At 38.6% G+C, this 72,089-nt stretch overlaps 2 protein-coding genes across 8 annotated transcripts in view; both read right to left on the reverse strand.

Annotated features, from left to right (window-relative positions):
- Positions 1 to 19,469: 19,469 nt before the first annotated feature.
- On the reverse strand, positions 19,470 to 47,352 carry slc6a11b (solute carrier family 6 member 11b). The gene is given in 15 exon segments (XM_057361628.1): positions 19,470 to 21,282; positions 22,316 to 22,486; positions 22,672 to 22,772; positions 23,774 to 23,876; positions 28,519 to 28,656; positions 29,184 to 29,296; positions 30,356 to 30,480; positions 32,211 to 32,314; positions 38,028 to 38,162; positions 44,211 to 44,343; positions 45,668 to 45,749; positions 45,835 to 45,975; positions 46,078 to 46,212; positions 46,423 to 46,659; positions 47,100 to 47,352. Coding segments are annotated over 14 exon segments (1,854 nt in total). The 5' UTR covers positions 46,646 to 46,659; positions 47,100 to 47,352; the 3' UTR covers positions 19,470 to 21,132.
- An 11,733-nt stretch (positions 47,353 to 59,085) lies between these two features.
- atp2b2 (ATPase plasma membrane Ca2+ transporting 2) overlaps positions 59,086 to 72,089 on the reverse strand; it is a 176,908-nt gene continuing 163,904 nt past the window's right edge. For 5 of the 7 annotated variants that reach the window (XM_057361621.1, XM_057361626.1, XM_057361623.1 and 2 more), the window contains 5 exons: positions 71,327 to 71,540; positions 70,994 to 71,205; positions 69,681 to 69,788; positions 67,822 to 68,004; positions 59,086 to 61,804 (listed from right to left, as the gene is read on the reverse strand). In XM_057361621.1, coding sequence (XP_057217604.1) covers positions 61,496 to 61,804; positions 67,822 to 68,004; positions 69,681 to 69,788; positions 70,994 to 71,205; positions 71,327 to 71,540 — 1,026 coding nt within the window. In that variant the 3' untranslated portion in view covers positions 59,086 to 61,495. Of the gene's footprint in view, positions 61,805 to 64,660; positions 64,710 to 67,264; positions 67,437 to 67,821; positions 68,005 to 69,680; positions 69,789 to 70,993; positions 71,206 to 71,326; positions 71,541 to 72,089 lie in introns of all 7 variants that reach the window. The other 2 variants (XM_057361627.1, XM_057361625.1) reach the window with 1 other exon arrangement.

A 72,089-nucleotide genomic window follows, 5' to 3' on the forward strand; every position in this document is an offset into this window, starting at 1 on the left:
GCTGTCTTCATCGCGAGATGAGATAGAGCGGCGTCTCTCAGTGGCTCGAAAGGGGGCCTCTGGAGGCCCGCCAGGGCCACATCGAGGTCCCAAGAGTACGGAGCTCGGACGAGGCGGATTCAGCCTTCTCGCGCCCCTTAGGAACCTAATGATCAGGTCGTGCTGTCCCAGAGACTTACCAACGACTGGTTCGTGATGAGCGGCAATAGCGGCTACATACACTTTCAGTGTGGAAGGGGAAAGATTACTCTCAAGTCTCTCTTGAAGGAAGGACAACACATTCCCGATCGAGCAACTCCTCGGGTCTTCTCCTCCAGGACGAGAAGAGGCGCCACTTAAAGGCGTACAGCCGCCTAGTGGCAGGGGCCCTAGCCTGGGTGATGGTCTCAACCACCTAGGCCACTCAGGATCTCCTCGTCACATCCAGGAGCCAGACATGGAGGTTCCATAGGTCTGGTCTCGGATGCCACAACGTGCCCTTCCCCTGCGAAAGAAGGTCCTTCGTCAGGGGAATCGGCCAGGGGGAGTTGTCATCAGGAGCATTAGCTCCGAGAACCAAGTCCAGTTGGGGCAGTACAGCGCAACTAGTAGCACTTGATGCTCCTCTTCCCTGACCTTGCACAGGACCTGTGCAATGAGGCTCACTGGGGTGAAGGCGTACTTCCGCTTGTCCCGTTGCCAGCTGTGTGCTAGGGCATCCGAAGGCTCCGAAGAACAAAAGGTGAATGAATGCAGCACGCCTTCTTCCTTTCATACCTGAGTATCCGGGGCGGAGACCGGCATGCAAATTTCATTCGCCAATTTCATTGGCCTTTTCAAAGTCAGTCAGAGATGATAGTTTCTCAAGTGAAACCCCATTCTGTCGACACAACGGCGAGAGACCGACTGAAAGGGAAATGGAATTTAGTTTGACCTTTTTCTCAAGTACCTAATTCAAGTTAATTTTTCTCACCCCATTGGTAGATTTTTTTTGCTTGTTTTTACCATAAACTTACTTAATGAGATTAAAACATAGGTCACTTTTCTTGTCAAGAAAGTGCATCATGATTTAAGAATGTTTAGATATTTGTACCACTAAACAAGACAAAAACACTTAGTTAGAATGTCATTTTTTGCAGTGCAGCGAAATGCATCTTGTGACTTGGGGACACCGACACTGCAGTAGAGACTAGGAAATAGTGGAGGTAGATGTTTACATTTATATTATACAGTTAAAACACATTAGAATGTAGAACGCTTGCTGTGTTATGAACTGCCATATCTGCTCTCATAACCGGAGGGGAAAACGGATCTGAAAAGAAGTGCAATTTTCCGCTTTGTAGCTTAACAACACGATGGTGAAAGTGCAACTTAATGAAAAAAATGACCTTTATTTATTATTACAGATTCATAATTTCTGATTCGCTTGAATATTTAAGTGCTCACACCGTGAGAATGTGCAAAATACGTTTAGAAATGTCATTTGTGATATATCTCTTTGCGATCACTCCGTGTCCATAAGGGAGCGCTCCTTTGAATGAACAAGGGATTCAAATATTACTCCATTTATTCTAAGCAAGTGCAAGCAGCTCTTAATTTTTTTTACGTAAATACAGTCGTTTTTTAACTAATTTCTATTTGCTGTCATCGTACGTGTGCTGCTGAGCGTGTCCCCAAACATGGCGGCGACTGCCCAGAATGTAATGCACAATGACGTAGATTCCCAAGCTCTGTTATGACATTATGTATTCAGTGCTACAGTTAGGTAAACAAATGCTGAGAATTCATGACAATTCTTCCGAGCTACAGGTCATCTGTGCAGTCAACAAAATCATGTGTGAGAACATACTGTACTGAAGGATATTGCTGTAGACAATTTTTGAATGGTTTTCGAATTAAATCAAGAACAAGTAGGCCTACCTCTGTCCCATAAGATCATTACATAACCTTTAAGACATATTAGTTCAATTCGGTAATTGCATTGACTGCAACACCAAAGTCATGGGGTCAAATCCCAGGAGCTTAACAAACTGATTAATATTATTGTTAATATTACATTGTTTTGTATTATTAATATTTATATTATTATATTTATCTCCATTGTTAGTTTTTCTAAATTTTTGACATCACAGCATAGGACAAATTTGCATATTAGTCAGCTACACATATACAATATGAAATGCACTTTAAGTCAAACTGTATGTTTAGATAATAGCATCTGCCAAATGCATAAATTAAACTATAATAAATACAATCCACAAGCTGCTCAAGAGAAAAACATGAGTCACAAACAACTTGTCATCTGGTCCTGAAACCCAGAGCTTCTGTGATGAAATGACCCCAGTACTGTACCACGGTGAGGATCTTCAGTGCATGCAGGGCAGATAAAGAGGACAGCCTCGGGAGGCTTTTCATGGGAATCAGTAAAGTCAACCCTTCATGTGACCAACAAAAAAATGCCACCAGGCAGAGATATTTACTGCAGGCAAGACACCTCTGCATGAGGCACATCAAAGCTAAGGTCTGTCATTTCTGCACCACACCAAACGTAATAGAAAACATAATGATTTTTCCACATTCCAGCAATTTCACGCATTTGAATTAGTTTAATGAATCTCCATATCTTGTTGGTCAGGCAAAAAGATAGATTCATGTACAGGTTTTTTTTGTAAAAAAAAAAACGGTGTTAACGCAAAAAATAATCTATTAAAGGCATAGTTCATCCAAAAATGTAAAATCTGTCATCATTCACTCACCCTCGGGTTGTTTCCAACCTGTATAAATTTCTTTGTTCCAATGAACACAGAGAAAGATATTTGTAAGAATGTTAGCAATATTCATTTCTGGGACATCATCCACTACCATAGGAAAAAAATATTGTATTTTTATGTTCTGTTGAACACACAATGAGATATTTTAAAGAATTTAAGAAAACAAAGAGTTCTGGGGCACCTTTGACTACCATTTAATTCTTCCTACTGTGGTAGTCAATGATGTACCGGAACTGAAAGTTACTAAAATTCTTCCAAATATCTCTCTCTGTGTTCATCGGAACAAAGTCATTTATACCGGTATGAAATTACATGAGCGTGAATAAATGATGACAGAGTTTTCATTTCTGGGTGAACTATCCCTTTAATGACTTACTTATGGTCTCTACATACTGTATTAAAATGAAATGAACAAGAAGAGGTTTTTCCCAAAAAGAGTAATTTGTCAAAAATCATGTTTTTTATTGTGCAGTCCAATTAATATCAATCAAACTGCACTTGGTTTGTTTTTATTTAAGACATAATAACTAAAAAAATACAGCTAACTAACACAATAAAACACCAAAAAAACATGATTTTTGAAAAAGTGATCTCATTTTGTAAATAAACTCTTCATATTAAACATAATAAAACCAAACGCTTCACAAGTTGTGTTAAAGATAGAGAAATGGGTGGATGAGAGAGAGGGTTTCTTGTTAGTAATGTTGTTTGGTTGTCGAGGTGTGGGGGACCGTACATCGATTACTGAGACAGATTTGATTTGACATTCCTGTCAAGATTCTGATCTCACTGTAATTCATAATGTCATGTGCAGACAAATGAGAGAGCCTGCCGGGGTGGAACAGAGGCAGAGTAGCTGCCGCGTGTGCCGTATATCCTATTTAGCACGCCCGAGGACCTCCAGTCACTGAGGTCCTAGACTCTACTGTCTATTTGAAGGACATTTATTATATCTCTGTGTAATGACAATCAGAGTGTTCCTCTACTGCAAACAGCAAACTGAGGAACACAACAGAAGATTTTTTGACAAGCGTCTCAGTGGTTTTGTGTCGATATAATGGAAGTAAATGGGGTCCAACATTGTTTGTTTACCAACGCTCTTCAAAATACCTTACTTTGTGTTGTGATGACGAAAGAAAGTCATACTGGTTTTGTGACTAAATGAAAGAATTTTCATTTTTTGGTGAACTATCCCTTTAAGCAATGATTCTTCAGAAACCGCAATTTGGTCAATTTGCTAAAAAAAGAACTACAGTGTCAATAGTGTCACGCTGGGCGGGTGGTGAGACAAGGAGAGAGGACCCATATGCAGACAGTGGGTAAGGGGTTAACATGGACTTTTAATAAATAATAAAAACACAAAACAAAAACCCACGAGGGAGTAAAACAAGGGTATCAATGAACAAAGATTAACTACACTAAACAAGACTAAAAACAACATTTACTACATATTACAAAAGACTAAACTACACTAACATGCCAAGAACTCACCCACACGAACCACGACACAGTACAATGATCCAACACAGGACAGAAAACACAGGGACCTTATAAAGGGGACAAATCAAGAGGGAACAGGTGTGGGGCATGAACTAATTAACAATCAATAACGAGGAGACGAAAGGGCGGGAACAGAGACGCAACACCGGTGAGTGGAAGACCAACAGGGTCAAAAGAGGCTCTGCCACAAGATCAAGAAAAGCAAGACAAGATGGCGCAGAACCATGACAAATAGGCAGATAAATGAGGTCTTGCTGTTTTACTCTACCGTCTGTAATACTTTCTTTGCACAGCAACATAAATTCTAAAAACATAACGATTCTTCCCTAAAAGGTGAAGGGGAGAACATAGCAATGATCAACACTCTTAAAAACAGAAACTTTCCATAGAAGAACCTGTTGGTTCCATAAAGAACCTTTAACATTTGAAGAACTTTTCAGTTTCGCAAAAAGTTCTTTGTGGCAAAAAAAGATAAGAAAAATAGTAGGGGAGACCCGGGATGAAAGTAACTATTCGATATTCTCAGAGCCCTGACTACATTTGCATTCCAAGCTATGACAGCATGTTCAGCACACAACACTTGACGGAGCTGCCAAATATCACTTGATTTCGTCATCGTTTCCCGCAGTTAGGTCCGGAAAGCAGTTTTCCATCACAGAAAGTAAATTACGGCAGCGATGCTTTTTTCTCAGTTTGATGTAATGATCGATCTACAGGTTATTTAGTGCTGTAACACATCCTGAAGTTTGCCTTGTAAGAGTTTTTGTCCGTTTTTAAGTATGTAAGTAAAGGTTTAAATGTCTGTGGCTCAGTGGTTAGAGCATGGTGCTAACAATGCCAAGGTCATGGGTTCGATCCCAGGGGAGTGCACATAGTCAGAAACAAATGTGTAGTACAATGAAATGTAAGTTGCTTTGGATAAAAGCGTCTGTCAAATGCGTAAATGTAAAAAATCTAGCTTGAATTGGAGTGTTACTTTCATCCCAACTGACGGGGATGAAAGTCACAATCATTCAACGTTTTCACAAAATACCACCTGGTATTGTTAGACCACACATGTGAGTTGTTGACCACGGCAAAAATATATCTCTTTCTCATTTAAAATTACATTTTTCTGAAAAATGGTACTTTCATCCCTGCTCTACCCGAAAAAAGAAAAAAGTAAGAACCTTTCAAGAACCTTTGACTGAATGGTTCTTTGAGGAACCAAAAATTGCCCATAACCATTTCTGAGGTAATTTCTAGCCATTTTCATGTACAGTTTTTCCTATACATAATCTGTAATCCAGTTGATAGCAGTGTATTACATTGGTAGTCTTTGGATTTTATAGGATTTTGTATTTTAGTTAGGGCAGGCAATATTGAAAACCACTGTCACAAGCATGTGACAGATTCACATCTATAAGCAGACATGACAATTTATGAATGTAATGTATAGTTTTTTGTGTTATTGAATATTTGCGTTATGCAAAATACAAGAATGCCAAATACAGAATACTACTGTCGTGATTCTGCCTCATCTTGTCATGTCTTTCTTGATCTTGTGGCAGAATCACGACAGGATCCCTTGTTTTATGTGGAAAGAGAAGTTTCGGCCTTCCACATTCCCTCTCTCTCCGGTGTCGCGTCTCTGTCCCGCCCTTTCATCTCGTTATTGCTTGTTAATTAGTCCATGCCCCGCACCTGTCCCTTCTTGATTTTATCCCCTTTATATAGTACTCTTGTTCCATTGTCCTGTGCTCAATCATTGTGTTTGATTGAGAGTGTTACTCTCTGTGCTTCATCGTGTCTCGTACACTGGGTGTGATTACCTGTTTACCTGTTCCTGTTGTTGAAGGTCCTGTCAGTCTAGTAAGTGTCCAGTTTAGTTTATGTCTAGTGGTGTTATCTCAGTTTAGTGTTAGTTAGTCTTCGTCCTGTTTATTATCCTGTTATTCTGTTATACCCCATCGTGGGTCTTTGTTTTGTGTTTCTTTATTATAATAAATCTGTCTTGTTAACCCCTTCATCCCCGCTGCCTGCAATTGGGTTCTTCCCCCCCTTTGTAATTCATGACAACTACATTCTAATGATCCAATACGCTAATGAAAATGTGTTATGTTTTAAAGCATTATTTGGGGTTCATTTTGGTTGGTTTCTTGAATAGACAGAGGTTTATGAATTCATTTTTATGGGAACCAATTTACAGAAAAAATGCAGTATCCACCCAGACTCCCCAAACAGAGACATCTTTCCACCCTAGTTATCAGGCGACTGATTGATGACAATAATTAACCCTTAAGACAAAACATCAGCCGCAAAGACTCATTTGTGCTGTTGGACTCCTCAACAGCTTGATATATCTACTGACCTGATTCAATAAATCTCCCATAATTCATTATTTCCCTGAGACCCACAAACTGCTATTTCTCTTTAATAACATCTAAATACAAGGACAATCATTTGATGAACCTATTTAAACATTGCCACATCGCTAAAAGTGAAAGATAGAGGAGTTTAGAGGGTGGGGTGAACGGAGTGCGCTGGCGGCCGCAGTCATCACATGTCTCCATCAGGAAAGGTTAACATGATGGGTTATGACAATCTCTCCTGGCAGGCTTGCAAATAGCTCCCTTACCAATAGCAAACTAAATAGGACAAAACGATAGATTCAAAGTGTTGGGATTCGAACAGATGTGTCCATCTTGTATGGACTCTTGCCACCTGAATGTTCTTAATAGGGCTGTATAGACTCAGCCAGAATTTTCTCACCTATCTGTAATTTTGAACCCTGATAGTTTCTGATGTGTTTCTAGCAGCCACTACTAACCAACCCATCAATTTGACAATTTGATTATTATTCGTCAGTTTTTACGTGCGCTACATAAAAGTATTAAGCGGATCACTTGGGCTGTAACGATTAATTGCGATTAATTGCATCCAGAATAAAAGTTTGTGTTTACATAATATATATCTGTGTAGTGTGCATATTAATTTTGTATTTTTGTTTAGTTGGTGATTTAGTATTTTCAACACATATAAAAAATATTAAGATTAATAAACGTTTATACTGTATGTATATATAAATAAATACATCTCAATATGTCCTAAATATATAAATATTTTTTTACAAAATACAAAATTAATATGCATTCCATAATTAATATTATGTAAACACAAACTTTTATTCTGGATGTAATCAATCGCGATTAATCGTTTGACAGCCCTAGTTTTTAATGATCTGCTTAATACTTTTATGTTGCACAAACTGATAAATAATAATCAAATTGTCAAATTGATGAGATTAGAAGTGGCTGTTAAAAACATATCAGAAAGTATCAGGTTTCAAAATTACAGATAGGTGAGAAAATTCGAAGGGTTTATTACGTCAATCGGGACGTCGGACCGGGGGTAATAGTGGAACAGGAGGCCCTTGGTGAAGGGTGCCCCATAAAGATGGAGGAGTCAACCCAGGAGTGAACAGACATGAGGAATGTCACTTATTAAAAGGAAACACTAATCATTAAAAGTTTGTTCGTATTAATATTCAAAGTGATATGAATTATATTCAAAGCACTTAAAGTACAACATAGGTATACAGTTTTATCAGTCTGCACGTGTCCTGGGATTGAACTCTACAGGAGCCTATGTTGTATTAGGCTATATACAATTTCAGACATAATCTTGCAGAATGTAACACCTAGCAGATGTTTGCAATTTATGTCTTTCACAACATATTCAGCACATTATACAAACTATAACAAATGCCATTTAATGTGAGATCTATGAACACATATGATAATAATATGGTAATAAAATCGTTCTACACGTCAATGGAGAAATGAGATTTACTAGCTTCAGGGTAAATAAAATGACATAATGCAACAAAACAAGGTGTGGGGGTTTTGGTGTAGCTGGTAAACCAATGCATTTTTAACCTCAGTAGAGGTGACCTATGTTCTGAGATTCTTCACCGTTGTGCAGCATTGCATGTACTGTACCTGTTGTGGAGAAGTGCATTGTAGAATTCTGTGTGACGAGCTTTATGAAAAAATTAGAGTCAATGACATCTGGTAAGATACGGTACAGTTTCATTTTAACTCTGTTAACATCAAAGTCACTAAAATGTTTGCTTAGTAACATGCTAACACCATTCTCATCATTTACTGTTTAAGGTTTTTGGTTGAGAAACTAAACTAATGAACTATTTCCTTCAGAGTGTTGCAAATGATGTAACGAATGTAACGGCAAAATCTCATTGTGATTTATAACTATCATGTGAGGTGGATAATTACAAATGCTTTTGATCTGATCTCTGATATGGTAACTAACACTTTAACAAGATGAGTCACATGCTCGCATGATTTTAAGCTGCACTGTGTCACTCATTCTATGTAGAAAGTTGCTTTCAAACAAAGCTACACAGGATGCTATACAAACAAATAAATAAAAAAAGTTCCTTAAGGTCGAGTCTTTGAATTGTCCCCATCGCACACCCTGTGCTTCCAGCCAAAGTCTGTCTCCAATGTTCTCTGCCTTCCCCCAGAAGCCCTGTTTGTTACACAACGCCGACCGACCAAGATGATTCACGGGAAGCAGACATTTTTCGGTTATATCATCTGCCAAGATGCATTTGAACTAAACTATTGTCTTTGCTTTAAATGCATTCAGCTGAGCACCATTGGTCACATGGGTTTCATTTTTTGAATAATATGTGATTTCAGATTAAGATCAGATATTTGTTAAAGCAGAAATATAATCTCTTTTTTTCCATCAAAGTCTTGAAGATCAAAGAATTGTCAAAAGATTGAATGGAAAACCAATGCCAATGGGAACATATAGGAAGTGAAAGAATAATATATAATAATGACCTACATTCACACAGCTTAATTGGCATATGATCAGCATAGATGTTTTATACTTAGATGTTTTCTCTTTTAAACAAACGTAGATTTGAATTTTCCAGATGTCCTTGAAGATGTGACAGTGCAACAAATGTCAAATGTGGTTTTGTGACTACAAGAGACTGCTCACACCTTCAAATAATCCAAAATTAATCAAACAGCCCTCGTGCCAAACTTAATAACACGCCACAGGCTTTTCCTGAAATGCTTTTAACTGCAGTGGGGGCGCATTTGTTACATTATCCTCTTAGTCTAGCGGGATGAAATCTGCGAGAGATTAATAACATTTCACACTTGAGTAAGAGAGGGTGTCAGCGGAGGAAAGAGGCACTTGGAGATTAGAATTTACACACAACATAAAGCACAAGGATTTGGATAAACAAATACAGGCCAGTTTAATACAGACTCTTGAGCGTTCCCTTAAGGGATGAAACTAGAGATACTGCCATCTATGAGCAAACCTTCGCACTCCATAGTGGTTTCATGAAAAAAAACCTGTCTAAAGGACCGATGTTATGTCAAAATCATTTTCTTGAGGTCATGAGGGTTGTAGAAAATATACATTAAGAAACTGCATAGCAACACCTTTGCAACCACCCATTACACCCTCTAGCATTGTGGCAACGATGTTTGCACGGGCTATTGTGTTATTGTTTCCTTTTTTAGAAATATTGCAGAGCTGCCAGAGTGCTTTAGTCACATTCGACTGATATCTAAAGCTCTGCATAACAGCTGGTTTAACATTTTTACACTTGACAGAAAAAAATGGTTTCACTGTAAATATGCGGGACCACCTATTGGTTTCCTTGCATGTTGCGACTAAATCTCTTATTCGCCAAATAGGAGACCAAACCATCACATTAGTGAAAGTGACACTAAAGCACCTCTTGCGTGCTCATCGATGCGTTTTCATTGCTGTTTGATTGATTTTACAGCACATCGCATTGAGCTAAGAGTTGACAAATTGCGTAGAGTTGACAAAAAGAGTAGACAAGAGTTGACAAATGCGTTTTATGATGCCATCAGCTTTACTTTTTCACAAGAAAGGTGACAGGGTTTTTGTGAGACTGACACAAAAGCATACATAAACATCTCTTTATACTGTCACTGTAATAGAAGCGTGTGCATTTGATGCACTCGGGTACAAACAGCTTAAATTCAGGAGAAAGAACACTGTCACGCTTTCAAACTCAATGATTGTGTGATGGTTTCAACCAGCATGTCTTTGTGAATGGAATGAAAGACGTTCGGCAATGTGTCAAAGAGAAGAGAGACGCATTTTTCAATCTGTGGAAACAGACACATCAACCAAGTGTCATTCTTGGACATTCTGGATCTTTACATCCAGCCTGTGGCAGTAAAGCATGCCATACAATACCGGTTACATTATTTATGAGTGGATGTGGGATGTGTTTTATGCAATCAAATCAATTGGTTCAATTTATGATTATTATTATTGTTAATTTCAATACTTTCCTTTCAAAAAGTGTTTTAGTGCATTCAAAATATTTCTCTTACAGACTGTAAATCCTAAATATCTCATGGAGAGGAAACTCTTTGAATTTCATTAAAATATCATTTAAGTAAATACATTATTTAATTCATATTACAATGGATGAGAGAGTGCAAACTGGGTGAGATTCAGACAAAAACAAACATCACAAAATTACATTTTAAAACTACATCTTATAATGCGACTAATTTAATTTGAATCTCATGATCATTTTATCAGTAATAACTCATTACGCATGGCATGTAAATGGCATCCCCTCCTGAGAATAACCATATGCCACATTTTCATCACATTTATCATCAAAAACGAATCATTTGACCTAGCATCAAAAAAACTAGCATCAGTTTTTACACAGATTTCATTGTCTGCCTCAGAGACCCTCTAGTCCAGCCTTTGTGCTTATTTTGTTTCGGATATTTGGTCTTACGTAGCTGATTTCGTTAATCATCAGTGCAGAATTTTTCTTCCGTCTGAAGGCACGTGTCCCATGTGTGCATCTTCCCCTCGGCCTTTATCACGAATGACAGCGCGACCCTTAGAGAGACAGAGGCGATGGCATTATCACAGGGGGCGGCCGCTGATGTGTCTATCAGACGGAAAATATGACACTGCACCGAGAGGTCCGCATTCATTTTCTTGAGATTGGATGTGCAGTCGGACTCGTCATAGGTCAAGAGTAAATCAGAAAGAATTACACAGCTGCCAAAGCCCATTACTTCAGCAGAGCCAAGGTAAATATGGTCTGGACTACTCACAAAATCAGTGCACACACACACACACACACACATACACATACACGCACACACACGCACAGACTATCCCCGTGGGGACAGTCCATAGGCGTAATGTTTTTATACTGTACAAACTGTATATTCTATCCCCTATCCCTAACCCTATCCCTAAACCTAAAGATCATAGAACACTTTTTGCATTTTTAGATTTGTAAAAAATATTGTTCTGTACAATTTATTAGCTGTTTTGCCCCTGGGGACCTCAATTTTGGTCCCCACGGTGACACTAGTCCCCATGTGTTGGTGTGTATTCAGGTTTAGGTCCCCACCGGGATATACAAACATGAACACACACACACACACGCACGTAAAATAAACACACACTGTAGAGGTGAAGAGGACCAGTGTGTGAATAACTAATGACTTTCAGCAGGTCCACTGGTAACACTTTAAAATAATGGTCCGTTGTTAACAAGTAACTATGCAGAAAGTAATAGGTAGTACTACATTAACACTTACCTTAATACTATTAACTAATATAGAAGCAAGATTAACTAAGCAATAAGTAATAGCTAATTTAGGACAAAGGTAGTTCCTTATTTGGTATTTGATAATTACTAAAGAAAAATGCCATCATTGAGAACTACTTGCGAAGTATGACCAATTAATAAAGAAAAAACAATTAATTACTAATCTCAACATTAACGTACATAAAGTGAAAAAAATAGGTTGTTTGTGGAAACAAATTTATGAATAAATACAAATACCAAAAGCCTAATACCAAAACATGAATGGATATATTCTACATATATAGCCTATCCATAGAAGTGTTAATGTAGTACTACCTATTACTTTCTGCATAGTTACTTGTTAACAACGGACCATTATTTTAAAGTGTTACCGCTCCACGCACGTTATGATTTGTATTTGTTTTATTTACTTGATGTTCCATTGCATAACGATGCTAATGAAAAGTGCTTGAGCGGCGTACTGTTGCTATGGTTACCGTCTCAGGCAAGTGCGTTTGCTATTCGCAGTGTCAACATTAAAATGTGAAATGTCAACGTAAAATAAACTTTTTACTAAAACGTTCACATGTAGAAAGCAAATATACTTTCGCCACTTCTTACCGGTCCAGTGTGTCATTTTTGGGATGATCTATTGATAGAAATGCAATATAATATACATAGCTATGCACCTTCAGAGGTGTATAAAGAGCTTACACAATGAAGCGTTATGTTTTTATTACCTTAGAATGACCTATTTCTATCTACACGCACTGTGGGTCCCGTTGCATGAAATTTGCTAGTTGCACAAGATGGCGCTGGTGAGCATTTGGGATGCCAGAGTCGGCAGAGTCATTTCCGGTCGTATAACAATGAATGGAAAAAGAAGGATTTTTGGCCGGCAAATATAAGAGCTTTTTAGATTGAAAAAAAAGAAGTAATTAACATATAAGCGATATGACAGATCCTCTTTACATTGCGGAGCACTGTGTTAAGCCAAAGTAACTCAGGCTGTGTCCGAAATAGCCCCTATACCCTAATATAGTGCACTATTTGTGGGGATATCCATTTTTAGTGGTATCCGAATTCATAGTAGACATTATTGAGTGCACTCATTCAATCCCATGATGCATCATAATAACGAGTGTACACCAATGTACACTCACGGCAAGCTGATGGCCATCTATCGCGTGATGCTCGTGTTGAATAAATTCCTGCGTCTCGGCAGGAGATGGCACCTGCAGTGTTTGCACCGAGTGTCCGAATTTACTCACTCGTTTTCACCTGCTCCCTAAAGTGGACTGTATTAGTGAACTAATGTAGGGAATAGAATAGTGAACGAGGGTATAGTGGGCGATTTCAGACACAGCCTCAGTGTTATACGACCGGAAATTAGTCTGCTGACTCTAGAGTCGCAAAAGCTCACCCGGCTCCATCTTGTAGCAACTAGCCCATTCGCCATGTTCTGTCAGCCATCATATGTGTTTCGGAAGGGAGGGTGAGGGGTGGAGTGAGCGGTTGGTTGCAATTCGCAACCTTGCCGCTAGATTTCGCTGACTGGACCTTTAACCGATCCCAACCCGTTGAAGATGGACACTTTTTGTCAACAAATAAATCAGAATGTCTCGCATTTAGTGATATCAAGCAATATGATCGTAGTAGCACTATTTGTGTAATAACATCGTAAGAACAGTAACAGAGAAGATTCAATTTAGACTGACACAAAAACTGCATCCCCCTACAGCAAGCGAATCTTAATTGGATTTCTTTGTTCATTGTTTTCATATATACTTCCATCCTTAACCACTGATAAACTGATTGCTACCTCAAGGTGAATCAATTTAACCGAAGAAAAATCAATACACTCCTTCGTCAAGTCTGAGATCAATCTAAAGAGCTAATATACTGGATCAGGTTTGTTGAATGAAGGGTTTGGTGCACTAAATCTAATATCCATATCTACAATCAGTAATAAATCTCACCGTTAGCTTATGGACTATTTAGGAGAAGCATGAGGAGTAAAAGTAATGATGATGATGATGATGATGATGACAATGATGATGGAGAGGAAAGGAATCACCGTCACCATTATGTAATATGTGATATTGAATGGTGTCAATGAAGATGAAATTGGACTTCATGCATATATGAATAGTGATGGTATGTAGTTACAAATCTGAATGTGGACTAAAATCACTCACTTATCACTAGTCTATTAAGAGCATTATTGTATACTCCTCAATTAAATTTGTAATCTTTAAACTGATCAGCACACATTTCGTCAATATACCTCATAGGTACAAATATAAAAATGTTTAAAATACTAATTAATATAAAATACTAAGCTATTTTATTGTATGTCAAATTCATCTGTTTTCTGTAAAAGGGATATTTCTGTGCAATGTCTTCTAAGGCCTTTTATTCGCTTAAAAACAGAGAAGAATGGCTAGCAATGTGAAACTGGAGATTTCTATGGAGAGGTAATGTCCCCCGGGGTGTTCTGCTTTTGACCCACGAAGCGGTGTTTTTCGCAGGATGAGGAGGGGAGGTTAAAAACCTGTGGACATTTTCAGATGCACCACGGGCATCGACCAAATGACCTTGTTGGTTCAATGTATCTCCATCCTGTTACACGTATGACCCAGCGCTGACATTAGATCCATGGTTTACCTGTTTCTGTAATGCATTGCATGGATTAGATGTCAATGACACTCATCGTGTGGACTGAACTGGACAATCCAATTCACGTGAGCAATATGTGCGCGAAAAATATATGCTTTAAGGTTCATTCGAAATTACAAAATGGATTTTCTAGGATTCAATTGATTTTTAGGATCCAAACTGAGAATAAACATTTATTCTTCTGCTAACAAACATGCAACGAATGTGAAGAATGTCAAGTACCTTTGGTACATTCATATATCAAGCACATGGACTATATTTTACTTTGTGTGCTGTGTGTCTTTTCCATTATGTGGCAAATTGTCTTTTCCCCCGTTTCGCCCCCTGCCACCCCTTCCCATATTGTTCAGTTACTATAGAAACTAGAACTGATGAATTCACCGTAAAAAAGGACTGAAAACACCCATAGTGGACACAAAAAAGCATCTTAAAAATGTTGCTTACACACATATACAACACTGAACATTTGTAATGTTTATTATCTTTACAGAAATGCATTTTTCATTCACCGAGATGTCTGTGTTTCCTCCGAATTTCTGGTCATGAGTTTGGACACAGGTAGGAAGGAACACAAATAGCCCAGGAGCCTAAATTTGGCGAGTCCCTCTCTGCATTCAAGTTTGTTTTTGCTCTTCTGTCGTTCTATCTGCAGTTCATTACCTGAAACTATATCCCCTGGAGTTACTATAGCAACACTGCACGGACCGTACTGTTTCTTCTAATGCCTAACACTGAAATCCAGAAATAATTTAAAAGATACAGACACATTGAGGCATTCAGAGAGGCTTTACTGTGAAATAAAATACTTAGGATGTCACTGGAAGAAAATGGTATTGCGTTCGTGCCTTTGATGTTGCCACTGCAGGCTCGAAGAGATCAACGGAAAAATAATTGGGTTTTACCAAAAGCATTTCTTGTGTTTGCTGACCTCTGCTGGTGGCTCTGCATTGGTCTCTCTGCTGACTCTGCTGTCTTTATTTATTTATTTTGTGCAGAATGGAGCAATGAAAAGGGATTCATTACTCTTACATCATAAATACATGGATGTACTCATAAAATTAAGGGGACGTAAGATTTCTGTTTTTTATTTCATTTTATATCTCATTGTGGCAGCAGTCACTGTCAAACATTCTGGAGGAGTTTATCTGTATTATTTTTTCATCTGCAGAGACATATTTCAGGGTTTCAGACATCTGCTAGTCTCTGAGCCGAATTCCCCTGACAGTCCGAGGACCCGGGGCACGGACCCCACCTGCCCAGCGTGTAATCTGTCCTGGCTAAAAAAACATGCTAAAAAAATAACTTAAGTATCCATTTTTTAAAATGTTTTTCTATTACAGATTTTGGGGAATCAGATGGGAGCTATATACATATATTAATTCCCTTTATGTTACGACATGAAAAATAACATAAAATATTTAAAGCTATTTTTAAAAACATTTTCATTATCATCGTCTTTGGAAAGGACACAATGTCTTTTGGTGAGATATTACTGGCTAACAAAGACACAGAATCATATTCTCTCGGTTGACTGACGTAATTCCTCCATCCACTCTCTCTCTCTCTGGAAGAGTTGGCCTCATTTCTGAGGTGAGCAGAGACATGACTGTCAAACCTGCACAGAGTCTTGGTTTTGCCAGCGGGCATTAGTGTATGAATGAATCAAAGACTAACACAGGTTAGTCATTTAATTAATCATTGCTTCAGCATTCGTACAAAATACAAATCACTGCACTTTCTTGGGAATGTAGGTCAGAGCTGCAGGAATCAAAATATATGTGTACCTTCTTTCAGGAATGGACAATATTTGTACTTGAGGGCAAAGCTGGGAAAAGTATTTTAAGAACGCAGATTAAAATTATTTTATTTTATTTTACGTAAAATAGCATGCTTGTAAATACTTCAGTGTTTTTATTTTTTACTTTTCTTGACAAAGTGATAATGAACTTTTGCTATGTAGAAAAAGCTGCTTAGAGCCGCAAGATGAGGTTTTTTGAAATTGTGTTTTCATTCGTAATATATTCCTTTCATTTAATAATAATTTGACCTACTCTAGCTCTTGAAATAGCAATGGTCCTAGGCTCAAAATAGGAAAACAGATCCTTTTGTTATACATTTAGTTTTAAAAGGTGGCTCATGCTGTTTTACAAGACAGTGAATATTTTCTCTATGTAAAAAGTCCTTACATCACTGTTAGTTACTATAAAACACTTACTCCAGCACCTTTTCCTCTCTCATCCATTCTCTCTGTCCATGTGCATTATCCCTGCTCTTTGTGAACTTTGGCTCAAGGGCAGTGGCACTCAGCAGCTCTGTAACAGGCACTGAGACTGACCCTTAACTCTCTCTGCCTGCTTATCATCTCTGCTGGATGTCATTTGCATTCCATTAGAGCTCACTCACTCTCTATTCTCCAGCTTTCTCTGCAGCCGAAGCCTCATCACTTCCATTATGCGGCAGAATCATTTCAAACGCCTCTGCATACGCCAGCTCTGCCGGATCAAGCACATGTTTCCGGGGGAAAAGAGAGAGGAAATGCTCTGATTAGTGATTATGTGTGATTAGAGGATCTGGATGCTTTCCATTAAAATGTAGTCAGAGAGCCCTTCCAGCATACGAGCGAAAAAGTTTGAGAGCAAGAACACGGAAGAACGTAACAAATAGGGCTGTGAATATAATGTGTAAATATAGCTTAATTCATTGTTTAAAATAATGTTTTTTCATGTCCTCTTAGCCATGCATCATTTCTGTACAAAGTAATTGGCAACCCTTGACTATAGGAGGCCTGCATAATACATGTAATGTACATTCTGAACACTGTATTTCTACATGTTTGTGGCTAAAATTTATTGTTCTTAATTTATTTTTTTAAATGTATCTATCTTTTTTACACGACTCTATTGGTGACTGTGCTTTACACGTCTCTATATGTGACTGTTCTTTACACGACTCTTTATGTGATTGTTATTTACACGTCTCTATAGGTGACTGTTCATTGCACGTCTCTATATGTGACTGTTCTTCACACGACTCTATTGATGACTGTTCTTTACACGACTCTATATGTGACTGTTCTTTACACGACTCAACATATGACTGTTTTTTACGTGACTCTATAGGTGACTGTTTTTTACGTGACTCTATAGGTGACTGTTTTTCACGTGACTCTATAGGTGACTGTTTTTCATCCGTCTCGATTGTTGACTGTTCTTTACGCACCTCTATAGGTGACTAATCTTCTTGCTTCTTTTAGTAAACTGTTTTTTACGCATCTCTATAGGTGACTATATAGATCTTTACGCATATATATACTGTATATATATATATATATGGGTGACTGTTCTTTATGCGTCTCTTAAGTTAACTGTTATTACGTGTCTCTTTAGTTGACTGTTCTTTACGCATCTCTATAAGTGACTGTTCTTTACGTGCCTCTTTAGATAACTGTTTTTACACACCTCTATAGGTGACTGTTATTTACACTTCTTATTTTTCACCGAATTTTTCATATCAATAGCTTGGACAAGTGTCACTGGAAGCCAATGCTTAACGTTTGAAATAAGAATATATTTTCAATTCATTTTAAAAGGCATTTATTAACCCAACAGAGTCATATAACCGTAACCGTAGGGAATGTCACACTGTTTGCTTGGTCCTGGTGCCTCATGGAGCTTAAATTATCCTAGCACTGCACAGAGCAGCATGGTATGAGAACAAAAAGACCTGTGAAAGAGTGAAAAAGACAAAAACTACAGAAGACAAAAACTCACTCACCCTCATGCTATCCCACATGTCCTTCCTTCAGTTGAACGTGTTGAGTTATTAAACATCTTTTGGAAAGGGGGACTACAGCTTAAAACAATAAGTCTATACTCACTCTTTTTGATCAAATGGGCACAAATTATAGTCTGATTCACCACTGTAAGGGTTTAACCCTGACAGGAATTCCCAAGACCTACTGACAGTGGCAAATAGATGTTGCCTAGTTGCATGAGCTTGTGCCGACTGGAAAAAGTGTCGGCTGTGACCTCATCACAGTGAAGTTCTTGTGCATGTGAATTATGTGGATGGGAAGGATAATAAACCGTGAGAGCCAGAGAGTCATCTTTGCGTGCTAATTTACACTGAATGTTTCTCATACCATCCACCCCATGCAGCCAATGTTTTAAAACTCCAAGGCAAATTCAGCAGCTGAATGGCCTTCTTGATGTAAACGTATGCTGCTTGTGTTCATGTAGCTTGACTGGTAGAGCATTGTGCTAACAAATCCAAGGTCATGTGTTCTAAACATGACATGTTGATGACAGCATTGTGCTTATAATGAATATTTTACTTCAAGATGAAAGTGTCATGATGTGACGCTCTACCAATCTCGCTCATCACCATGATTGTTAAATCAGTGCTGATTGTGCAAGCCATCAAAGTCTTTATGATTACATTTACATTTAGCAGATACCTTTTATCAAAGCACCTTACCAATGAGGACCATCACAAGCAATATATCATACATACTCTAATAATATTTCTCTCCTCCATCCAACTCCACCTATGACCAAATTTAGTGTCTAGTCTTGGGACAGAGCTCCTCCTTCTAAGACAACAAATTTGATGACTGGTTGGTCATCATTTTAAATGCGTTTTATTTGTAGTGCTTGATGGAAGATAAGTGTTTTTAAAGATTAATAATGGGGTGTGTTTGTCATAAAACATGAATTTCCTCCATCAGATGCACACCTTCTCAATAGCCAATCAAATGGCAAGAGAAGGTGACGGCAGTGAGAAACAGATGCTTAAAAAGTGAACATGAAAGGATTTCTTTCATTCTGTGCTCGATGCTACAGTTAGTAGTCTTGTGGGTTGGATTTCAACGCTAGCTAAAATCACAGTTAGCCCGAGACATCCCTTTTTACCTTTTATTTTTAAAAATGAGTAAGCAGACAATTCATATGTTCTGTGAATACCAAAATCTGTGTATACAGCACATATTACAAATCCACCATATATGTCTAGAACTTCATTGTTGAATGACATATCAAAAGTCCTCAGAGAAACAATGTTTTTCATCAAGAAATAGTACGCAAAAAACTAAAGAAACGTAAAAATATACACACATTTGAAAAGTTAACAGGCTATTAAAAGACAAATAAGTTTACTTGCACAAACTGGTGATGGATGAGACCATACCAAAGATTGCATGCATGTGCGAAAAGGCTCGCGGTTCATCCTGAGGAGGATACTATATGCTGAACACAACAGTGCTTGAGACTGTGATAATATGATAAAAACGTTTTTGCAGAATGTTGAATTGCGGTGATGATTTGTTACTTTTACTTATGGGGGAAAATTGAGTCCCGTTTTTGGGCCTGTTTTACTTTTCTTTGTCTCCATTTTTCCACATCAGACATCTATCACTGCATCTGTGCAGCACAAAAAAACGAAAATGATGTCATTATTTACTCCTATAATTTAGTCTCATTACACTAAACGATCATATTAAATATTGTGGCCGAGAATAATATCATACTATTAATAATAATACAATACAAATAATACAGCTTACAGGTCAGGGTGACTTGATTTTGAGTAAACAATCACAGAATTATTCATCCTTATGCGAACCTTTCCTTTAATGTTTTTCCCAACATGCAAACCTAACCTGCATCTGCATTTCTTTAAAATGGTCGTTCACCCAGAAATTAACTCATTCGTTCACCCTCATGTCATTCCAAACCGGTATGACTATCTTTAATTTGCAGAACATAGAAGAAGATATTTAGAAGAATTTTGCTAATCAAACAACACTGACTTCCATTGTATGAACACAAAACCATTTTTCAAAATATCTTCTTTTGTGTTCTACACGAGTCATGTTAAGTCAGGCTTTGAACAAGGTAGGGGTGAATAAACGATGACAGAATTTTTATTTTGAGTGACCTATCCCTTTAACCATTAGACTGCCCTTAAACAAGTGAAACTGTGACTGTTCATAAAAAGTGTGTACGGTTGACCACTACTCTGAAATAAAAAGAAGTCATAAACTGTGTTTGGTCTGTCAGCTTCAATTAAACTCAGTTTAATTGGTGTGAAATGGGCAAGAATTGGAGCTGCGTGGAGAATGGGCTCGCTACGTCCCGCTCACCCGACGAGTCAATGCTAGCTGCTAGACAGAGATTCACAGCACATTCGACGACGCTGAGCCTCATCTACAAACATACAGCCAACGTTTGGAGTGGTCCTCAAAACATCTCCTACCCATTAGAAAAGCACACTACAGTAATCCGCACAGGGCCAAGAGTTGAAGCGCAAAAACATTTCATGGCGCTTTGTACCTTGGCGTCTTTCTAAAAGTACAGAACTGACTAACGTGACACGATATAACAACAATTTTCATCTAGATTTAGATACACTCTGATAGAAAACCGATTTAATCATGACGTTAAATTGTGACGTGATACCTGTTCGTGCAAAACAAGCAAGACTACAAATGTGACAATAGTTTTCTCTCTTTAAAAATAAAGGCAACATCATTTTTCTGTGTCTTGTGTTGGTGATGTCCGTGTCTTGGGTTTAGAAATGTGTCTCCTTCTCTGTGATGGTGGAGATCTTGCCGTCCGCCCTCATTTTGGCATCAGCGTCATTGATGGCACAGGGACCCCTGGAGCTGAGGCGGCCCCTCATTCTCAGGTCAGAGCTGGGGGTGGTCAGCTTTTTGATTCTCTGAAATCACATTCAAAGAATGTGAGGCATGAGCAATAACAGACAATAAATGTTATTTTAATATCACAGCTTCCCAAAAACGATATACTAAATCAAAATGCAAGACTGCATACATTAAGAGATGTAGATAAAATTTATTTTATCTTGGAAAACAAGACAAAAATACTGATGAAGAATGTTGCAGTGTTGACCAGTGTGATACACAAGCCCCTCATGAAACAGCTGTGTGCGCTTTCTGAAGCAGACGCAATCGATAAGACATGGCACAATGGGGTCATGTCGGGACATCGGGCGCATCGTGCCCTCAGTGTGGCATCAGTTCTGCACAACACCCAATCTCTGCCGCCCCGCTGTGCCAGAACAACTTTCATCTTCGGCATGTCACAGCGCCTCAAGAGATATTGTGGTTTTCCTCACATAGTCGCCGGAAATGTTGCACTTTATACTTCCTATCTAAAATGATTAGCAAGGGGTTATATTGGGGGAATTTCGGACAGTGAAGAGGATAAAAATGATCTGACATTCTTTACAGATGTTTGCAAAAACAAATATCGAGTCCATCTTTGCTTATGAATTAACAAACAAACCAACAAATGAAATGTTTCCACAATCACAGTACATCTTTACAGATACTTATATATGTTGAAGCATTTACAGTATTATATTATATAACTATTATGTTCAACTAACGCATATATTATAAAGTTATTAAGTCATAAACTCGGGTCGAGTCTACAGAAAGGTCAAAAAGACAAGGGCATAACACAGTCAAACTGACGAGTCACCAAGTCAGCAGTCAGCAATTGTAATGGAAGAAATAAAGGTTTAATCCTTAACATAACTTGCATTAAAAGAGATGCGTAAAAAATCTGATCAAAGTTGCCTAAAAACATTTACTTCTACATTGTCTTTTAAATATACAGTATATTTACTTATGTAATAAAAATGTATTTTTATTAAAAATTATGAAGACTACACCAAGACATAAAAGTATAACATAAAAGCACAGAACTTGATGAAAATGAATAATTACCTCACGGAAAGTGCCTTCCGTTTTCCAGATCTGAAATAACAATCCCAGAGGGATGCAGACCATTGATGACATCGCCATCATCCAACCAATGGCATAACCCCAGTCTGGATATGTGTACACATTATTATACTTCAGAGGCTTGTACTTGATCAAGAAGAACAGAAAGATCCCCTGAAAGGACATAGACAATGAAAACATTTAAGTAAAATTAAAGGCTTGCTCGCTCGTTCGCTCACTCATCCCCTCATCATTCATTCACTGAAATAAATACAGTATAAAACTTCAATAGAACTATTAGAAAATAAGCACTGAAATCTTCCTAAAACTGAAAAAATGTAAAGAAAATGAAAACGTACAGTACAGATGCCAGGGGTGAAAAACTTCCAGCACCACTTGATGAAGAATATGGGCTTGTATCCAATCATGTCTTCAATGTTCGAATAAAACCTGTCGCCACCTAAACATACAATGAGATTAATTACAGCATTTCATCGCCAAATTCCAAGGTTCACTAACATGTCTTGCAGAAAAACACAAACATATTCTAGCAATATACACCGAGTGTACCCTGCAGAAAAATACATTTTAATTATTTATTATATGCACTGTCTGACTCTTGCCAGCAGGTGGAATAACAGCTACAAAAATATGACAATCGGTCCCAACTTTAATGATTCAGATAGACAAGTATCAGCATATACCACAACTAATAAAAGATACTAATTAAATTCTTGCTTAACTGTGCAATGAGATCTTATTCATTAAAAAAAGATTAACTATAACATGTAAGGTGCAGAATTTGTGTCCAAACTTAAAGGGAAAGTTATTGCTACAAAGATATTAAAGGGATAGTTCACCCAAAAACAAAAATTCTGTCATCATTTACTATTTCTTATATTTGGAAGAATTCTTATAACCAGACATATGTTTCCCCCCATTGACTCCTATAGTCGGAAAAATTACTTTATCGTTGTTTCTGTTCTGTTGAACACAAAAGAAGAGATTTTGAAGATTGTAGGGCAGAAAACAGTTCTGGGACACTTTTGACTACCACTGTATTTTTTCCTACTATGGGAGTCAATGGGGGTAAAATTTGTCTGGTTATAAGCATTCTTCCAAATATCTTTCATCAGAACAATGACAGAATTTTCATTTTTGGGTGAAGTATCGCTTTAATATCTTTGTAGCAATAATTGCTACTTTAATTAATAGCAGGATGTAAAGCATAACAATGTCAGGCTTTAAAAATAAAAAATGATGGTGACAGATGAATTATGATGACTAAAACATTCATTGCCATTTTTTAATCATGTCTGAGATCACAGATATGGTTAAAATCAAGATGATATCTGGCAGCAAGAGGAATGTAAAGCACTACATCAGAAAGTGAGCACTTGAAAGATGAAAGATAATATGTTCACACTGAGTGGTGAAGATTTCTAGACAGTAATCTCTCACCATAGACCCAGCCAATGCAGATGGACTCAAAGATGGCCACAAATAACAGACACATGCCACTGGCTGCATATGAGTCAAAGAGCTGGAATACATACATGCCACCCTAAAAGTAAACACATCCACACGGTCAGAGAAAACAAACTGGAGATTACTGAGTGAGAAATAACATGGTGCATGTTCGAGAAACAGTGATAGGACACAAATCATACATTCAACATATTTACTTTATTTAAATACATTGCCCTGGCTACGAGTGACATTACAAGCAACGCTAACCCGCGCAACACTGTTAGCTCAGGAGTTCAAATAAAATGGTCTCGTACTGTATTAAACCATTGTTGTCAAATAGGGTTGTCACGGTACCATAAACATATTTTACGATACTATACCTTATGAAATATCACGACACCAATTATTATTGTAATGCTGTTTCATGTTTATAATTTAAATCTACAAAATTCCTTAATACACAGATCTAAATGAAACATGTTGTATTTAGTGAACTGTATTATACTGCACACTACAATATTTGTAGTATTAACTACATTTAAGTTTTATCAAAAACTGTAGTATACTATAATATTTACTGTGGTAAGATTTAAAAACACTAGTGTCTAGTAATTTGAGCAATGTTCACTGTAGTAGCAACTAAAGAATTTTTTTAAACATTGGAACTAATTCAATCATTGACCACGTTTACATGGACAACAATAATCCGATATTAACATGATTAAGACAATACTCTGATTAAGAATGGACCATGTAAACAGAGCTTTTCGATTATCTTAACCCGTCAAACTCATAATCGTAGTAAACACAAATCGAATTAAGACGGGTGGAGTACTCCTATTTTAGTCGCATTATCGAAGTGCGGTATAGACATGTACACAGCTTAATCGCACTATTACCGGCGCGAAGGAACTTTCGCAGCACTTTTACACACACGCACGGCAGTGGACAGCCTTTCCTTTTACGGCAAACAACATGGCTTCAAGCAAGAAAGCACATTTTTGGTCTGAACGGGAAACAAGAAAGATGTCAACAATTCTAGAAAATAAATGAAACACCAAAAACTGTATGTGGTACCATGGCGAATACGATCTGTTTGTTGATACATGAAATTATGGAGGGAACATCGAACGGCGTCACGTAGGGACGTAATGACGTATGCCATTAATCCAACTATGTAGTGTAACATGTAAAACGGGAACATGAAAGGTATATTCTTAAAGCAACTCATGTAAACACCTTAATCGTAATATTATCTTACTCAGAATAACGCAAATAATTTGATTACTGACGTCCATGTAAACGTGGTCAATGTGCGACAAATTGCATTTATAGCAATGCTTATATAGGAAAATGATAGGCTTACTTTAAAGGGGTCATATGGCGCGAATTTTCTGTGTCTTTGGGGTGTTATAAGTTTCCCCTGCATGTATTAGACACGAAAAAGTGCAAAAATTTAAGTTTTTAGAACAAAAGATGCATTCTATCTAAAAGCGAATGCTCACCCAGACCTGCCTGAAACGCCTCGTGTAACCACACCCCCACAAATCTACATCAGTTGGTGGTATGAGTTGACTAAGACCACCCAAATGTATACGCAAGTAAGGTGGGCGTACCTGTCAGTACAATTGAAGAGGAACCTGATGTTACAAATAGGTAAGAGGCATTACATTTCCGTCACACGCTTGCAGTATTCCACCAATCACTACGCACTGGTTAACTGGCCAATCATAGCACACCTCGCTTTTCAGAGCCATGAGTTTTGTAAAAAATCTGCGCGTTTCAGAGAGGCGGGGCAAAGAGGAGATACAAACATGCACGGTATGTGGAAAATACAGCGTTTTTGAACCTTAAATAGTGTATACACTAGGGCTGCAACAACTAATCGATAAAAATCGATAATAATCGATAATGAAATTCGTTGTCAACGAATGTCATTATCGATTAGTTGGTCTGTGACGTCACTTGACGTCACGCAGTTATAAATCAAGCGCGTCTTCTTACATTTTAAAATGACCATTTTAGATGTGTCTCTCCCTGCAGCATGAGCTGCGCAGTTTTAAAGTCAGACGTGTCTCTCCGTGCAGCGCGAGGTGCGCAGTTTTAAAGTCAGACGTGTCTCTCCGTGCAGCGCGAGATGCGCAGTTTTAAAGTCACACGCGTCTCTTTGTGCAGCGCGAGGTGCGCTGTTTTAAAGGTACACGTGTCGATCAGTGCAGGGCGAGTTGCGCAGTTTTAAAGTCACACGCGTGTCTCTCAGTGCAGGGCGAGGTGCGCAGTTTTAAAGTCACACGTGTCTCTCCGTGCAGCGCGAGGTGCGCAGTTTTAAAGTCACACGTGTCTTCTCAGTGCAGCGCGAGGTGCGCAGTTTTAAAGTCAACGTTCTCTCGTGCAGCGCGAGGTGCGCAGTTTTAAAGTCACACGTGTCTCTCCGTGCAGCGCGAGGTGGCAGTTTTAAAGTCACACGTGTCTCTCGTGCAGCGCGAGGTGCGCAGTTTTAAAGTCACAGTGTCTCTCGTGCAGGCGCAGGTGGCAGTTTTAAAGTCAACGGTCTCTGTGCGCGCGAGGTGCGTTTTAAAGTCACACGTGTCTCTCGTGCAGCGCAGGTGCGCAGTTTTAAAGTCACACGTGTCTCTCGTGCAGCGCGAGGTGCGCAGTTTTAAAGTCACACGTGTCTCTCGTGCAGTGCGAGGTGGCAGTTTTAAAGTCAACGTGTCTCTCGTGCAGCGCGAGGTGCGCAGTTTTAAAGTCACACGTGTCTCTCGTGCAGCGGAGGTGCGCAGTTTTAAAGTCACACGTGTCTCTCGTGCAGCGCGAGGTGGCCAGTTTTAAAGTCACACGTGTCTCTCGTGCAGCGCAGGTGCGCAGTTTTAAAGTCACACTGTCTCTCGTGCGCGCGAGGTGGCAGTTTTAAAGTCACACGTGTCTCTCCGTGCAGCGCAGTTGCGCAGTTTTAAAGTCAACGTGTCTCTCCGTGCAGCGCGAGGTGCGCAGTTTTAAAGTCACACGTGTCTCTCCGTGCAGCCGAGGTGCGCAGTTTTAAAGTCACACGTGTCTCTCCGTGCATGCGTCTCTTCGTGCGGCACAAGTTGTGCTGTTTTAAAGTCAGACGTGTCTCTCGGTGCATGCGTCTCTCCGTGCAGCGCGAGGTGCGCAGTTTTAAAGTCAGACGTGTTTTACATGCATCTCTTCAAGCTGCGCAGTTTTAAAGTTTAAAGGGGAGAGGTGTTTAAATGACAAAATTAAAGATTATATTAGTAAAACTCAATTTGTGGCGTTTGCACTTTGCAAAGTACATATTAGGCTAAATACACTGATTTGGTGGTTTATTTAGTTCAGAGGTGGGTAACGAAGTACATTTACTTGAGAACTGTACTTAAGTACACTTTTTGAGTATTTGTACTTAAGTATTACTTTTCCTGTTTACTTTTTACTGTACTTCACTACATTTGAATGACAAATATCTCACTTTTCGTGGCACAAAAAAAAAATATTTCCTTGGCCGACCCTCCCCTCGCTCCCACGTTTGTGAGAGACTATTGTCAGTTGCTTCTAATATGACACACATGAATCAACTCACCAGGTGTGTTAATTATGGAGACATTTACAACATTTTGGTAGAAGGCTAATGAGTTCAGTTGTGTATACTTTTCCCATATCTGATTTACCATAAGCAAAAGATGTAATTACATTTATATCTGATTAATCGAAAAAATAATCGACCAACTAATCGATTATCAAAATAATCGTTAGTTGCAGCCCTAGTATACACATTGCATTACATCTAAAACAAACGTTAATATGCATTTTAGCCGTGTCATATGACCCCTTTAAATGTGACTAAAACGGCCAGTAGGTGGCGGCAAATTTTTTTGTGTCAGTGAATCATTCAACCAACTCGTTCAAGCTGATTCATTCAAGAACGAAGCAAGTGTCTTGATGAATGAATCAAACACGGATTCATTTAAGACAGAAACACCGCAAAAAGACAGATGAAAGTGTTCAAATGAACGTTAATGCGCATACGCAACATTAGTTACGGCACTACGGTACTACCGTTTAAAAAACATAGCGGCATTGTGGGAATTTTGAAGTTTTACCATCGCGATGCTACCGTAGCACCGATACACCGCGCAACCCTATTGTCAATGGGGGAAAACAGCTGTTTCATCGGAAAAATGTCTTAAACATTCTCCTCGTGGTAAGAGACTGTCAGAGTCTTGACAGTGGGAGGGTTTTCTTCATGAAACATAGAGTGGAAGTGTTCACTAGAGCAGAGCTGAATCCAGCTCTATTTTTACACACACACTCCAGCCATAAAAGCAAAAACAGGAGGCAACAGTAACTTGCCAGATAGAGACAGTAATATGCCAACGCTCTACAGTCTTACTCGCTTTACCAGATTTAAACTTTGCTTTCAGGTCAACAAATAACGAAGATAATCCAAGCGTGTCCATATGGATAAACAGATTAGTCATTCTGTTTCTCCTTGACTGTTTTGATCATAAGACTTTTTTCCTAGATTAAACCGTCTAGCTAACATGATTCTTTGTGTGTTTAGATCTGTAGCAGGGGATACATGTTGGTGATGGTTGGATGTGTTTTACGAGGCATCGCCATATAGAACCTTCGTCATTACTATTTGGCAGAGAAGTCATGCAGGTGGTCCTTATTACATAAGCTTTGCAAAGGCCATGAACAGATGTTCATTAGTAAACAAGGAAAAAAGTCTTTACCTCTGTCAACATTATCAGACCCACGAGGAAAGAGACCATCGACATGCCCAGGATGAGCATTTCTCTGCGATAGCCCACGCGGAAGGTTCTGGGATACATGTCCACGATAGCAGTCACGAGACTTTCCACACACACAAACTAGAAAGACAGATGTGAGAAACTCATGCGGTATCTGTGTAATATTGTGACTGTCATCAGATGAAGTATGCAGATGTTAAGTGCTTTGTTAATGTAACCAGTATTTGTTATAACAGTTGGTACATTTATTACCGAAGAATATTTATTATAAATAATTATCAGTGTATTTTAAAGTACCTTTAAAGTTATAAACTGAAGACTTCTGTCATCGTTCACTCACCCTCATACATTTCACACCTGTTTGACTTTCTTTCTTTTGCAGATCACAAAAGAAGATCTATTAAAGGACGTTGGTAACCGAACCTCGGCGGTACCCATTGACTTGCATTGGTTTTGTGTCCATACAATACAAGACAATGGGTACCGCTGTTGTTCGGTTACCAACGTTATTCAAAATATCATCTTTTTTGTTATGCGAAAAACAGGAAGTCGTACAGGTTTGAAATGGCCAGAGGGTGAACATATAACGAAAGAATTTTCATTTTTGGGTGAACTATCACTTCAACATGTATCCACTCATGTGTTACCTGACTGTCCAGTCCGAGGAAGATGAGCATCATAAAGAAGAGAAAGGCCCAGAGTGGAGCCAATGGCATCATGGTCACAGCTTTAGGATATGCTATGAATGCTAAACCAGGACCTGAAAAATACAGCACAGATTGAACATTTTGTTCATGTTACAAATTAGCAATAATTACAAATGAATGATGATGCAAATGAATAGTCTTGGTTTAACTTTAACATTAACTTGATTAAGTACAACTATGCTAAAATGTATATTTTACATTAAACCAAAATAAAAATCCCTATTTTAACGATTAGTTTATTCAATGAATGCTTTAAAGAACATATTTAATTACATTTTTTTATTTTTAACAAGAACAATTAGTCACAACTTTAATTTGTCAAGATATTGAGTTCAGAGAATTTTCAGTAATTCTAACATGGTGTGAATGCACCTGTACTACGTGTAGTATTCTTTTTAAGCACTGATTTGAAAGCATGAGATAGATAGCCAGACTCAACAGTCTCCACGGCAGTCCTGGTAAAATACTCTAAAGATGCCATATGGCTTGGCTCTGGAGTCCAGAGACGTGTGTCCAAGAGCAGCAGTGCCACAAACTGTAATACTGTTCAGACCTGCTGGTAATGAAATATTCTCCATATACACACTGACTGTAGCAAACAGCCATGAGTGTAATAGTTTTAATGCGATCTAAAGGTTTTTTTTGTTGTTGCAGAATCTACATAAATGTTTTTTTTATTTCATTAACATATAGATTTGAATAGTAAGGTTGAAAAGGTTTAACCACATTAAGTTGCTTTGTGGTTGCTAGGATGATCTGGACTGTTTGTGCCTTCTGGACTAGGGTGCTCTGGACATTGTCTCTTGGCTTAGCAAAATAATAATACACCTCTCTTAAACAAGTCACATGAATTGATGTATCTTTAATGCAAACAGCAGGAACATACGTTATGTGTAGACTGTATATTACATACATACTGTAAGAAAATTCTCAAAAAAATAATGTTGGCCAAGAATACCTCTGATCTGCTTTCAGTATCATTTCTATCTTTATTCCAGTCAATACTCAGTCTGTCCTTGTCTATTAAATAAGTAATGCTGAGCTGTTGAATAAGTCATAAAATGAAAGTCTTTCTGAGAAGTGCATGCATCCATACACAAACAGATCCTTACCTGACTCCGCCACTGCCTCTATAGGCACATTTTGTTCTTATGCCATGAAGCCCAGCACAGAGAAAATGGCAAATCCTGCCACAAAACTCGTGCCACTGTTCAGACAGCATAGCATGAGACAGTCCCTGCAAACACACAGACAACATTCACATTCAACAACCACCTACTGTTATCATTACATATAACTCTAAACAATAAGTTGATCAATTTACTAATATTGATTAAAATCACAGATTAGTTTTGATTGAGTCAAACAGTATTTAACAGTGATGTAATGACTTTAACAGCAGGCTTTTAAGCTTGAACAATGTCACCACTGTTATAATGAAGTATTCTGTATTTTTTCCTCTTTGACTTTGAGAAGACTATAATTTGGAAATGTTCATCTTATCATTTTTATGGCACTCTCTACAACGTTTAAGGACTCAACACTCACCAGTAAAGTGCCTTTAAGGGGTTATATGGCGCGAATACATGTTTTTCTGTGTCTTTGGTGTGTTATAAGTTGCCCATGCATGTATTAGACATGTAAAATTGCACAAATGAAAGTGTGGGAACAAAAGATGCATTCTATCTAAAAGCGAATGCTCACCCAGACCTGCCTGAAACGCCTCGTGTAACCACACCCCCACAAATCTACGTCAGTTCGTGGTATGAGTTGACTAAGACCGCCCAAATGTATACGCAAGTAAGGTGGGCGTACCTGTCAGTACAATTGAAGAGGAACCTGATGTTACAAATATGGTAAGAGGCGTTACATTTCCGAAACACGCTTGCAGTATTCGACCAATCACTACGCACTGGTTAACTGGCCAATCATAGCACACCTCGCTTTTCAGAGCGATGAGCTTTGTAAAAAATCAGCGCGTTTCAGAGAGGCGGGGCTAAGAGGAGATACAAACATGCATGGTATGTGGAAAATACAGCGCTTTTGAACCTTAAATCGTGTATACACATTGTATTACATCTAAAACAAACGATAATATTCCTTTTTGCCGTGTCATATGACCCCTTTAAAATCAATTTTATAGACATTCATGACAAGTTGCATTAACCTTTACAAAAGATTTCCAGAAACCTTAAATCAGCCATCTTAGTTCTTTCAGAGTCTGCTAAACTCATTTTGTAATAGTGTATTTATTATTTACAGAATATGTTCTGTTGTCTGAATAACATTAAAATGAACTTTTCACTAGAACCTTGCTTTTTTGTATTTTGTAGTTAAATTTTGGAATGTTTCCTTCCTGTTCCTTTTCTTCAAATATGTTTAATATTGTGATCCATCACAGGTACCTACAAGGTGGCTACATTTTACCCAAAACAGACAGCAGTAGTTACCATCCCTGCTGGAAAACTATAGAAACCCAATAGAAACCATTACAGAAATTCTGTAAATGCCATTATGAACAATTAGCTTTTTCCATTAAAACCATTACAAAATTCCTTTTGGTAGTTTGTTTTGGTCATTATTTCAATCTGCCAGATAATACCACATACCATCACATACCAGTAGACACCATTATAATTTCCACTAAATCCACAAATCCATTAAACCCATAAAATGTTATATTGTGTTTTGGACAGGGTTCTATTGCTTTTTTTTAGCACGGATGTTGTGTGATTTAGGCATGCTGAACGATTCAAATAAAACATATTTTCCTGTCAAACAGAGAGGGAGCTGCTGTGATTCTTTAAAACCATGAAAAATAGGTATTGTTATTGAAGTAAAAACATCACTGTGAGTCTTATCTCAAAGGTATAAGTGTAGCATTCCAACACATGACCATGAAATTGATTGAAAAGTCTTTTTACCAGGAGCATTTGATCAAATGTCCTCCTTTAAGCGGACTCTTACCTGTAGCAGTTATTATTATAGCTGTTGTAGCTGCCGAGAGCAGTGAGGCAACCCATACATATGGCATATGAGAAGAATATCTGAGTCCCAGCATCCACCCACACCTGCAAAAACCAGCCAATAAATCACACTGCCACTGAGAGGACTAATGTTATAAACACACAAAGACATCACGTTCTAGTTTTACACTGAGTGAGTACACATGAGGTCAATTATTATTGTCTTCTTGTATTTTACACACCACAACTGCAGGCCACTGATGAGCATTTATGAGTATGACATTACTGGATTTTTTATTTGTGACTGAGACCTGGTTGTCAGTTGAGGATATAAGTCCTTTCTCCGAACTTGTGCCCTCAAACTGCTCATTTTTAAACTGCCCAAGATCTACTGGGAATGGTGGCGGTGTAGCATGTGCTTTTAAAAGTTCTTTCACCTGTCGGACTGTACAATCTGAGTCTTTCTCCAGCTTTGAGGTTCTGTTATTTCAACTTAAAAGGGACAAAAACCTAGCGATTGCTATTGTATATCGTCCCCCAAAAACAAACAAGGACTTTATACATGAGTTTACTGATTTCTTAGGTGTTATTGCCTCTCAATTTGACAGACTTCTGATTGTTGGTGACTTTAATATTCATGTATGCTGTGATACGAATTCGCTTGCTAAAGAGTTTATAAGTCTTATTGATTCATTTGACTTAGCACAAATGGTTACAGGGCCAACACACTCACTCGGCCATACTCTTGACCTTGTTTTGCTACATGGTATCACTAGTCATGATTTTGAAATTGGGGATTTACGTTTTTCAGACCATAACCCTGTGATGTTCTCCTGCTCTATTTTTGATCGGGCTGTTACAACCAAAAAACCTACTTTGTGGTTCTACCTTTAGTGCGGATTTTGCTTCCCTTTTCCATGAGACATGTAAGCTTGTTCCTCTCCACTGTCCATCAAATAATTTAGATGTTGAACAGCAACTTAATCTATTTAATTCCACTTGCACTAAAATTTTAGATTCTATTGCTCCACTTCGGAGTAAACAACCTAAACTTAAGGCAGATCCATGGTTAAACACTGAAACACAGGCTCAAAGACGAGTATGTCGGTGTGCAGATCGTAAATGGAAAAAGGATAAGTTACATGTGTCGTTGGAGATATTACACACCTCATTAACTAATTATCAAAGAGCTGTGAAGGAGGCGAAATCAAAGTATTTCTCTGACATCATAGCTAGAAACTGTCAAAGACCCCACATATTGTTTTCTAAAATTAACTCAGTTATAAACCCCTCTACTGATCTGCATTTTGATGATCCAGAGACTATTTGTGAATGCTTTTTAAGGTATTTTACAAACAAGATACACGACATTAGACAGCATATTGCCCCTATAAATTCTGACCCCTCTTCATTTCAAGTCTGTACGTCATTTTTTAATGCCTTTGAAACCATCTCGATAGACTCCCTTCATGAATTGGTTATGAAGTTGAATCTAACCACGTCTGCCCCTGACATTATTCCATATATTTCCTAATCAAAGAAGAAAAACAAAACCCCCCATTGAACGCGCTAGCAGTGATCCTCCCAAGATGGCGCAACATTCAACGCGGCGTGACGTAGCTTCACTTTCTCTATTAAAGGGACAGTTCACCCAAAAAACGGCACGGGACAGAAATTCTGTCCTTATCAATGATGTACCGATGCTACCTCATAGGAAATCCCAATTGAGTTCTCTTTAATATCGGCATTGTCGCTTCCCCTGAAGAGTAGTCACGGATCGCCACTGCTTCATAGCTCTATGCCAATAACCATCCATCACTTGCTATTGTTTTTCGGTTTCTTTTAAGGATGTGAGAAGAAACATCGTTGACAATTAAAGTAAACATAATTTAGATCTCAATGACGTCTACAATAGCAACCACCAAAAAAACTCAACTACAAGCATATTTTTTATTCCTACCAGGTTTTGTCACCTCTGATTGACTTCTTGACATTCCACAAGAAATGTCACATGAGTTTGCAACGACACAAGGGAAAGCAAACATTGGCCTAAATTTCATTTTATAAGTACACTATTGAGACAGATCATTGTGGTGTTATCTATGTGTCAGAATGACACCTGAGCCAGATTTTATACAGCCTATATGCGTTGGGTTTACCTTGAAAAAACAGATCCTTCAAGCTCCCATATGCACCAACTTCGCATTCACAAGCCAGCTTCCGATTCTCATTCCAGGGTTTCCTCACCTGCAGCTCGCTGAAGTTTTCTTGCGAAACCCCAATGCTCTGAATAGAGTCCATGTGAGTTGATGGAAAAAAAGCCAGCATCTCCCCCAAACGCTCTCACATAACCATTGAGCCACTAATCTCCTTTACTAGGAAAACAATTGACAACTCACAGTATTTGCTTCCTCCAGCGGGTAACCAGGGTAACCCCTCTGACCTCGCAAACACAGAGCAGTTTCCCTCCAAGAACATCCATTCGACGGGGATGGTCATTTACGTCCTTTCTGTTTCCAACTCGGCGAGTGCGAATGCTCTGCTTTGGCTTTACTCGGACACGCCGCAACATTTTCTAAAAGCTGCTTATTGATGTTATGGCTAATTTGGAGGTTTGTTTTGTCTTGTTTTAGTCAGGAAGCGCAACCTAAGACACATTTCGACTGCAAACTGGTCTCTTTCTGTCTACGTTGAAGTCCAAACAATTTCTAATGATGCAATTTACTGTAAAACAACATAGGTAGTATTTAATTTGTATAGTGCATTTGATATACAATTCTAACGATTATTAATCATTACTACGCTAGCGCAGTTTCAATATGCGGCAGTCAAATAGCGCATTCAAATTGATAGTCTGTCGTCATATACTCATCCTCTTCTCATTTCAAACTTGTATGACTTTCTTTCTTCCACAGAACACAAAAGAAGATATTTCGAAGAAAGTTGCTAACTGAACACCATAGGCGCCTATTGACTATTCTATTGTGTGGACACAAAACCAATGCAAGTCAATGGTGCCAGCTAACAATTTCTTCAAAATATCTTCTTTTGTGTTCTGCGGAAGAAAGAAAGTCATACAGGTTGGAAATGAGAAGAGGGTGAGTATATGACGACAGACTATCAATTTGAATGCTCTATTTGACTGCCGCATATTGAAACTGCGCTAGCGTAGTAATGATTAATAATCGTTAGAATTGTATTGGTTTTTTTTTCATTTTTGGGTGAACTATCACTTTAAAGTTTCACAAATAAGCTCAAGTCTGTAAGACAAAACTGAAATACTGGTTAAAGTATCCCCCTCAAAATAAATTTTTGTCCAAAATAAAGCATACTGTACTTTTTACATTCTGTAAACGCACAGTTGTAAACAAAGAAGGAAGCTCTTTGGCACAGAAGAGTGAATTGGGTGGAACTGAATTGATCGTAAAAGAAGACGGTGAATGAAACAACAGAGCACACAGAGTGTGAACAGACCGCTTATTGTGCAGCTTGAAAGCTAATTAAACATTGGAGTCAGAGACGCCCCCCATCAGCAAACAGCAGCTCTTTATCACCCCTCTCTCCTTTCCTTTCATTCATGTCGCTCGCTCTCTCAGGCTATCCATGCTACTTCACATACGATCCTTTAACTCTTGCTTTCTTGCAGTGCTTCAATGAAACTCCCAGCTTTACTGTTACTCTGCATTTCTTTTCGATGTTTTTGAGGCCTTTGATGTTTAAGAGGTTTACGATAAACTGACAAACATAAAATTAGCCTAGCCAAGTTTGTTCTTGACTACATTTATGATCATTCTACACCGTCATCATTTGTTAAAGTACTTTTAATTACTGTAAACATGTTTATCTGCATCCCACAACCCTGTTACAGTAAGATTTTCTCCCCTTCATAAAAACCTTATATTCCTAAAAATTGTGAGAACCCAATGACCAGTGGTGCATTTCCCGAACAACTACATAACTCGCTGGTTAACCACCATAATACGATGCATCATTGGGGAAATGAATGATGTAGTTACGGCTGTTTCCCTAAACCGTAGTAACTCTGTCGGAGATCAATCGTTTGAACCAAGTTGGTTCAGCAATCTAGTTGATGACGCCATACAGGTGGTGGAGTAATGACGTCTACTAATAAATACGTTCAGACTGAAATAATGTCACATTCTTGCTGTAAATAACTTACATCCTATTTTTGTTATCTGTTGCTTTATTTCACGATATTTCATTCATTCATAAGTTACCTTCTACGTCACTCTGCCCAGGGATTCCCCAGGGTCCTAGAGCACGTAGGGTCTTGCGCACTATTAAAAAAAACAGCGTTTGAATTTTCTGAACAAACTAAAAGATGTCAAATTAAATTTGTATATATTTCGAATGATGGATATAGAATCCACTACATGTTGCTTGCTTAGTTTGCTCAAAGGCATGATGCATGTAAGTCTACATGTCATAATAAAAAGGAACTATGCTTCTAACCACAGCTCTAGACCTGTAGTCCCAACCCTGCAACTTTCCGATGCTGTTTGCGATTAATCGTTGGAACTATGGTTTCAGGAAATACTTCGGAAATATCGTTGAACTATGCTGGAATGACGGAACTTGCGAACATAGTTACCTATCGATGCTTTTGGGAAATGCACCTCTGGTCAGGAACACAAATAAATATAATTGTTAAATGTTCAACTTTTTTTAAAATGTTATTGTTGTTTGTATTCATTTTTCAACCCTGTCACCCAAATTATGAAAGAAAAAATATATTAAAAAACGTTTTTTAGTTTTTTAATTTATTGTGTATTGCTAGGACATTAAAAATATTAATCAAATTGAGATTTAGAATTGTATTTTACAGTACACACGTCTCTAGATATGACCCTTCCAAAGGATTAACCATCTCCTGTAACTGACCATCTCTTGAGAGTCCTATTTTATTCTTTTTCTGTGAAGATTCCTGTCCTAGATGTGTTCTTGTCTTTATATGACCTTGTTTCATCTTGAACAGATTTATTTTGCCAATGACTGTCTGACTGTACATTACCCTGCCTATTACACAGCTAATTTCTTTTTAACTATATAAATAAATGGTTGAGATTATTTGATTAAGTGAGAAGTCACCCTGGAGTGATTTGAGACACAGTTATGTAGCTAATTAATAGTCAATTTCACAGTTTAGTGGTGGTCATACGAAAAATATATGACCGCCGAATACCACGACTGACCAATCACAATCAATTATTCCACACAGCTGCAAAATAAGCATGTATTACGCTGTCCATTCCCATTGCCAGCTGGGAAGAATTAACTAAATTCACCGGCAGTAGCAGCAACATTTGGCTAAAATCCATCACAGTTCACATTTCATTTCAAAGGATCAGAACTAAGGCCCACAGTTGAGACAACAGCTGATAAAAGCAATCAGACAGGATTTACAGAGAGAATTGCTATACCGTGGATACGTGACATGGCTTTCTGAGACTGTCTACTGTCAGGAGATCAAATGCTCTGTTTGATAGCTCTTTTGCTGCCTTCGTGTCTATCTTTCTACCGACGATTTGAAAATGTTTGTGTATTCCTCACATTAAAATGACTGGCAATTCTTTACATTCGGCAGACAATTGTGAAGAAATTGCGATCCATTCAGAGGTAAAATATTTCTATGTAAGTACCAAATATAAGAGTGAGACCAAGATGGGTGAGATAGATTGAACATGTAAAGATTTGGATTGAAAGAATGGGTGCTTGATAAAATGATAATAAATTTGAGGTAGATGTGTGTTAAAGGCATGAGGAAAATCATGACAGTGGATAAATACATTGTTCTTACTTGAGGGTCGGATAGACGGGACATGTCGGGATACAGGTAGAACTTAATTCCATTAGCAGCTCCTGGCAATGTTATTCCTCGCAGAAGAAGAATCAACAGCATGAAATAAGGGAAGGTTGCAGTGACATACACCACCTGCAGAAGAAAAAACAAGGCTTAGTTTCCAAAACAGACCTCTACACTACAAAACAGCACTAACAACACATTGCTCTTGAGTTGTTGAGTGTTTTTCAGAAAATAATATCAGATAAAAATAGATTTATGCTGCTTTGGATATTTAGACTTCGCTGAAAATCAAAGCTATATGTAAAAGAAATCAAGCGAATAGTGTTGGTTCTAGAAGGTCACGTGAGTCAAGCTCGCATCATCTGATCTCACCCATGTGACACTATCACAGCTTCCGTTTTACATTCATTCCACTATCAGTAGCCACACTAGGAAATTACCCTCCTCCATCCCAACTCCACCTCAAATTTACAATCAGGACTCGGCAGGGAGTTTTGCTCAGGACAGAAACATAACGTCAACCTAAAATGTATGCTAATGGGCTCCATGCATTCGTTACTTCCGTGTTTAACAGGAAGAACCCTCGCCAGTTTCCGGTTGGGGAGACTTTAAGCTGAGAGGAATAAGTAACTGAGAAAAAAGTTACATTTAGCAGATGCTAAAATAGCGTGTTCAGCACTTCTATATACCACTGCTGCGTTAAACACGGAAGTAACGCGTGAAAAGAGCCCCTCATCCTGACAGAAACATGTTTCTGCAGTGTAAGATTAATTTGATGCACATACAGGGATCTAGACTGCGACCAGATGGTCGCATTTTGTGATTATTTTTCCAGCTGGTGCGACCAGTTTTTCTTAATGGTCGCACCCGTGCGACTGCCTAACTGATCATCAATATTTATAATTATTGCGCGTTATAAATTTACCGCGCAGAAATGTTATATTGCGCAATTAGCGCATCCGTCTCCCCTCCTTCAGCCAATCACTTATCTATCAGTGCCCCCGCCCCCAAAATACATAATCTACGCGGGTGCAGAGCCGTGGTAAGAGAAGGACCGACAGAGCGGAGCTAAAATAAATATGTTTTGCCTGCAGAATGCAATAATTTCTCAAAACAGCTACGATAACAAATTGTGTTGCGTGTATTGTATGCAGTGTGATGCTAATGCAGAAAACATATGTTTAAACATGCATGCCAGAGAGTTAGAGCGCAAACTACTAAACTGAGTTCTCTTTTACATCTCCTTACTCTGAAGCGGACACATAAACACAAACTTACGTCAAAATTCCCATATTAGCAAGGATCCATGTAAAAGTAGTCATGAACGTAAACAAAACGCATGTGTCACAGTATTAGATCCATATGTCCGTACGCTCGCTCTTAAAGAAGCAGCAGCTGGCGCAACCAAATTAAGGGCTAGTACCACCTCTCTGAAATGTTAGTCTAGAGCCCTGACACCTTACTGTATAACCTTACTGTAAACCTTACTGTATGTTCAAATTCTGCAAGAAATCACAGAAATTGTTGTACTGCCACTTATTTTTTCTTTGAAACCCAAAATGCAAATTTTTGAAGTATCTTAAAGTTCATAGTGAGCACATCAAACATCTGAAAAAGAAATTCCTACCTTTCAGTTAAGTCAAACCTGTTTTAGAGAGTCAAAGAAACATTTTTGAGTCTAAATATAAACACAAATGGGATTTTAGGCTTTAAAGTCCCCCTGTGGCTTAATGTTGTATATATATATACAGTATATAAAACAGTTTCACGAGTTCTCCTCAGCAAATAAATAAGCGGGAAAGATGGCAAGCATATCTGGCGTGCTGTCTCCGAGGTCGGTTTTCTTGCCCGAACCCAGAGCGTTCCCCCCATTACACTGAGGTAGAGAAAATGAGCTAATGGAGCTAATGGTGAGAAGCCGGGGTGGAGGATGAAGGTGAGGCCATTTACCTATTTTGCTCTTGAGCTGATAGGACGGGCGATATAGTTATGGAGCGATTTTAGTCTCATTAATTATTCACGCGTAAAACAAGATACACACATGCGTAAACAGTTTCACATGAACAAAACCTAATTTACGTGCATAAAGTATACATATACATTTACAAAAAGCAATTCACGTGCGTAAAACAAAACTATTTTCTCATAAAGTACGTTTCACAAACATACGACTGTGCACGAATATTTCGAAAGTTTAAAATGTACACGTTTATCGTGTTATGTGGATGTAAAAATCGTCACTCATGTGTGAATCGGCTTGGATGTGTGTGTGTGTTTTTTGAGACTCTCCTGGCAGCGCAACCCCACCCATGTGGTTGTCGTACTCTTTAGCCAATCAGATTCAACCTTACCATTCAACCAATCATAAACGCGGAGAGCACAGGACTCAAGGAAAATGGCTCTGCGCACCTTTTGCGCAGCTACAAATCTATGCGCCCATACAAAACAATGTTTCCAAGAACTAGTTATTTATTGTCCTTGTTCATTTAAAACATACATTGTATGGACATACAAACATGAACATATCTCATCTATCAGGCACAGTTTGTTACCCAGGCGGATTTTAGCAGTTCAGTGGAAGTGACTGCTGGTTGTGTAGTTTTTAAGTGGTCATGTTCACTCACTATTTCATACTTTTCTCCTACAAAATAAGTTAATAAAAACAGATTTATTGCGTGGCTGTATTATGTTTTAATACAGCATCACAGCTCAGAGAGTAGATTTGCGAAACTGTACAAACGAGCCTTTAGTGCTAACATTAGAGCTCCTTGAGTTCTGTGCTCTCCACGATTATGATTGGTTGAATGATAAGGTTGAATCTGATTGGCTAAAGAGTACGACAACCCACGTGGGAGGGGTTGCGCTGCCAGTAGAGTCTCAAAAAACACACACACACATCCAAGGCGATTCACACGTGAGTGACGATTTGCACATTCACATAACACGATAAACGTGTACATTTTAAACTTTCGAAATATGTGTGCACAGTCGTATGTTTGCGAAACGTACTTTATGAGAAAATAGTTTTGTTTTACGCACGTGAATTGCTTTTTGTAAATGTATATTTATACTTTGTGCACGTAAATTAGGTTTTGTTCATGTGAAACTGTTTATGCATGTGTGTATCTTGTTTTACGCGTGAATAATTAATGAGACTAAAATCGCTCCATATATAGTTGCTGATGACAAGCCAGCTGTGTAAATTATTTGGTCATTTAAAAAATTAGGTTTGAAACTGCCCGGGTTTATAGCGTCATAACCCAGTAACGACAACATTTTTGACCGCGTGGATCAGAGGTTCAAGCCATAGATATGTAAGAGGATTGCGCATAGAGTCACTGCTGAAATGATAGCTGCACTGCTATTTCAGCTCTGCTTCTGCAACAAAAGAACGCTTACAAGTGCTTACAAGTGCATTGTAAATGCTCTAACATGTTAACAATGTTGCTAATGCGCAGCTCACGTGTGCATTGAAAAAAGCTTCAGCAGCATCTGGAACTGCCCAATGCGGAATCTATATATCTATGGTCTAAGCAAGTGTGTTTGAATGGAGGCGGGGACTAATTTGAAATTATCCAATGGAGTGGGACTTTAAGAAAAGGAAATATTTTGGCAATGTCATTACGCAGATGTTGTAGAGAAAAGAGCTGTGAGAAGATTGATAAAAAACATATTTGAATGCAATACACATACAGTAAATATTGACAGGATTTTATTTTTAGGTTAACTTTTTCTTTAGAAGATGCTAATGGTTCAGTGATCGGTCTGTGATTGGAAACATTGTAAGCTGATACAGGATAAAATTGTTCCCTTTTTTGTCACGTTCAATGATGTGCAAATCAGCTGTCTAGTCTACGTCTGAATGACTGAATGAAGCCGTGCTCTCACTGTGAAGGGGTTAAGGAATGTCTCCGGGTCTGCCAGAGGGGGCAGTTTGTCTTCCCAAAGACTTAATTGGGTGCAAATTGAAAGAGTGTTTCTCAGGGGGAGGAAGTTGAGAAGTTGCAGGTCCGAGCCAGAGGTTTTCATGAAGAAAACTCTCAACAGCGCAACACGAAATACGACAAAAATAGGCAGACCGCCATCATGTTGCGACACGATGTTCACAGTTTTGAATTATTACCAAGTCACCACCAACCGGCACAGGAGACACGCGGGGGTTCGATTTCTCACACCAGAACATCACGATGCGATTCTTCCGCGCTATACATTCAAGCTCTAGAGCGCGAAATACGTAAAAACCTATTCACGGTCAACAAAGATGAGTTCAACATTTTGAAGCTCATTCAGTCCCGTGAACAAAACCGCTCTTGGGGGCGGCACTAGGTTCTTGTTCCTCTGGCACCTAGTCAAGACCATACGAGGACAAGACAGGGTTTGGACACAAAACCTTCGCTCTACCCAACCGGGTTGGGTTGGCTGTGTGGGAAAATCTGTGGTGCAGAAACTCACAATTACCAGTGCTTGACCTGGAAAATTTACAGTACCAAACCCCAATTGTTCATTTTTTTGTGCCAAATTGTTGTAAAAATCTGCTTTGATTCAAAAGCTTTGTTAAAGCTTCCACATGTGCACTTGCTTAACACTTCTTAAATCCCTAACACCAAGTAAGAGACACCGGTAAGAGTGGCCATTTTAAGACAGCAGATCCTTTAATCCGAATGCACCTCACAGCGCGAGAGCACGAGATCTCGCCCAAATTCACACCCTTTTCAATTAGTCTCATAAAATGATTACATTTCCATATCCAAAAACCATGGCCACCGCAACAAGGCGATCCCCCCGCTCATGCGTGTGGTTTTTCCCCAATAAATGGAGCAATGTTTAAACTCGCCGTGAGACTTTGACACACGCTGACTCTCTCCCAACTCTCCCTGGTCAAACATTTAAAAGCGGCTTTCACAGGTCAACCCCATGCCATAAATCTAGCGCTGGCTTATGGGAGAATCGCAAACAGCCACAAAAGACCTGTGGGCGCACAGCTTAGCGAATGTCCTGAATGCTACAATCTGTATAGCGGTCAAAGGAGAGGAAGAAAGCAGTTTGCTATCCGCCAGACATAATTCCTCACAGAAGAGAAGAGGCGAGCGGAGGAACTCTGCATGCTCCTCATGAACGCTCCACTTTCCCCCTGTGAATACAGAAATCAATCTTGGACAGGCTGCTAAAGCCTCGCCATGAAGGAGCATTCTTTCCTCTTGCTTCACGGCCAAACAAAAGCCACTTCAGGAGATATGGGCCCTGCTGCCGAGCTCTTTTCTCCTGGACCTGTACAATGTGAACCCATTTATTTTTCTTCACACAACCCTCTTCCTTTCTTTCCACTTTCTTTCTGGCTCATTGAGTTTGTTAGACTTTCTTAAAGGCCGCTGGAAGAATAGAATGCAGAGGAAGGCTACTGACTGAGTTTTAGAGATTGGCAGAGGGACACAGGCCCTCATAATGCAGGGGATTGTGGGTACAAGGCGAAGACAGAGCGATCTCCAGAGACTGGAAGAATGCAAACTGTTTGTTTTCGGAAGGCGCTTTTTTGTCGCGGTAGGTTGGTTCGAGTTTACCAATAAACTTGGTTGGTTATTGTTAGGATGCGCCTTTGTTCACCTGCGTTTCCGTTCGGTTTCTGGACGGCTGCCCTGTTTCTGTTCAAAGGTCTTTGGACTTCCGGCCACTCTGATATGAACGTTTCTCAATCTGCGTCCGAAGTCAAAACACGGCATGTGCCATTTTCCATTTAAAGAAGATTCAGATGGTAAGCCCTTTCAGATGCTTATCACTTTCAAATCTATGTGATGTAATAAAATCATTGGAGCCACATGGTCGCTGCACAGCACACCCAACACAATCTCAAGACAATTCATAACTAATTATGAGGTGGCTAATTCGTACGAATTCGTACAGTCTCATTCCTCACGTTAGGTTTAGGGGAGGGGCTTCAGTATTGTATTTTTTCTAATAATCATATGTTGTTGTACGATTCATGAATTAGCCTACTCATAAAATGGTTACAAATTCCTGTGAGATCAGGTTGGCGCTCCACATGCAGTACTGCGTTGATGACATCATTTACAAAGCTAAAATGCCATTCTCACTCAACAAACTGATTTCACCCCATAACACGAGGGGTGCCAAGGTTACCATTTTAGCCATTTTGGTGACTGAATTAAACTGTGTTTTTACCTTTCCAGTCGATTTGGGACCTTTCCAAATGCAGAAATAACATATGACCCAGGCTAACGCGAGACAGAACGCAAGTTCCCAGCGAAGGCCGCCGACTTCTTCAATTCCGGAGGATATTTTGAGAACACGCCGCCTGCAGGAAAAACATACTGAACGTAACCACTTTTGTGCAAATAATACTGGCACTTTTCACAGGTACTACACATTTTGAATACATAAAAGGCACAAGTTTTTTCAAAAGTGCCTTAAATATCCACTAGTTTTATACACGTCAAACATTTGCATCCCAAACATTAAATCTTGACCTTCTTTCTAGCCAAAAATAATTGAACTAATAAAGTTTATGTCAAAAGGCTACAGCACCTCCAGTGACCCTACATATTATGTGTAGAAAATCAACAGATCGATGGAATTTATAGTAAACCCGATTAAAAATGAATAGGGTTGTAGCAGGCTTTCATGCTGTGTGCTGATTTTCCAACCCAAAAAATCCTTCAACCATTCAACCAACATAGATTTATTTGACATCTTCATTTAGGTTAAATTTAAAATACTATATAGTTATAGTAATACTATAATCATGAAAAGTCTCCTATACATTTTGCGAGAATGGTTTAAATCATTTCGAAATCAAAGTTAAAGCTCCAAACTGGACAATAATCTGACCTCATGCGGCTTTAGACATCAGCATGTAGCTAAATTCGTATGCATTTCATTTTTAACCTATCATCCAACTTTTGTCATCTACCATCTGCCAACTTTAAGGTGAACAAGTTGTACTGTTGCGAACAGTGACTGATTGAAACGCAGTGATGTAAGCTTGTAACATAGCGAGGAAAAGCCACGGTTTTCTTTCTTGTGCTGCCATTTGTCATCTTTGACATGTTCTTGGGTTACATCCACTGCGTAAGCCATGCCCCCCTCGAACAAACCTTCTCCATTCAACCTCTCAACTGACAGCTTCTGTGTCTCTCAGTACCAGAGTCCCGCCCGCTCGATGTGAAACTGAGGCCAGCAACATGCGAAACTGACGACTGCTTCCTCTGTGTTAGGCCTTGGATATGAAACATATTTCTCTGCACAGAAAAAGTAGCCAACTGCGGCCAAATTTGTGTCCATACCATTCCTGACTGTGCAAGTGCTCTTTTGATGCTTGTTGACAAGGGCAACGCAAAATGAATGACAAATTATCAGTGAAAAAGGTTACGGGTTCCAAATGAATAATAAGCTGTGGTTAATCGCTCCACACGTGCACTGTGCCAAAAGCTGTCTGGCAAGCCAGTGTGTTACCAGCATATTAACTTTCATGCTTTGAATTTTGAGTGAAATCATCGACTGGATTCATATCTTTGAAAACTCTGTCCTGAACAGCTGCCAAACACTGTTATTGGTATGAACGTGTGCCTAAAACAACACTATGTTCTGTACAGCTACTAAACAGTCAAAATAACACTTACTCCCAAAACTCTATGACTGGTGAGGTGGCATATGGGTTGGTGAGGTTGGCGATGCTTTCATTGTTGAAGTCCACACAGTTTTCTAGAAAACAATGATTAGCTTTGTTAGTTTTTCATTCATCCGCCGTTTATTAGTTCGTAATGCTTGAAACCTTAAATCCACCAACCTGTGTTCCAGTAGTGACCGCACGACGCCCAGGGCAGTTCTGTCGTGAAGCAGTTAAACAGGTAGAAAATAGCCCAGGCCAATATGACCACATAATAAACATTCAGATGGGCTTCGATGACTTGGGTGGCATAGCCAATGCCTGCAAGAAAGATTTTCATCATTGATTTTCATAAAACATTTTTACATATATAACCACGAGCACAATATTGCTATAAATTGTCGTGAGTGAACTAAGCTTTACCTTCGAAGAGTGGGCAGACCTTTCGCCAACATGTGATGCCGCCTTCACTAGTGAACTGACCCAGTGCTGTTTCCAGAAAAAACACCGGGATCCCACAGCAGATGAAGAAAATGACATACGGTACAAAGAAAGCACCTGAAACAGACACAGGAACATCAGTCATTTTTACCATGGTTACGCTGTATTATTCATCTTATACTTGACTTATGAGACTTATATCAGCCAGGTCAGGATATGGCATATGTGTATTGTAACAGTTTCAATATATAGAAGCAGGAGCTTGGTAGCAATATCAGTAGCAAGGATGTCCTTGTGTGTTACCGTTTGGTAATAATGCTGTCTTACCTCCACCATTCTTGTAACACAGATATGGGAACCTCCAAACGTTGCCAAGGCCGATGATCTCTCCAGCCACTGACAGTATAAACTCAATCTTATTATTCCACTGGCCTCTTTCATTCACCACCTTCGTATCCTTGCTGCGCACCGCGCTCGGGTTCGTCGCCTCGGGGTCCATCGTGTCGTCCGCTTTTCCATTTATAATGGGAATCGTCTTTTCGGCTGTCATGACGTCCTAACAGCCTGAAACAGATGCATCAGAGTCCATGTGATCTCATTTCAAAGTTGTCAAGCACTTTTTAATGCGCAACGTTGAGAAACAGTTAACGGAGCGCAACGGGACAGAGCTCAATGATGCCGCGACGCGCACTCATTATAATACCAGTTGACAGACTGAACGCGCGCGTTCGTACATTGTGTTATTAAAATAAAAGCGCATTTGGTTTAGTTGCGTAGCGTGGAGCGTTTATTCACCGCGTCGCGTCTTCGTTCTGTTGCGTCTCGAGCGGTGCAGACGGAATGAGCTCGGCTGTCCAGTGTGTGCAAAAGTAACCGCAAATTTAATTAAACAGGGTGTGACACGAGACTTTGAGAGCTTGAGCCGCGACAAAAACCCACATTGACGAGCTCCCACTCCTCCCGTGGGCTGTGAGAGATTAAGCCGCTGGGGATGTGACACTTACCGGTGTAGGTGGTACAGTAAACCTCCCTGGATCACCCGATGACCACCTGCTATAAGAGATGCTTCAGTGTGAGCCGGTGTGATGGAAAACAGACCATAAAAAGAAAAGTGAAAATCCCTGATGGATGTCACAGTGTTGTGAGTGTGGCATTGGGCAGATCACCACTGCTGTGATCAGAGCTGAAGATGTGAATGAACGCCTCTTACTGGAAAAGAGCCACGTGTGGAGATCAGCATTGATGCTCACACCTCCTGAAACACACACGAGACACCTCGATTCATAACATTTATACAACTCTGCGTTTGTTGTCTTGTTTTTAAGCTATTGTTTACTTATTGATTCTCTGGTCATTGTTTGATCGTAGTTTTCGCATTTGGTCGCAAGGTAGGCCTATACAGTTTGTTTCTGGTCAATTTTTTTATTACTCTTTTTGTGCTTATACAAAGAGCTTTTTTGCAATTTTTGTTTAAGTCTTTGCATTTACATTTATTTATAATAATACAATTAAAATAGAATTGTTATAATATAATAATAATAATCATCACCATAATAACAATAATACATTATTATTATTATAGTTGTTGTTTTTATTATCATTATTATTATTGGTTGTTATTTTCTTTCATTGCTTTGTTTTCTCAAGATATAATTGATATATATATTATATTTTTCACATTATTTTAAGTTCTTTTTGTACAAATAAACAAAAGTTTAGATGCTTGTGACAAACTATACATACAAGATAAAAGTAGCTTTGTGAATATCATTATCCCTATTATTTGGTATTATTATACATACATGTTCTAAACAAATACTGTGGCGGTGTAATATTGGTCAACATTGAATCTCAAATAAAAAAGGTGCAGTTATTGAACTGAATATTGTACATTTTGTGAAAAAGTCTCAGTGCTGGACATGGTCTTGTAACTTGTGCAGAACAATCCGTCTCACTCTCCAAACGGCTACAAATGTTTTCTCCACGCAGCCCTAATGAGTCTCATGGATTTTTTCACACTGGTGTCTGAACAGGAAGAATCGCTTGCTCTCGGCTCTCTCTGCTCTCCTCGTGTTTTGTGTAGCATGGAAAAGACTGACCTAGTCACTATAGAGCCCTCAATTAAGGGTCAGTTGTCATTTGAACTTGAATGAAGCAAGACTCCGCATAGTGAGAGGCCACCAAAGACGCTGGCAAGGATGCACTGCTCCCTCGGGACACAACTAGCTGATAACTGCATTGTGTGGAACTTCACACAAGCGACCCTATGACGTCAAAGAACATTTGAAGAGTTTATTTCCAAAATGAGATTTTAACATCATGTTTTTTTTATTAGTCATTTATCGTGTTAGTTAGCTGTATTTTTTTTTAGTTATTATGGCTTGAATCAAAACAAACCAACTGCAGTTTGATTGATATTAAATGGAATGCACAATAAAAAAACATGTGTTTTTTTTTAAACTGGGTCATCTCATTTTGGAATGATGACTTCTCATTCATTCGTTTGTTTATTTATTTATACATTTTTCAGAGAACAATTTTTGTGCAAAACAGTGAGAATTTTATGCATTCAAAACAGGATATTAGTTTGGAAGTTTGTAACTTATTGTCTTTTATGTTTTTTATTCAAGAGCATTCTGTTTTTGTCTAGTAGATTTATTTAGATTTATAGTTAATAACCATTGCTGAGATAATCATTACCTGAGCACTGCTGACATTAAAAGCTCTTTTTGTGTTATGCTTATACAGCATGTCTAAGAATACAAGTGCCTGAATGATGCATGTATTCAGACCAGCTCACAAATGATTAATGTTAAATGAATCTTTAAATAATTAGTTAACATTTATATAACTACGTTTAATGTCATTTATCCCCTGCAGGTCAAGCAGAATCTGAATTGACACGCTGACGGTGTGACATGCTGATTCATGCTGATTCAAAAGTATATTTTAGATGGACACATGGAATATTTTTACTTTTCATGTCACAAAAGCATTTTGAACATCAAAAACAAAATTAACTTTAAAGAAGTGAGGATGTGATTAAAATAAAAATGGTGAATTTCACATAGAACAGCACAGCACCTCATACGGTTTTGTTATTAACCACACACACATACTGTATGTTGGGTATTTTCCATAGACATAATCACTTTTATATTATACAAACTGTATTCTGTCACCTAACCTTCAGCCTACCCCTAAACTGAACCTTCACACAAACCTTTTTACATTTTCGAATAACCATCATTGTATGTTTAAAAATCTATTAATGTATATGGATCAGACTACCATCCTTATGGGTGGTACAAGTGTACACACACATACTTGCATATGTGGTTCACGAGGACTTTTCATGGACGTAATGATTTTGATGTTGTACAAACAATGTACAACAAGCATATTCTATCCCCACACCTAATCATCACAGAAAACCTTTGGCAATTTTGTATTTAAAAAAAATCACCATTTAGTATTTTATTTAAGCACTTTTGTTTACGAGGACACAGGAAGCGTCTAAGTTGTTATACAAATGTCATTACACACATTTGTGTCCACGGAAACTATATACAAGAATACATGCGCACACACACGCACAGAAGATTTTCCAATTTCAATTACTTTCTTGTACTGAGCAAATGATTTCTTCCTATCCACCCCACCTACCCCTTGCAAAAAAACCATTTTAATTAACAATTAACACACTTTTAACAATAAAACACTATTTACTGTAGAATGTTAATAAATAAGTTTTCTTTGTAGCTGGAGTTGCTTATTTTACTAGTAAACAGGGCTGGACTGGTAACGGGCATACCGGGCATTTTCCCGGTGGGCCGATGTACTTTTTGGGCCGAAACGGATGCATGGGCCGGAGAGATGGACGGATTAGAAGCATGAATCGGGTGTGTATGCACGGAACTCGAATGCAATTGCGAATCGGACACGTATGCCGGAAAGGCAATGACAGCAGAACAACCTACCACTCGCACCCACCCATCCACCCCCCCCCCATCGACATAAATGGTGGAGGGCCGAAGCTAGTCAAAAATGCAAGGGCCAATTTAACGTCCCAGTCCAGCCCTGCTAGTAAACATGTTTTATGTTATTATGTTGGTCTCTGTTTTATGTATTTATTCAATTTACGTCACATTTTTTTGCTTTTTCAAATTTAAATGTTTTGCAGTTTGGGAAGGACAAAGAAATGGCATAGAGGGTCATTTTTCACACCTGCTTCTGATTATCATCACCATAAATTTACATCAAAAATTACAATACTAAATATAACTTATTATGTTGTCTGTTACACTGGCTTATAACATTGCATCAATAGCACTTTTTGTACTTACCATCCACCCATCTGTGGTAACAGCACCAGACGAGGAAGCAATGGCATTACAACCAAATTGTTGGATGCTGGATCAGTTTTGAGAAGTGTCACTCATTGTACTCTTCCAGGTGGCGCTGTAAACGTACCATATTGCATGCAACACTGTTTATTGAACAGTGAGAGTTTTTCTTCATCTTCAACATGAAAAGTCCATTATCGAAAGCATCTGAGCTAAAGTATATGACTTTCAGTCTGATCACATGTGTGTTTTTATTAGAGCTGTCAAACGATTAATCGCGATTAATCGCATCCAGAACAAAAGTTTGTGTTTACATAATATTTATCTATGTACTGTGCATAATAATTTTGTATTTATAAATACAAACACATACACATTAATACATATTTTGGAAATATTTAAATATATTTACCAATAATTGAAATTATAAATAAATGTTTAGATTTTTTTTTTTCTTAAATATATGCTTGTATGTGTATGTGTTAATAAATACAAAATTATTATGCACAGTACACAGATATATATTATGTAAACACAAACTTTTATTCTGGATGCGATGAATCGCGATGAATCGTTTGACAGCCCTAGTTTTTATGCATCTAACCTGTTGGGATTACATTACATGGGGCCGTTTGAGCTTGTTTGAACTGTACAACTCAATTCATTCCATTTAAGATTTATTATGGGTATCTAGATAGTTCAGTTTGTGACACTGGTGTGAGACATACGAAACACAAAGCACTGTGGCATTAATGAACAGGTTTCACATATACTGTAGCTCCACCACACGTAGTTTAGAGTTGTGTGACTGAGGTCTTAATTTACGAGCGACCCCTTGTCTAAAAGAGTCAGAGCACCCTGTTTGACCGCAGATAGCAGGAGAAACGGACATCCTCAGCCATAAAACTTTGTCCTCCAATAAGATGTAATTAGAGAGGTCAAACCATTTGGACTTCTCCTGCTTTTATTGTGTAACTGAGCCTGTGAAAGGGATGGAAGGAAAACACGCATTTATCACGGTGGACGTAATGCATAAAAGGTGGCCCCTTGCTAAGCAATCTAAAATAGGCCCTTTGAAGGCTGTAGACAGATTCAAAGTTGAGCAATACAAACAGTGCGAGTCTCTATGGTAATGTTGGTTCCAGGGAGTAGAAGAACCGGCTCTTTTGTGCTCTCATTCGCTCAGGCCGATCGGGGGGTGGCAGGGGTGGGCGGAGAAAAAAGTGCGAGGAAGTTAGGGATAGTGATGTCTTCTGGACTTCTCGGACTAAAGAGTACTTGTTGACTTCTTGAGAAAGATCACCTCTGGTATTATTTGAGATTGCTTCAGCTGTATTGTCTTGTCATGCTTTGTTGAAATTCCACAGCTCTATGTGCACAGTATACCACACAAGGAAATAAAGGACGCTTTCATGAGAATAACATTTCTCGAAAATACTCTTGTGGGTGTCAGTATGGTTATTGATGTGGAAAAGTTTGAAATTCCTATTAAATCTTGCTAAAGTAAACAGTTTAATTTGCTGCTGATGTTCTTGATATACAATATGAGGAGCTGCTTACTTCACGTGCCCTCCAATCTCAGATTTAGTATTTTATTTTATAATCTCAGACTTGGTATTTTAAAGAAACCAAAAACTTAAAAAATGCATTTTACAGCGATATACATACAGTTAATATTCAGAACACTGTTTTAGTGTCGTGCTCCATCCACATTGGTGGAGGACTGGGGTTGTTTTGTCATTTTTCGGTAGATAGACAACCTGTGTGTGGTGGTAATGACAGCTTGAGTTCAGCAGGTGATCAGAACATCAGCTGTTGTATTTCTCTTTCTTTATGACCCTGACATTCACTCTGCTGATATATTCATCCCCGCGTTGTTGTCTTCTGATGGTAACAGAGGCGTGCGTAACCTTTTGTGTTGTGATTCTAATAATTTGTTTGACAACCATAAATCATTTGTTTTAGATTTTTAACTATACTATAGAGCATTATTACAGAGCATGTATTACTCATAACACTTTTCCTAAATGATCAACATTTCATTATGTAAAATACACAAACATCCATGCATGTACACTGCTAAAATTTACGAAAATACTTTTTGAGATTTTAAGTTTGATTGTACAGTACAGTCAAATTGGTTTTACATTTTGCCAGTGTCTTTATATTACTTCAGCTCATCAAAATAAGTTTTCAAATCATCTTTGAAAGTTACATCAACATGACCGAAAATGTAAAGTAGTAACTTGGAATTACTTTTATAAAACAATTAGTTCTGGTCCTTGATTCTGATTGGTGGTTGGTTGAGCAGTGTTTTAAGCCTTTGTAAACACACACAATTAAGCAGCTGATAAGGAGCAAAGAAAGGCAACTTAAATAGGATGCAGTCTACTATGTGTTAAAGTTGATTAGCTGCACCTCATGTGACCTGCCAGAACTGACGCCACGCTTTATTCAACAACAGGCAGATATTTCTAAAATCAGAATTCAATAGCATTTTCATATCAATAGTTACACCTGACATGAACTGTACCATTTCTATGGTTTCCCAAGCTTAATTTTGGCTAAAATTACCTTTCTCAAGCGGCCACATTGAGCGTTGCATTTCTCCGCTTTCATTGTAATGGCAGTGGTGCATCTTGTTCAAATCTTTGGTGTCACTGCGCCACTGTATGCTGCTGCATCTATGTTGCTTGGCAACCGCTTTTTCTGTTTCTGAGGAACTACATTGTTTAGCATAGAAATAATGTATTTTTTAATATCATTACATTTTATTTGATGAAACCTTGCAATGTATATGGAATAACGGTTTTATAAGAGCTATAAGCCATGTTAGGCATGACGCCCATGACGCTACACTAGAGCAACCTTTACTACACAACACTTACTTTTCACTACACTACATAACTTTACTACACTACACTACACTACACTAGATATTACATTTTACTACACAACACTTACGTGTACAGTTAAACTACACTACACTACTATGTACTGTTTACTGACTAACAAATACCAAATCAGCATTTTTAATACCAGTTTCTAAACAACTAAACAAGTTTATATACCTTTGGAACAAAATCATGACATGGTTGCCTGATCCCCATAGTAATCACAACAAATCAGTAATCAAACATTGTGTTAGCATGTGGTATCAAAGTGATGTTGATCCGAGAAAATCGGAATTTGCAAAAATATTTATTTTTTTGAGCACTCGGCAGCGATTCAACTAGATTTCCACAACCCCCAGAACTACATTTTCCACTTTTGTGAACTGGATGAACTATGACTGTGACATAATACTTTTTTACCAGTTACTTGGATGGACAGAAATTCTAATTACAGGGTCTCTAACCCATTCACACCAGTTGGTTGTTTACAGGCACTGTTGTGTAAATCCATTCTGTCCCTTGCCAGTTCATCATGAGTGTTACCCATTTCAGATAGACTCCGCCCCTTAACGACACGTAAAAACAAACCAAACTGTGGTTGGTCACTTCTGCGTCAGTCGGATGATGTCTTCCTGTTTAAGCGAGTGTTTCAAGCGGTTTCTGGCAGAATAAGCTGTATTTTGGAACAGACTTTTACTAGTTCACGGGAAACGTCCTCTAGCAGAGAAAGTGTCGTGTTTGAAAAGTTAACATAAGCCACGACAAGGAACAAGCAGACTCCTCCATAAACGCCGACTTTATTTTTCACCCTCTCCATTTTGGTTGGTGATTTGAAGGAAGGAGTGTGTTGTTGGGGCGTCCTCTCAGTTTCCCATGTCATTCCTACAACCGGGCTTCCCTAACAGGAACCGTAGGTATGCTGATCTCATTAGAACAATGACTAAAGGCCTGCATTTTCCAGCCCAGCCTTTAAAGACCCCAGGGCGATGTAATTTCAGAATCAATCCCATCCAAAAAAGCATCAGTGTTGGCACTTTCTAAAGGACTGTCAATTACTTCTCTCTCCATTCTGCAAAAGGGAAGCAGCATGATTCAACCAGGCCCAGATAAAGAGCCATTCTTTGGAGAAATCGACCCGCGCATGGACTTAAAATTCATTCGGCATTAATCTGCGCCCGTCTGTGGGAGCTCGCTAAATATTCATTAGCAGTGCCAGGCACATCGCTGCATGCAAATGAAGTGGTTCTGACGTGGAGATACTTCAGGATTCTCTCTCTCTTGAGCACTCTATCTCTCTTCATCCTAGACACTTCTTTAGCTTCTTCACCTTTAATTATTCAAAAACCTGATGTGGTTTGTGAGTCATCTCAAGATCACCAGTAAAAGCTGTTTAACTAAGAGATCAGCAGCATGGCATGATGGGAAGGCTAATAGTCAAAGAAGAATCAAAAAGAATCAAGAGCGTTTCAGTTGTGTGCAGTTTTTTTACTTTGGATGAAATGGAGTGGTGTCTACACCGCAACGTTTGTCGGCCAAGAACTGTATCTACTTTAAAGAAGAGACTGTCTGACCAAGTTAAGCATCGACCACAGTTTGTTTCATTTTCAGTGGCCATTTAGGAGCATTTCTAAATCAATTTGAATAATATTACACTGAAATTGATCATTGAATAATGGTTCAGTATATGACTGAGAACTTTTTCATGTTTCAATATGTAGATGTTGTACTTATTGTTGCTTAAATTTTTTTATTGTATTTTTATAATGTTAAGATACATTCGATAAACATGACTTTCCGAAACCTGTACGAACCCTGGCGGAGTGAATCGAGCACAGAAATCGTTTTTTGACAAGTTGACCATGTTAAGCTTGAGAAGCCAGCACGTTTAATAGTGTAAAAAAGTCAGAATGTATAAAATAGCATGATAGCTCTGCTTTAATTGTAATACTGTACATGTTACTCATTTAAAACAATATAGATGTCTAAAGCTCTAAAGAAGCTTTAGAAAAAAAGTTTTTTGTCTATCTCTTTTTAACCCTTTAATCTCAGGTGGATTTTTTTGCAGTTTTCTCATGAATTTAAAAGGGTGCCCTACCCATATATTGAAGTAAATTGATAAAAAATGGTCTCGTTTTACAGAAAACACTCAAACTTTTTACAATTTTACAATAATTTCACAATTTATGTTATGTTACTTTAAAGTGTTAGATCGGTGACATATACAGTGATATTCTTTGATATTATTTTATTTGATGAATGGCCCATCAATTTTTTTGTTATAAACGTTTTGTGGGGTATACTAATAATATTCAATATCATACTTACGATTTTTACAGTGGAGAGTGTCGGCTGGGTGTTGGAAACATTTCAGACCTTATTATTTCTTGTTTGTAACATAAACGTGAAAATGATGGGACTAATAAGAAAGCTGGGGTTCTAAGCGTTCCAAAAAATACGCTGTCTAGTTTGGTGTAAGAGGTTTAACAACTGGTCTAAGTTCACAGAGAACTCCAAATCCTGAAATTGTAACCTATGTCTAAAATTGTGAGTGATAATATACAGTATGAAGTGAATTTAATATAGTCAACAATTATGTCAGTATGTTTTATATAGTATGTGGGTAAGTATGTAAACATTCTAGGCATACTACATATGTTGTGTTTTCATCACCATGTGACCTGTGTGTTCATTCATCCGTGCTATTTATGTAGTATCAACTATGTAAGGAATAAGGTACCTGAGGCCACGACGCGAAGTCCCTGTAATCTCCAGAGAAAGCTTCTGATCTTCTGCTCCACAAGTGTAGAGATGGAGAATCATTCCACCAGCAGCAACAATCCACATTCTTCAGCAGTTCCAGGCTATGCGTTGGTGAACGTGTTGGCAACATTTTTTTAAACGTTTGTCATGCATGTGTGATTATCACACAAGTTATTGTATGCAACTTTAATTGTCCAGATTTTCCTGTTTTATTTGTGTGTGAGCCTATTATTTTGTTACCACAATACACATTGACATTAAATGAAAGTTCAATAGGCTGAAAACAAATAAACAATTAAAGACAACACACAGTAAACATCTTCAAAAACACGGCAACTACTTGTAGTACTACACTACATCAGACATGACACAATGATAAATCCTTCTCAACCTGCTAAAGTAACAGCTGGAATCTCATTATCATGGATGTTTTATGTGGCTTTGATGGGCAGAAAGAAAATGACTTCATCGTGCATCTTTATCAAAGTTATGTTCAGATCAAACAATGTGATAGATTGATGTCACCACCTATTTTAAACACACCGTCTTGTTTTTTTCCAGCCATTAAACTGCACCATGCCTGTGTGTGTGCTTTACTGAGTGACTGTCATCAACAGCGCCCTCTGGTGCTTTAATCACGTGTTGCATTATCTGGCTAACCCATCTCTATCGTAATTCAAGACTGGTCATTCAATTTACATGTTTGTTGGTAATTGAGAATCTGAATATTAGTGAGTGTAGTCCTCATTTTGATTACATCACTATAAGTCTCATGTAGCCACACCTTAGACTCCAGTACAGTACCTACTGTACATTAAAAATGTCCATTGTTCTTCACTCGGGTGTCCAAAGAAGCTCAAAACCTAATGCGGTTTTACAGTAGCGTTTAAATATGTAAAGACAAAAAGAAGAAAAGATGTTTGTCCATAAGTGGGCGGGGCCACGGGTTACACCCTAATGTCACACTTCTTTGGTCATTCATGTTTATGAGTTCACTTGAAGAACACTCAAAAAACGAGTCAAACCTAAAATGCCAAAACATGATATTTGGAAAAAAGTTAGCAACTGACATTTCTGGGACATCATTGACTAGTAGGAAAAATGACAATGGTAGTCAAAGGCTCCCTAGAACTGATTGCTTTCCTAAATTCCTCAAAATATCTCACTTTGTGGTCAACAGAAGAAAAAAACGATACAATAAATTATTCCTACTATGGTAGTCAATGATGTCCCAGAAATTCCAGTTGCTAACATTCCTCCAAATATCTTTCTCTGTGTTCAACAGAACAAGGAAATGTATACAGGTTTGGAACAACTTGAGGATGAGTAAATGATGACAGATTTTTTTTCTTCTGTAAACTATCCCTTCTTTCTTTAAAATGCCCCAGTTCCTGTTACAGCAATTTTGCGACTTTCCAGTCAGTGTTGTTATTGTACATTTTATGAAACATCATTTGACAAATTTGGTCTGATTACAAATCTACAGATAATCTTGATTCTTTTGACAGCTGATAAAAAAAATGATTCCACCAGAATGTTTCTGTTTTCTATCATTTCTATTTCCTTATTTTTATACTTGCTTGTGCACCGCTAATGTCAGTTTGCACTGTTTGATTCCATTCTTGATTTTGGATTTGAAAGAATCGTTTCCAAGAAGTGATTCCTTCCTGTTGTTTCGATTCTCCTTTGATTTCTTTTCTTTATCAAAAAAACAAAATTATTTGTTATCACATTGTTAATACAACACAATTATGGCATCCAATCCTTATTTTTGTGCTTCCATACGGAATATTTCAAGTCAGCATTGTGACTCTACAGCTCTAGATTGCATCCAGCAGCTTTTTCTGAAGTCTGAACTTTCTAAACAGGTGATTAAGTTAAAACCGATAAAACTGGCTATGAGGCAGAGATTGAGCATCAACAGGCTTTTAAAGACGAGTCCATTTCCTTTGATGGAATCGATTCCAGTGTTTGGCACCGACTCTTGATTCCCATTGCCTCGTAATCCATTCTTTTGGAATCAATTCTGAAGTATTTTCTGTAAAGCAAAATTGTACCAAAAAACCCATGAAAATGAATCCGAGACAATTAAAGTGCCTTCAAGAGCTGTACATAGTACATTGTGCTTCAAATAACATGCTGTTTTGGTTGTACTGCCTGCCAGAGCAACTTTACAATTAAAGGGATAGTTCACCCAAAAATGAAAATTCTGTCATCATTTTCTCACCCTCTTGTCATTTCAAACCTGTATGACTACAGAACACAAAAGAAGATATTTTGAAGAACATTGGTAACTCGCCCCCATTTACATGCATTGATTTTGTGTCCATACAATAGAAGTGAACGGGGATCAGTGCTGTTTAGTTACCAACATTCTTCAAAATATCTCCTTTAGTGTTCTGCAATAGAAAGGTCATACAGGTTTGAAATGACAAGAGGGTGAGCAAATGATGGCAGAATTTGGGTGAACTATCACTTTAGGGTATTTCTATAATGACACGTTAGTTTTTGCAGTAATTGTGAAATAGTTGTTTAAAAGTGGCTTGTCGCGCTACAGATAATACTTACTGCTTTCTAAATATTATTTCACTTTATTGCATTTATTGTTGTTGTCATCGGCAGTTCCCAAAATATCTCGGCTTTTGGCGCTGGAACTGAAGGCCGCCTGCAACAGTTCTCATCAGAAGCCCCATAAAACCTCAGAGATCCGCCATATGGCGGTACAGCATTCTGAGACGACCCCTACCGCCGACGGGATGTCATCAAGAAATATGATCATTAATTCAAAAAGATGACAAATAGAGAGAAACAACAGCACAGATTGATCTTCTCAGTCATGTGGTGCAGCATACATAATAAATGCCACATCAGAACGATCGACCTCCGGTCGCACGCCGACCCCAACATCATTGAAATCTGTGGGATACATCCACGACGTGCCACAGAAACAGATAACACACCAGACACGCACACTTCTCACGGGACACTGGTTCATGCTCCTCGGGGAATTTATTAAGTGCTTGGTTTTTTTTCGGTCATTTCATTTCATCACTTGCGCTCCTGACCGGAATGGTGCTATGAACAGTGAAGCAACAAGAGTCAGTTCATGTTGTCAGGCTAGAAAATCATTTACATCACATATTTCTTTTCTCGTTTTGTTGTTGTTGTTTTGTTTTACTGACTTTGAGACCACAAACATTCCAGCAACACACTCTAGAGTAGATGAGAAACAATCAAAAGCTTTTTGCATAGTATTAAATGAACAAAGACATTAAGTTCTTTATTTACAATTATTGTATAGATTATAAAATTCATAAAAACAAGATGGATGAACACTTTTCATTTACCCATAAATTGCTAGTGCGCCAAAAGTACCTGTGGCGTCATTTGTTCTTTGTTCCACAAAATGCATGCTGCTAAGTACAGTACATAGAAGCCGATGTATTGCAAGAAATATTATTATTACTATTATTATTGTCTGTGATTATTAGACCGTCTTGTCATTTCGGTTTATTGGTTATACACGTTTTAAACTGCATCCGTTAGTTGGCCCGTCAACGCAGGGCGCGAAACTAAACTGTATCAAATCGAACTGGCCATTCACACTGTAAAAGTTCACATCCGGAGTCCTTACAATCCACACGCGGTTCAAGACAAACTCCTCCACGTCGCCATAAAAAACGGGCGAGGTGCGTATGTTGTGAGAATGAAATGCGTTTCCGTGACTGACAGCCGGTCTTAAACGACATCGTTTTCTCTTGTTCTTGTCGTGTTTGCAATGCCTGAGCTAACAGTTAAAGCTTGTGCGCCCTCTCTCCATGAGCAAACTAAGAAAGAAAAACGATCTCGTTTGAACTTGCATATTAAGCGTATGACATCACGTCTGTCCACGTTTCCAATTGGTAATGATGGAGGAATGAACACATGGGTGACTCTGCAAGTGTGCCTTCCCATAGACCCCGTTTGTCTTTTCGGTTCTCCAGTACAATAAATAGTTACCACTAGTGAATACTGTTGAGATGCTAGAGTATATTTTACTGACTGCAGGAAGACAATCTTGTTTTTTAACACAGAAGCACATCTAAATTTACACCACAGAAATTCATTCATATCCGGATAGTGCAGAAAAGGATCATAAATGTATGTTTTTTTTTTGTTTGTTTTGCTTCGGGTTTTTCTTTTTTTAAGAAAAGAGTCAAAAGCAACATTCCTTTTTTGTTTCGTTTCGTACTTCAGTTGTTCAAAGGGACGTCAGCTCGGGAGCTGGGCTCCTTAGACGAAAGAAATCTACAAATCAAACGTCAAAAAAAGATGAATCAACACAATATAGCACAATATTTTAACACATTTTTGATTTCCATACAGAGATGCCAAATAGAAGTTTGAACAGTTAACATGTTTCCAACATAAAATTCATCTGAAACTTTTTCATTTCCAAAGAAAACATTTCAACCCAACCTGAAGTATCCGCTCACACGACCGCGAGATCGTTCCAGCTTCGAATTGTATGCCAAACGTCGTTTTTTCGGGTGGGGGTGCTCGCCGTGGATCGTGTAATACTAAGATGCCACATTAACGCTATATCCCACTATGTTTTTGTTTCTTTTTGTTATCCTCTAAAAAAGATCTACATTAGTCGACAAAATAGCAGGCAAGTCCAGCACACAATTGGTAATAAAACACCTAGAGGAGAAACTGAACAACTGTCTACGTCTGCCGCGTGGTTTTGAACCCAGGAAAGTAGTTTTAAACCCTACAAAGAAAACAGGACGTATCTAAAGGTTTTGTAAACAAATTACATTCTTTTTAGGACTTAAATAAGTTAAAGTAGTTAAGAGTCATTGAAGCAGAACAAGGCAACATGCCAACAAATAAAGATAAACTCTGTAAATATATATTTATAATGGATCTATAAATATATATGTACGCTTAATCAATTCTGAAGGGTTTCTCCTTTCCGGCAGGTGCGAATCTACTGTGCAAGTTGAGCCCTGCTGCCCGGATACACCTTAACCAAAGAAATCTATACAATGAGATACATGCCACACACAATTCTCACAGATCAGTGAATCAGAGAAGCTGTCTTAAAATAGCCAATCCCAACGTTTCAATCAAAATAAAGCCTTCTTCAAAGAAAAACCTGGGTAATGTACATTCATGCAGGAGCGACATTAACAATAGCTTTAAATTACTCAAGTAGTCTCTCGTTTCCTCAGGAAATAGGAGTGGTAATGTTGCTCACACTGTTTCTCCAGTCACTCCGCCGTCGACGTAAACAAGTCCGTCCTTCCCATCCCGGTCATACACAACAAAAGAACGTGACCGCACCTTCAGTCAACGGGCACTTTTTAGTAAGGTTTGGTCTAAGACGGTTGGTGGACAATCTCCGGCGTGAGGCAGCTAAAGTGATGTCTCCAGGCTATGAAGCGGGCTCCCGGTAATGGAGGATGCGGCTGATTTACTCGTGTCGGTAGTCAGATTGATACCGCTGTCGATGGCGTTGTTGTTCTTGTTGGGAGACGAGGGTTGAGTGGAGTTCTTTCTGGCGGCCTCGTCGTCCATGTCGATGTCGTCTATGAGAGGAATGTGGGGCGTCGAGTCCTCTATTCTAAACTCCGGGTGACTCATGAAATTGTGGATGGAGGTTCTGGATTCGGGTTTTTCCAAGCCTTCGTAGAGCGAGCTACGAAATGCGTTCACGACACGTATCTGCGTGAGGAAAAGAACAACGTCAGATGCTTGAAATTCCACATTTTTGCTGAGGGTCGGGAAGAAGGAAAGTCAGCAGTCTATACGCTTATTCTATACCGTGCACTGGGACGGTTTGGCGTTTGCATGGAAAAAAGTTCAAAGCAACTCAAGGATAGGTCACTCAAACTCATGGTCAAATAAAGAGACTGTCAAAAGAAAGAAGAAAACATAGGCAATGCTTTTATGTACCGCACAGTACACGGTAACGTATACAGTGTTCAAAAGGTCCAAAGAGCTGTATACCTAGAGACAAGCATTGTTAATTCAACACAACCGAAAGGAAATAAAGAAATAACAGCATGCAAGTTGAAAACATTTGGTGGAAAGTTGGTCAAAGGAAAAGATTAGCCTTTGAGATCCAGAATGATGTTGGAGGTATAAGGTCAACGCAAAAACACTCAATACAGGATGACTGGGACAGTGGATCCTATGCTACGAGAGCATAGGGTCACGACACAACAGTAGCAAAACAAAAGCTTGACAAGCCAACTCAACGACTAAACACGACATGCAGCTCAGGACAACACCACGTGGAAATGTTCAGATGAACAAACAAGAAGAAGAGACGAGAACAAACGCAACGTCTGTTCTTTCAACAACTCCATGCGTCTCTGTGTAAACACTCAAGTATAGGCTGAAAATGGTCTTTGTCCAGGTTCAGAGGACTACACTAAAATACAGTTTGGCAGGATTACAAAAAAACATAGAAAAGAGCCAATAATTCCTTTCGAAAGTTTACAACGTTTTCTAAAATCGGGCTCATATTGCATTCTGTGGCTCGGTTACAAACCCTAGTATACAGGACACTTAAATCTACAAAAGCAAGCAACAAATGTATGCTACCTTCTAAGATCATTACACCAAAATCTAAGCCGCCATTGCACGTGTCTTTCATGGTTAACGTCAATGAGAATGCACTGTGCCTGAAAACAATTCACCCAAAACTCTTATGGAGTCAAGGATCTGGTTGATTATGAAGATTGTCTATTAATTCCAGTTCAAAACATATACTGTAGAAGCCAAGGAATATTTGACAGTCTAACCCAACCTCATGGAATAATGCATCTATTTTCTATGAATTTTCACAATGTGAAACATACCAAAACATACGATTATTAGAAGAAAGCAGGCGCCACCCCTAAACCTAACCATTACTGGAGTGAAAACGGATCATACTGAAGCATACAAGTGACATTTTATGAGTTAGCCTGAAATGAGCTAATTTCGCTTTGCCATGAAATTGTATTGGACCATGAAACGATATTTGAGTTTTGTAACATTTTGTGCTAATTAATAGGTTGTTATATTAGCAACATGCTCAAATGAAAGTCTAATGTATAGTAAACTACGAATTGTTGAAAATTGTTGTAAGGGATCCACTTAAAAGGTAGTATGAAAATGAGGTAGCACGCTAGGATTTGGAACAGAGCCTCTATGTATCGCTAAGATAAAAATAGGGCTGTCAATACTGTATACCTGCTGTTGAGTCTGATGAATTATATTTGTGGGTGATTCTCACAAAATCTTGACGTCCAAGACATCACACATGATTTTTTAAAAGCTACTTACATCAACAAATTGCCCTTTAAGGCATCAAAAACTAGGTCCGTCATGTTTAAACACATTAAATTGAAAACTTTAACCCATTTTTAACATTATTTTCAAAATAAAACCATCAAAATCTCATTACAGTAACAGCCTAAAAATGTCCATTTCATTGCTAAAAAAGAGAAGCCATGATGTCTAAACAAGTTTTTACTAATCATCCCTATTTAGACATTTTTATCTGTTACGGTAATGACAACCAATATTGTTGTGTAAGCAGTTCAAAACGAGAATGTTAAATGTTTTATTGAAATATAAAGTATTCTGGTAACCTTGCAGCCATTTGAAAGACAAAAATAAATAAATTCTGTCAAATTAAGATAACTTCCTTTTTCCACTGTTTCTTCATTTTTATTATACATGAATATTCTGTCAGTTATTTTGTAATTATTTGTCAGTTGAGAACATCCAATTATTATTTTCAAAATACGGTAATGAGATTTTCAGTAGAAAATCCAAAAAATGAATTCATTAATTTTGTGTTAAAATGATTCTTTGTGCAAAACAGAGAACATATTTATCTTTATTAAGATCATTTCTTGTGTTACTGAAATATATGTTCTGTGAGAATGACCCTTAAATATAATTATAGAAGTCAATTCTTTTTAATTTTAGTATAATAATATGAAACTAATCGTGCCCATAAATTCTGTAATAAAGGATTTCCCTACCATCATAGCCAGCGCAAACTCAACTTTAAACTCCTATTCCATAAACGACCGGCGACTTTCAACACGACTAAGAGCGAAACCATCAAACAATCGCAAAACTTACAAACTCAACACAGACTGATCTGAATGACAGATGAAAAGGAATGTCAGAAGGAATTACATAGATGAAGACTGGCCTAGCGTTTAGCTCTGCGAATGACGGACAAAGCGGACTACATGACCAACATAGTAAAGCCACGAGACAGGAGATGGGTCGCTGCGGGCCTCCTGCGGCCTCCGATTTATACCACACAGACGACAAAAAAGACAAGACTATGGGGAGGAATCGCCACGCTCTTCACACGTCTTCGTAGCTGTGTGGAGAGAAAAATCAAAGGCAGAAAAACCAAACAGTCTCGCGCAAGTTCAACAATGCAGCCTCGGGCATGTTGGGAATGATATCATTGGCTATACTTGAATGTTTACCCAGCCTGGTGAGTTTGTTGGTGGAATATTAGTTCACATCAATTTTGCGACGGACAATGGAGGGACTCACAACCTTAAATTCACTCCGTAGGCTGCACCCTTAGTCCAGGGCTCTTAGCACTCTGGGGAGAACAAACACATGGTACATTGAAAGTTTTGAAACATGTTTTTTTCTGAGAAGTGGGTTAAAGATGATCTGATAAACAGTGACATGAAGAGTAAGAGGAAATCAGAAGTAAAGCAGATTTTCAGGGATGCCTTTAGACAATGACTGTGTCCAAAAAATGTGATAATCCTGCTGGTTTAGCTAACCTTCCAGTCTGACCAGCTCACAAGTGACCAAAATCCCTCGAACACCAAGATAACAGATCAGACTGGAAGACAGGTTAACCACTTTACAGTACAGTATATGCCTGTTGAAGCAGGTACTGGACCCTCTATAGACCCATGTGGGTAGTTTGACTAAAATTAAACTGGTTCATCTGGTTGCAGTTGATCATGTAAATAGTTCAACATTATTTCAATGTAGATAATATAGGCAAGTATAATGTATACGGGTAGTTTATTTAGAGATTTATTCTGAATATAATGCATCCCACATGTTAATATACTGTAATATATTGTAGTATTTATACTGCAGTATACAGTAAGATTACTTGCCATCATTCTTACCATTAAACTACAGTTTACTAGAGTAATTATCAAAGTTTGCTACATTATTTTTACATGCAGGCTTTTCTATTCAAGTGGCTAACCTAATAATGGTACACTATTTTTGTTAGAGATGTACCGATATAGCCAGGGGTGGGCTGACCAGCAGGACATTCTGTCAAAGTCCAGAACGGCCGTCCCACTGACGGCCGACGGCTGTGACCAAGGGCGGGCCGGCCATCTGGAGTATCGGAACTTTTCTTGATAGGCCGCTAATGTATGGGACCGGAATGGACGCTTGGGATGGACAGACTGACGTTATTAACGCAAATGCACGCAAAGTGAAAGCATTAGCGAGACGGACACGTATACATGTTACGCAATGACACGTTACACCCCTTCCCCCCCGTCGACAGAAATGGTGGGGGGCCAATGTGGGCCGAAAACTCCAGGGCGGTTTATGCTTCCCAGTCCGCCACTGGATATAGCGGCTTATAATTGGTATCGGTCAATAAAAGCAATTTTTTACATTTTCGGCTGTCGGACGATATATTTTAAAAACAGCCGATGATCAGGGCCGATATATCCCGTCAATCAAAAGAGGACAGAAAAACGCTATGATTTTGTGCTCTGTATATAGAAAATGTTAAGAATCATCACTAGTTTTATGTTCAATATTAATTATTCATTTAATCTTCACTTTGAATTATCAGCTATCGGCATTCATGGAGAAATTTCTTATCGGTGCATTTCTAATTTTGGTACAGTATTTTGATGTGATAAAATGTAAAAGTTAAAAAGTTAACTGTGTTAAGGCTAATCGTTTAGCAACTGAAAACGCCAATACAAAAAAAGATCAAATGTTATTTCTTATTTGATTATATGATGTTATAATAAGATCTTTCAGTCAATAACATCACTTTGAGGTGTAAAGAGGATCAGGCCTGAGGGAGAATACTGTACGATTGAATAGTGTGAGATCAGAGCACATGTCAATTACAGACACACATGATTGAATTGCTGCTGTGAATAATGCGTGATGTACAAAAAATAGTGTACTATGTCAAATTGAAACTACACTTCTGGTGAGAAAATAAAAATGAGTCATCATTCAGAGCGAAATAAACAATAAGATGAACTAACAGAACCATGAACAACCATTAGCCACTGCTAGCACACACGTGCTATACTAATAACTACAAATACTAATCATTTTGTCTAAAGCCTGACATTTTAAACTCTAAATGCATGAACATTTGAGGACTCTTATATAAGGGTGAAAATGTTAAAGAGTACATAACTAGGGATTTTTTAGGTCCTACTTTGGTTTTTGGAGTGTCCAACAATAAGTTTATGTACACAGAAGGTGTTTAAAACACTATTATTTCATAATAAAAGCAGTTATTCTTACCTTATAATTCATCTGTCTAATCCCCTCCTTTCCGCTAGCCTAGTGTGACGTGATTGGTCAGATGGTCTAGTCTGCTGTGATTGGTCTACTGCGAATGAGGCTCACGAGCTACAGTGTTTGGGGGAGAAGAGTAAAGTTTCTGTGGGCAGTCCTAGCAAAAAGTAGGCGGGGACTATATGTAGTGACGTAAATCCGCAGCGGTTCGCGAATCGGACTAGGGACGACTCGTTTGCGTGATTCAGAGTCGACTCCCTTTTTTCCAAACCAATAACTTTATTCATTCACCTTCGGATTTACAACTTGGCAGACTGCTTACTTTCAAACACGCCAACATTACATACTGCATGAAATGTAATTGTCATGATCTCATGTTATGTACTCTTTAAGTAAATCATAAACACAAAATGGGTACACGATCAGCGTATGACATCAAAGTACCGCAAGAGCGATTTGAAAGCAGTTATAAGCTTCCTTGTGGTACTTTGTTGTCATACGCCAATCTTACGTGTTCATTGACAGCTCTGTGCTCTTCGCTGTGATTGGCAGATTGATTGGCTGCAGCTCTGATGTCATAGAGGCATCCCTGACAGACACCCAGAGAAGAGTCTCACTCACGCCCATAGGGAGCAGCAGCAGTGCTGGTAGGAGAGGAAAGGGCATTGGTCAAGGAAACGTGACTAGGACTAGAAACATGGGTTACATCCTGATTCTGGCTGGTGGTGGAGGACTGGCGTCTCAGAGCCCCCTGAAAGGAAGTCCCGCTCTTGAACGTGTTCACTACCCCGATCTGCAGGAAGGGGGAGACAAATGTAGCTTCAGAGATGAGGACACTGTTTACAAGACTACGACAGGCTCTCGGCGCACATCGTAACACTTCGTCGTAAAATTAGCGCTGAGGTTTAGGTGGTTTCAGTCAGGTCCTCCTCGCTGCTGCAGCCATGATAAACACAGCAACACTTTCAAGAGCTGTTGGGTAGGTGACTGACTCGCACTTCTGAATCATAATGACAGACTGCAGAAAACTGACTTGCAATTATTTCAATGACACTACTCAAATGTAACCTGCATGCAAATTGAATCACGTGTCATGCATTACACCTGTTTTTTTTTCAATCATTGGTTGCAAAAATATGCAACGTTCATCGCATCTAAAGAGTGATGGTGCTTCTAACCTGAGTTTGAATTCTATTGAGGCCTCTGAACCACAAGATCTGCCCTCGCCGGAGCTCTCTCTCCCCGTGATCAATCTCCTCCTGGTCTTCGTTGAGCTCCTCCTCGGGCATTTCATCCTTCCGCGTTAGCTGACCGGCTCTTTTGAGGAATCTCAGCTTGCTGTTCGGGACTGATGATATAACCTGATGCACGACGAGAATGTGCAAGAGAGATTTCATATCGCTGCTGTCATTTTGAAACCACGTATCTCCATAGTTTTAATTAAATCATTAAAGCGTTATTATTAGTCACGCTTTATATTTGTCACTGGGTTTTGCAAATATCTAATCAATAAAATAATTGAAAAAAGTGACAAAAATTTTAACTAATTTAAAACATTTTAAAAAGCTTGTCAACTTTGACAACATAGTATTTAATCATTTAAAAGGTACAGAAAACAGTGAATTTGGACATCCAAGGTTTCGGATAGAACAACGAAGATATGCTTCAAGAAATGAAGAAAAGGTCATTCCACTGTCTCCAACCTGTGACGAAGAACAAGCCCTTTGTGGAAACATTTAGATCATTCTACAATGGTAGTTTGTATCCACTGACATATTTCTTCATTTATTTATGCTTTAAAACAAGTAAACAAATCACATACACTAAGACAGTCATCCTCAATTGGCGGACCGCAGTCCGGATCCGGACCTCTGCTTCGTTCCATCCGGACCGCGAGACATAGCCTAATAAACCATTTAAAACTTTTGACTATTTCGGCTGTATAAATTGAGCCGCGCGTCTACACATCACATCACACGCGCTCTCAGGAACATTTATGTAATTGATCTTTTGCCGCTTTATCCTCTAATATCTTTATCTAGCGCCAAACGCGCTTCATTTGAACCTTTTCCGCTTTGCACGTGTTGCTTCTCTGCCAAAGATTTGAACCAAAGATGCTCCACATGAAGAGCAGCAGACATTTGCTTATTTCAACAACTGTAGTGCAGACACGCAGAGCAGGTAAATGGACACACAACCGTAAACAAAATGCAGCAAATATTAAAGCATTTGTAATCCGTCAGTCTGTTTACTGTTTGCTATATGACTCCAACCTTTCAACCAGATTTGTGATATTTTATGAATCATAAGGTTTTTATCTAACGTTACATTTAGCATTAGCATGTATACATTTGTGACCCTGTGAAAACCCAGGCTAAAGTCTCATAATCTAATTGATTATTAGATAAAATAGATAGATTAGATAGCCATCAAAGATTAATTTCAAGCATTAATTTCACTAAGATTTTTGCATTATTCAGTCAATATTGAAGCTATTGTAATATTTTCACAGAATATTCTGTAGGGTGATTTTATGAAGGACTTTTGCTGGGTTTTCACAAGCAGGGACACATTTTGTAACGAACAATGTTCTAATTGGGAAATTATTTAAAGATAGAAGTAGTTCTGTTATGAATGGCATGGAAAGGCTAATTTACTAAGTAACTTTGTTTTCTGTTTATGATGAGAGCATTTTAACTGTTACATTACATTTGCTGTGTGTATGTTGTCAGTAGTTTTATTATTTACAAATATTAATTATCAGACTTCTATTAAGAGGGCATTCCCCTAAAGCCACAGAGCCTACAATACATACAATACATACTGTGGATATCAAAATATAAAATAAATAGCCTGATAAAAGATCATATCGTTTATACAGTATATCCAACTGGGCTGAATTGATTAAATATTTATTTATTAAAAAAAAACATAGTGTCCGGACCTCCGTTTGGAAGAAAATATAAAGACCAGACCTCTTGGAACTTGAATTGAATACACCTGCAGTAAGACAAATGCACCAATTAGTGTTGTTTACCTGTCCCCAAACCAGTTCTCCCAGTCCCAGGAACACACACCACATCCACTTCTCCAGGTCCAGAGGAGAACAGCTGAATGGCTTTCCTCCAAACTGCACAATCACAATCTAAAATGTTAAGAAACAAGTTTAGAAATGTAAGAAGCTAATAACATGTGCGTCAGCTGTATTTGTAGCTCTTCCTACCTCATATCAAGTCATCTGGAACCTTTTCACGATGACTGTATTATTACTGGGTCAAAAACCAAATGTAACATTTAAACAAACATAAAACGTCCCACTGCAACACTGTGTGGCCCTACTTTCAGTCAACGTTTAGAAGGTTTTAGTCACAATAAAGCAAACATGTAAATTCTGCGAAATCGGATCAACAGTCCTGGATATATGGCGTCAGATTTATATCACCAGGGGCCTCATGTACGAAGACTTGCGTTGATTCCATATTAAAACATTGCGTACAGACAAAGCTGTAAATGTGCGTACGCACAAAAAAACTCACTCCAGACATGAAGTTGGCGTGAAGGAATGCACAATCTCACGTTAATTTCACTGTTAGTACATCTGACCGTGAGCGTGAAAGTTGGCATATGCAACGTTTTTGTGCGTACGCGGCGTTGATACATGAGGCCCCTGGACTCGAATTTGAAAAAGCTACCGAATTTATTACCTCAAATCTTATTGTCCTTGATTTTAATAATTTGAAAATCTTTTTGTACGAATTCACCGTCCTAAAAATTTGGGTTGTGAAATTCAGTTTTCATTATTCAAGTTCACGCTTTCAAGGTCGAAAATTCAGGTCTCAATATTCAGGACATCAAATTCGACTTGAGAATTTCGTTTGGCTACAACCAAGTGTAACATCCGGGAATGCAAAGAAGAGCAATCGACCGTCAACAAAGAGAATAAAACCCAAGTGGCGAACTACGATGCTTTTTTGGTAACAGCCACTAGGTGGCGCTTCGGTAGCGTGGCCATCATTTACCGCATCTACAGTAAAATTTGTAATTGTAAGTACACATTTGATGACGCCATATGTATAACACAATTGTAGCTGAATAGTTTTAAGCATTTACACCATGATCGAGCTACAATCTGACTCGGCTCCGGAACTGAGGTGGGGTAAGATGTGTGAATATCCTGTTACCTATTGTGTCATGTACAACTGGACAGAGAGACTCGAATACAACCGCCCATGTAAATGCACTTCAAACATCTGTTTGACCAAAGGCACATGGCATAAGTCTATCAGTTTGGTGATGCTAGCAGCTCAAAAATGACACTAGCTCATCCTGTAAACTGAACGCTGCCGGTACCTGAACTGCAAAAGTGCCCAAAACAATGGAGCAGAAGATGGGATTTCTGAAGATGCCGTCGAACACGTTCCTCTCTCCGTGGATCTTGCGGGCGTTGATCTCATTGAAGAGCTGCATCATGACGAAAGTGTTGAAAATGATGGTGTAGTGCTCAGATGGAGGGGAATGCAGTGGTGCATTCCTGCCGCTGTCAATGTCAAATATCTGCTCACCTGGATCATGAGAACAACACAAGATTATACATCATTATTTATGATACATACTGATCTCCTATAAAACAATATCTTCCCTCCTAAATAAACAGTACTGAAGACTTTGAGTCAAGTGACTCACCGGCAAACAGCAGAGTGAAGATGATTATGAGCTGGTAGATGCCGTGGCCCAGGATGTTCTTGGTCATGGTGCTGGAGATCAGAGGTTTGTTTCGACCGTAGGGTTTTCGCATCAACAGAGATTCAGTAGGCGGCTCGGTGGCCAAAGCCAAAGATGCAAACGTGTCCATGATCAGGTTGACCCACAACATCTGGACTGCTTTAAGAGGAGAATCCTGAAACAACACACCAGCCAGTTTAACTGACAGAACTTCGTCACTAACACTAGGACAATATTGTTGTGTATTCTTATGTGGGCAAATGGCCCAGAAAAACAGATTTGACTCAAGGTTAGACTCAGGGTTCTTACACCTTTTACAAAGTAAAATTCCAGGATGTTTCCAGTACTTTCAATGTGTGTTTTCATGCTTTTCCAGTATACATACATTACTTAATCACAAAAAGTGATGATATTGTGCTAAAAAAGATCCTAAAATGACATTCCCAACTTAAATTTACATTTACATTTAGTCATTTAGCAGACGCTTTTATCCAAAGCGACTTACATAGAGTTCAGGGAGCAATAAGCGATATGTCATACAGGAGCAGTAATTCAATAGGTGCTAATACAAAGTTACTAGTTTCAACAAAAGCTAGACCAATACCTGTTGAGAGAAAGAGAGAGGGTTAGTGGTTTTTTTTCTTCATTTTGCTGTAAAGTATTCACAGAAGAGATGGGTTTTAGGTAGTTTCTTGAATGTTGTGAGAGATGTGGTTGACCGGAC

This window comes from Triplophysa rosa, linkage group LG20 (genome assembly GCF_024868665.1).
Source record: "Triplophysa rosa linkage group LG20, Trosa_1v2, whole genome shotgun sequence".
Lineage (NCBI taxonomy): Eukaryota > Metazoa > Chordata > Actinopteri > Cypriniformes > Nemacheilidae > Triplophysa > Triplophysa rosa.